This window comes from Lactuca sativa, chromosome 4 (genome assembly GCF_002870075.4).
Source record: "Lactuca sativa cultivar Salinas chromosome 4, Lsat_Salinas_v11, whole genome shotgun sequence".
Classification (NCBI taxonomy): Eukaryota; Viridiplantae; Streptophyta; class Magnoliopsida; order Asterales; family Asteraceae; genus Lactuca; species Lactuca sativa.
This window is the reverse complement of record NC_056626.2, coordinates 273,701,430-273,773,518: the sequence shown is the minus strand read 5'-3', so window position 1 is coordinate 273,773,518 and position 72,089 is coordinate 273,701,430. Positions and strand designations below refer to the sequence as shown.

The 72,089-nt window shown below is 38.9% G+C and overlaps 2 non-coding genes across 2 annotated transcripts; both read right to left on the bottom strand.

Annotated features, from left to right (window-relative positions):
* Positions 1-57,177: 57,177 nt before the first annotated feature.
* Positions 57,178-57,284, bottom strand: LOC128134005 (small nucleolar RNA R71). Its single transcript, XR_008232338.1, has one exon. It is a non-coding gene; the product is annotated as a small nucleolar RNA R71 (small nucleolar RNA).
* An 8,449-nt stretch (positions 57,285-65,733) lies between these two features.
* On the bottom strand, positions 65,734-65,840 carry LOC128134004 (small nucleolar RNA R71). The gene has a single exon (XR_008232335.1). It is a non-coding gene; the product is annotated as a small nucleolar RNA R71 (small nucleolar RNA).
* Between the last annotated feature and the right edge of the window lie 6,249 nt (positions 65,841-72,089).

The following is a 72,089-nucleotide window of genomic DNA, read 5'->3' as shown; positions in this document are numbered from 1 at the left end:
TGCCTTATGTTCAAATCTAATGTCTTTAGTTTCCGTATGATTCCGACATTATCATACAACTTGAGTCAACTCGATCCTCGCAATACCGGTTTCGTGCGCACATCTCTTTCTCCGAAATCGTCTTTCTAACGAAGCCATCATTTCAGACCTCTGAAGTACTCATGCTAGGAGTACATCATCCTAAGAGACCTCGACAAGATTTCCATTAGAAATCATTACCCTCTGCCTCGCATAGATTATTCAGTTGACCAACCGCAAAGGACTATTTACCTTTCAGAAATAGACCTGAGGTCCGAATATCACCAGATACGAGTGTTAGCAAAGGATGTCCTGAGGACAATCTTCCAAACTCGATATGGACACTACGAGTCCGTAGTGATACCCCTCAGATACGATGAATATGCCCGTAGTATTCATGAACGTAATGAATAGAGTGCGCCATTCTTACTTGGATCGATTTGTCATTGTCCTTGTAAATGACTTATTTATCTATTCTCGTAGTAAGAGAGGGCAAGGAAACATCCGCAACTTAACCTACCCCGTGAAATAAGTAATGTACATTATACCTTCATGACTCGAACTTGAAAACGTACCTTTCGTCAGGACTCTCGTAATCCCACTTGACGAGATCGAGATCAACGAGAGCCTCGCCGTCGTGGAAGAACTGTAGTGACCACTAACCAAGAGGTCAAGCCGACGAAGCAATGCCGCTCCCCTTTTGCGAAGGTTCACTGGAATGCCGACCGGGGACCTGAATTCGCTCGGGAGCGCGAGAATCAATCGCTTAGGAAATATCCCCACCTCTTCACTCGATCATTCATACCTACTTCCTTACCTAAGTTCTAATTTCGGGACGAAATTTCCTCTAACAGGGGGATGATGTGACAACCCGGAATTTTCTATTCTATACAACCCTTCGCTTCAATAGAAGTCAGATCAACTCCAGCTAATTTCAAGAATAAGTTTGAGCATTTTTGGATTAACACTTTAGGAGATATCGGGAGAGAGGATGCCCTAAAGTATAATGTGCATCTTAAAAGTTTCAAAACTCCAAGAGTTTGGAGTTTACGACTCAAATGATATTTTTGACCAAAAACCCCATAGGGTATATATATGACCCTTAGCCATTTTTATTCATTTGTTCCATTTTCATCTAGAGAAAAACCCGATTCTCTCTCAAGGATCTTCAGTCTTTCGTCCCAAATCGTAAGTGCTTCTATCTTAGAGTATAATATGGCTTGTTATATGTCTATGCATCAAGAAATCACTAGGGAACATCAAGATCAAAGAGTTTACGGCCCAAGAACACCTTGGACTGTAAACCCTTCTTTAAGGGCCAAAAGTGTGCCCTAGTCCCTTTTCTCCTTGTGAAACTAGTCTAGACTCATATCTTAATGTGTATAGGACTTGAAAGCACAAAAATACCATGGTCCATATGAGATTATGGCCGCAAACACAAAGGGAATTCGTCTTAGGTCTGTAAACCCCTTTTAAGGGTGCAAATGACACCCTAACACCCTAGTAAGCCTTGGATATTAGCATAGAACCTTACACCATTGAACTAGGGACTCCAATACACGAAATGGTACTCTTCACCATGAGTTTACAGCCGTAAACTCATGGGGGAGTGGTCCCAGGTCCGTAAACACCATACAAGGTCAATTTAGGACCTTAAACCCACCCAAACACTTGTTTAAAGCTTTGGAACACTTAACCACTTAAGCCCTTAGAGTTTTAATCCCCTTTTGATGACCAAATGAGAGTTTACAGCCAGGAGTTTACTTCCCTGGGCCATAAACTCGAACAAACATGGTCAGTGGACCATAAACTCCCGTATGAGGCCTTGCACTCCTTAGTTGCAACCCGATAGCCTCCTAGCACTTGACCAAAGTATTTTCCTCATAACAGGATGCTTATACATGTTTAATTAGTGTTATAATCACTAAATTGTTTATATACATATGTCTTCATATAAATTAGGATCATTGTGTGAGTCTAAGTCTTCACTTAACACCAAGCACTCACTCACTGCAGGTGAGTTCATACCCCTTAAATGAACCTTTTAAATGTTTCTAAATGTTTTTAAACGCTTTATGGGGGGATACAAGTTGAATCATGCTAGTTATTATATCAATCACATGTGATTAATAACTAACGTGCAAAAATGATTTACTACACGTTGACTGTTTTACCAAAAAGATTTCTTCAAATGTCTTTCCTGAACGTTTTTATATTTTTAAAACTCTTTACTAAACTGTTTATTATACACTGTATGTTTCATTTAAACTCGTTTGCAATTGTGTTTCAAACAAAGGTTTCCTTATACTTAAATTGTTTTATCAAACAAATACTTTCCAACCGTTTTATAAATTGACATCAAGTTGATCTTTTCTTATACATTAATCTTTTTCAAAGGTTTTACAAAACTTCTTTTATGCTTTTATATTATCAAATGCATGTCCATATATGTATAGTTATATAAGTAATGTATAAAGGACTTAGGAAGGCTAACTCGCTCTGTTTCCTTTTCCTCGTTGGGATGTGGCTATGGGGTATCGGTTATCCGTCCGAATGTCGTCTAAATATTAGTTATATATCATTTATACATATGTAGACATAAAAGTTTTCCTTTCAGTCAGTTCAGTACCTTTGGGTAGCAAAGGCATACTTCAGGTTATACACGTACATTATTAGTAACTATTATATGTATAGTTAGGAGACACTGCTTACCATTCCAAGTACAAGGAATCACACAAGAGTCAGTCCATTCATAAGTCTAAACTAGTCCATTAATGATTATGCTTACATATATACGCTTACTTAGATACGCTTACATATATACGTTTACATAGATACGCTTACATGAGTACGTTTACATAGATACGCTTACATGAGTATGTTTACATATACGACAATAGAACAAACATAACTAGGTGCTATAGCATTGAACAATTTCAGGATCTAACTATACCAACGAATCACTAACACATTAGTGATAGTTATATTGGGTATACATGATCATAGGAATGTGGATGTTCGCGGCTTGCAATCATGCAGGGGTCGCGTGTGGGTCCTAAAATCTCTTTGACAGGGGAGCGTCTAGCCTGGGATCTAGCCATCACATTATGCCTTAACCCTCAATTAAGGCAAAATAGTACAAAAAGTAGTCACTTATTACAAATACTACAATACTTACGATAATTACAAAGGATATAAAACTCCAGTCAATATATTATTAATACCTTTAATATGTGTCATATTCACATAATCGATGAGGTAGGTTAGATAATAATAGTAATAGTTGTACAATCAGGTCTTGGTAGAAGGCTACTTTCAAAACAGTCGGGTCTTGGTAGAAGGCTACTTTCAAAACAGTCGAGTCTTGGTAGAAGACTACTTTCAAAACAAGTAGGTCTTGGTAGAAGATTTCTTTTATACTAATAGGAATCATAGGGATTTCTAGAGTTTTTCAAACGTTTTCAACTACTTACAAAAATTTTCATACTTATACAAACTTTCTTTCAAAACAATTTCAAGTCTTTCATTACAAGTTTTACAAATTAAAGACACATTAATACTTATGAATTCACCGGCTTTTTGGCTGATACTCGCTTTCAAAATAACTTGTATTCTCAGGTCACCAATAGATAGGTATGGCAACTAGGTTTTGTGAAGACGGAGCAGTCCAAACTCGTCTTTTATTTTGAATATTCATTATGTTGCTATATATACAATGAAAGAACACACTTGTAATTAAAATTATACTATTAATGCAATGGATGATGATGTTGCTTGTTTACTACTTTGCATTGTTGTGATACTTTACATGATGTCCTCCACCCAGAACGTTTCCGCCGTTCTTGGTTTTGGGGTGTGACACAATATGTGACTTCATCTCCAAGATGTGATGACACATAGACCTTGAACTTGTGGGATTGGGAGAATAATTGGAGGAAGTGGAGTAAGTGAAGTTCCAAGAGATTTGGGAAGATCATAGATATCTGAACTAGACATCTTTTGGGAGATTTTCAAGATAGTTGATCTAAAGTTCTTAATATAACACCCAATATGAAATATTAATGCTAGGACCCTACAAAATATTTTATAACTTGGAAGAGGGATGCCGTAATCCAAGCTATAAAATATTTAAAGGTAGGTGAATGACGATTCACCAATTTCCACCATGAAAACGAAATGTATTATTAGGTTTTAATTGGTTTTGAAACTCCTAGATTCTTTTAAGATTCACTGAACTGTTCAATGACATGTTTCAATCTTGAGTGTGCCCTTCAGGTTTTCTGACTCGGATGCAGAGGATCACAAAATAAGGTGTGAAGTAACCATGCAAATATACTTGGTACCCTTAATATTTACCCCTTAATCGATGTGCCGGTTAACCACACACGCTCCACCGATACTATGATAAATATTAAGTTACCCTTTTCCTACCTTGTTAAGTCCAGGTTAGTGTGCCGGTTAACCACACACGCTCCACTAACGACTTAAACAAAGTGCAAAGTGTAATTTGATGGATTAGCACCTTATTCACATTTTTCCTAAGTAACTAAGATTGGGAATTTATAAATGTTTAGTTACTTAGTATTTATCATTAATACTTTTAATGAAGGGAGAATTATAGTCCTTGTCCTACCCGTTCGGCTAACGACCCTCCACCAGTCAAGGAAGCGGTGGGTGAGAGTGGACACCCATTAAACTACCATTTTATAGACAGTAACCTTATACCCCCCTTATAGACCGGCTTCATGAATGAGGCGTCCTAACGGTAAGACTGACTTTACTCTTATACATACATACATACATACATATATATATATATATATATATATATATATATATATTATTATTATTATTAACTTATAATATTATAAAGTATAAGGGTTGAATTTTAACTTTTAAAATTCTAAGGGCTAACTTGGAATTAAAGTACTCATAAGTAAAAACTTTTCATATTCCAAAGACTTGATGGCAAGTTTTGAAACTATTCAAAACTAATTAATTCCATAACTTATGTGTTTAAAGTAGTTTTAATTAAAAAAACTCTTCAAGTTCCATAACTTGAGGACAAGTTATGGAAGACTTTAAACTAATAAAAGAATGTAATTTTTCTTTATTTTGTAACTTATGGAATTAATTAAGGTTACACATTTTATTACTTAATGAAGTGACTCTTGAACCTCCATAACTTGAGGACAAGTTATGGAGTCATAAAACCATTCAATTAGACAAGACTATTCATTTTGTAACCTTTGCCAACTTTTATGAGTTTTAAGAAAATTTAATGTGACTTTCATGTAACTTGAGGACAAGTTACACGAACACATTTTAGAATCATCTCTTAGATTAAAATGGATTGAAAACACATAATCAATTAACTTATCTATTAATCTAAGCAACTCAGATGAACAAAGATAATTCACATCAAACTTTTTCATGTAATTAGCATAACTTTCAAACTAATACAAAACATGAATCTATTGACAATTATCTTTGAAGTTGGATTAACATGAACATTACCACATCAAAAACAAGTTTATAAGTCCAAAAACATCTTAGGGTAATGTTCCTAGTCCAATTCCAGCAAAAGCAGCTGAATATATGCTGTCAGGGGGTCGAACTCGTTGAGTGCATGAACAAACTCATCAAGTTGGATGCATTTTGCCTTGGACTCGGCAAGTCCGTCAGTGGACTCGGCGAGTCTGCTATGCTGACAACACCAAAAGTCGATTTTTAAGCCAATTTTGCAAGTATAATAAGAAAACAATCCTAGGCTCTGATACCACTGTTGGGTTTTGAACATTCTAACACTCCTAAGTGTACATGAAACCCTAAATACCTTGGATCTATGTTTTTCTCTATTATACATGCAATTATGAACTTTCCAAGGTATTCATCCTAACTAGCATAATAACATTGATTCATATGAATATACTAAGTTAGAATTACATACCTCTTGATGTAGAATGTCTTCATGAAGTTTGAGTGCCTACTGCCCCAAGTGTGACACTTCAAATGCTTCACACAACACCAAATACACATGGAATGACTTGAGAGAAAATACACACTTCATGAAAATCGGCTAGCCCTGTCACATGTACCCTAGTGCCGATTTTTTCAACAATAAGATGCTTATATAGTTAGTGACAATTAGGGTAAACCCTAATTGTCATGGCTTTCCATTTCTTTGGATCCATGGGTTCAAATATACCATGGAGCATCTTATGGTTTTTAGCCCAACTTAACAATCCATGGAGCATTAGCCCACTATACAAGTATGGATGATTTACACAATCAACCCATATATTTAATTAGTCTTCTTTTGATTACTTAATTAATTATAGATTAATTCTTGATCAATACTAATTAAATAATCTTATTAATATATTAGAACTTATAATATATTAACCAACCTTAAGTGTTATTTCTCTCATTATAAACTATCCAAATGCATGATGCCATGCAACCCAAATGGACCATGCCGGGTCGGGTCAAGTCTTACCAATTACAGTTATAGACTTAGACATTAATCCAACACATACCCCTTGTTTTCGGTTTTTACATGATTTTTGGGGGAGAATACAAGTAAAATGTGTAGATCTATGTGTTTTTGTATGTTATGTGTGATTACCTTGAATCATGTTGTGAATATATGTTAGATCTTGAAAAACCTTAACAATAATGAGTAAAAGTCCATGAACAAAGACACCTTATACATCATATTACAAAGACAAGAGCATTACCCATACTTAAAATGAGAAAAACAAAACAAAAATCTTGTTTGGGGATTATTTTAGACAAGAAAACAAAAGAAGGGTAAAATGGTGACATTTACGGTTTTACAAGGATCAAAATGGTCGTATTTATATAAAAATGAGTTTTTTTTATAATAATTATGGTTTTAAAAAGGGCCAAAATTAGAAATTTTAGCATAATGGGCTTAATGTTTGGGCCTCACGGTTTTGGGCCCAAATTTGCAAAAAATAAAGAGTCTTGCGGTTAAAAATGTAAATTGATCAAAGTGTGAGCCAAAAACATAGATAAACTAATTTAGGGGTTGAAAATGACATTTATTTCTAAGTTGGGCTGAAAATGCAAAGTTTTTGGAATTTGGGCTAAAAGTGTAACATTCACGGCAAATGGGCCAAAAATGTAAGTTTTTAGCAAATAAGGGCTGAAAATGTCAAAAGTAGTATTTTGGGCTGAAATAATAATCTAAGGTTTTATTTGGGCCGAAAATGCCAAGTTAAATAATCTAATGGACTAAAATGTCATTTTTCATCAAAAGGAACTAAAAGTGTCATTTTGCACCATTAAGGGCTGAAAATGTAAATTTTATGTAAAAAAGGGACTGAAATGGTCAAATAATCATTTTGGGCCAAAAGAAACCCCTTCTTGCTACAAAGACCACATTCTCACTGGGTCTGTAGAAAAGGTAACCAAAGGATTTATGTGGGTAGCCGATGAAAATACACCTCTCACTTCGAGGTTCTAGTTTATCGTGAGTCTCGCGTCTCATGAACGCCTCGCAACCCCAAATCTTGATGTGGGCTAGATTAGGAACTTTTCAAGTCCACATCTCGTGAGGTGTTTTGGCAACCTTCTTTGTCGGGACTAGATTAAGGATATGGGCGACAGTCTCTAAGGCATACCCCCAAAATGAGATTGGTAGCATAGCTCGACTCATCATGGAACGAACCATATCCAACAAGGTTCGATTACGCCTCTCAGCCACACCATGCAATTGTGGTGTCCTGGGAGGTGTCAATTGTGAGACAATCCCACATTCATTAAGATAGACGAGGAAATCTGTACTAAGATACCACCACGATCGGATTGAAGCATCTTAATGTTCCAGCCCAATTGATTCTTGACTTCTTGTTTAAACTCTTTAAACCTTTCAAAAGTCTTTGACATATGATTGATTAAGTAGACATATCCATATCTACTATAATCATCTGTAAAAGTCACATAATAACGATTAGCATCCCTTGTGGCAGTTTTGAAGGGTCCACACACATCTGTGTGCACTAGATCCAACAAACATTCACCCCTTGCACAAGAACCAGTAAAGGGTGACTTTGTCATTTTTCCAAGTAAGCATGATTCACAACTATCATCTGAATTTAGGTCAAATGACTCCAAGACTCCATCCTTTTGTAGTTGGCCTATGCGTTTCTTGCTTATATGTCCAAGACGACAATGCATTTTCTGCAACCGGTCCACATACCTTTGCATTTTCTGCAAGTGGCCGGTGATGGGTTCACCATCCTTCATTCGGATTGTTATCAAGGAGAAAATGATGTCATACCTCTCATGTTGAGCACTCTGATGGTAGCATTCCATCAAGTCCTGGTGCATCTCAAAAGGGTAATAGTCCTCATAGGACTTTTGGAGATCGGCTGTCATAGTGGCCAACATGATGCATGCCACTTTGGTAGCATCTCTTTCATGTGCCTCATATTCAGCGACCTCCTCAGGAGTAGCAGATGGCTTGGGAACCTTAAGCTCATTATTGAGGACATATTCCTTGTCCTCATACCGAGTGACCATCCTGATGTTTCTGATCCAATCCATAAAGCTGGATCCATCAAAGATTACTCTCCCACAAAGGTTCATGAGAGAGAAGGAGCCGGTAGAGTTTGAGCCAGAAGCAACATTGTTGGAAAACATCTGAAAAGAAGAAAACAAGTTTAGATTAGATATAAATATAGTCCTTAATAAAACACCCAAATGTAATATTAAGGCTAGGATCCAATCACAATATATTATAACTTAGAAGAGGGATGGCGTAGTCTAAGCTATAACATATTTGAAAGGTAGGTGAATGACGATTCACCAATTTCCACCATGAAAACGAAATATAAATTATTAGGTTTTAATTAGTTTTTTAGAAACCCTAGATTCTTTTGAGATTCATTGAACTTTTCAATGGCATGTTTCAATCTCGACTGCGCCCTTCATGTTTTGTGACTGAGATACCGAGGACCACAAAACAAGGTGTGAAGTAACCATGCAAATTACTTGGTACCATTAATGTTTTTCACTTAATCGATGTGCCGGTTAACCACACACACTCCACCGACCTATGAAAAACCTTAAGTCACCCTTTGCTTACCTTGTTAGGTCCAAGTTAGTGTTTCGGTTAACCACACACAGCCACTAACGACTTTTATCAAAGTGCAAAGTGTAATTTCATGGGTTAGCACCTTTTTCACATTTTCCTAAAGTAACTAAGATTGGGAATTTATAAAACATTTAGTTACTTTATAATAATCATTATACTTTTAATAAGAATTTTAAGTCATTGTCCTACCCGTTCGGCTAACGACCCTCCACCAGTCAAGGAAGCGGTGGGTGAGAGTCGACACCCATTAAGCTACCATTTTATAGGCAACAACCTTATACCCCCTTATAGATCGGCTTCGTGAATGAGGCCTACTAACGGTAAAACGACTTGATCTTATACACACACACACACACACACACACACATATATATATATATATATTATTAACTTATAATATTATAAAGTATAAGGGTTGAGTTTTAACTTTTAAAATTCTAGGGGTTGGAACTAAAGTTTACTAGATGACTTTACATGTTCCAAAACTTGAGGGCAAGTTTTGTAACTTTACAAAACCTTTCAATGCATAACTTATGAGCTATTAAAAATGAAGACTCTTCATTTTTGTAACTTATGTGTTCTTTTAATGGAAATAATACAAAGTGGCTTTTGGTTATCCATAACTTGAGGACAAGTTATGGACTCCACTAAAACACATAAAGATCATGAATTAAGCATTAAACAAATAATTCCTATGATCTATCAAGAACTCATAAGAACATTGATAGTCATATCATAATTTCAAGAACATATGATCACATATAATCATGTAGTTTTGATATTAGCCATTGTAACTGGATTAGAGCAACCATTACACCATCTAAAACAAGTTTTAAAGCACCAAAACAATTTAGGGTAATGTTTCTAGTCCATTTCCAGCAGCAAAAATCGAAATTCTGCACTCTACATGCCCAACTCGTCGAGTGGAATAACCAACTCACCGAGTTGGTTGAAGAATCACTTGGACTCGTCGAGTCCCCCCATGGACTCGACGAGTCCCCTGTGCAGATAGCAAGAAATTCGACTTTTTTCACTATTTTGCATCAAGTATCAAACAAACAAGCCTAGTCTCTGATACCACTATAGGGTTTTGAGCATTCTAACACTCCTAGGTGTACATGCAACCCTAGAAAACCTTGGATCTATGTTTGTCTAAAATACATGAAAAATTGATTTCCAAGGTTCATAATCCTATCTAGCTTACTTGGGGAACTTTTTAACATAAAAGTTGGTTAGAATTACATACCTTGTATTTGATTTGATTCCTTGGAAACCTTGAGAGCCTAACACCCCAAGTGTGATGCCTCAAATGTTTCACACAGCACTAAGTGCTTTGGAATGACTTTGAGAGATATGTAGAACACTTGAAAATCGGCCTAGCCCTCTTGCAACTTCATCTAGCCGATTTTGTTGAATGTCATGTTATTTATATAGTGTGTTACTGTTGGAATAGTGTCTAAGGCTGCAACTATATTAGGCAAGTATTTGACCCGGTTGTGCATGGGCCTTTTGGGTTGCCTTCACCATAGCCACTTGACAGGATGATTTATTATTAGAGAAGAAATATTATTAATATATTATGAGAATAATATAAGGAATAATAATAATATTATTTGATTAATATAAGTGATAAATTAATTAGGAATTAATTTGGTGACTTAAAGAGATTAGTTGAATAAAGGGGTATAAACTGTCAATTGTATGATAGTTGCACTTTGGGCTATAAATCCCTTATGGATAATGGTGGATGGTTTTAAGGACTTTGGATAGGCCTTGAAAATCGTCCAAAGGCTTATCATGAAGGGGATTGGATTACTTAGGGCCTAAGTTATCCAATTAGGGTTTAAGGGTGAAACCCTAGGAGCCTTACAAGTATAAATAGACCTCAAGGGTTAAGGAAATCGGCACTTGTGCTTTAGAAAGAAACCCTGGCCGATTTTCACTTCCCTCTCCTCTCTCTCAAATCATCCTCTTGCTAGTTGGTGTTTGTAAGCCATTAGAGGAGTGAGAATTGTGACTCTAAAGCTCTAATGACAAGAATATCAAGCAAGTGATTCAAGGTAAACTTCTAATTCTGATTTCATGTTGTTATTATAGTCTATTAGCCATAAGAAGTCTTGGATTGAATGCATGTTTAATTAGAGAAACCTAGATCCAAGCATTAGGGTTTGCATGTGCACATAGGAATGTTCATATGGCTAAGACCCATCAGTGGTATCAGAGACTAGATTGGTTTCTATTGAATTGATGCATTGGTTACTTGTTTGATGCCTTCAAAATTCAAATTTTGTGGTTCTGTCTGATGGACTCGGCGAGTCCCATATTGGACTCGGCGAGTCCATTGGGGTACTCGGCGAGTCCAAGCGTCAGAAAGAGCAAATGTCGGGATTTCTTGTTGTTTATCTTTGAGATACTTGCCTTTATCATATTAGATCAATATAAGTCCGATTTTATGATATATATTAGTATAATCTTGATCTAATTGAAGATATTTATCAATTAATAAAATATTTATTTCCTTATGTGAAAATTGATTAATTATTTTGATTAAATTGGTAAATTGTTTTGCAAGAAATTATTAAATAAATCAAATATGGATAATTATGTGATTAAATGTTAATTTAGATTATTTGTTATTTGATCCCCTATGTTTTGAAAAGGTTTAAAACTTGCCCTCAAGTTTTGAAATTTATGTTTTATGATTAAAAGTTTTAATTTAGACAATTTAAATTTCAAACCCTAGAATTTTACAAGCTTAAAATTCAAGCCTATATTAATATAATATTACAAGATTAATATATATATATATATATATATATATATATATATATATATATATATATATATATATATATATATATATATATATATATATATATAATTAAAATGCTAGTCTTACCGTTAGTAGGCCTCATTCACGAAGCCGGTCTATAAGGTGGGTATAAGGTTGCGGCCTATAAAATGGTGCTTAATTGGTGTACACTCACACCCACCGCTTGCTTGATCGGTGGAGGGTCGTTAGACGAACGGGTAGGATAGGGCAACCTCATCTCTTCATTAAAAGTATAATATGAAATACAAAGTAACTACATGTTTTTCAAAAATTTCCCAATCCTAGTTACTTTAGGAAAGTGAATTGATGCAATCCCACGAAAATACACTTTGCACCCTTGCTAAGAAGTTAGTGGAGCATGTGTGGTTTACCGGCACACTAATTGGTTCTAAGAAAAGGTGGCAAAGGGTGATTCATTGTTTATCATAGTTCGATGGAGCGTGTGTGGTTTACCGGCACATCGAATAGGTGATTGTTACAATGAAGGCACCATGTGAATTTGCATGGTAATTCACACCCACTTTGTGATCCTCGGTATCCCAGTCACAAACGAGAGGGACATATCGAGATTTAAACATGCCTTGAAAAGTTTCAATGAATCTCATCCAAACCTAGGAATTCTCAATACATTTAGAACTTAAAGTTATGTTTTCATGGTGGAGAATTAGTGAATCGTCATTCACCTACCTTCAAATTGTTTACATGTTAGATTACGGTATCCCTTTTCTAATATGTAAATATTGTTGTTGGATCCCAGCCCTAATTTTTCTTATTGGGTGATAATTAGGGATTCAAATTCTAATCTATCTTTGTCCTTTCTATTTGTAGATGTCGAACGCGAACAACGCTGCTGCTAGTTCATTCACGTTGATGAGCCTTTGCCAAAAGGTGACTTTCGATGGGACGAACTTTAGCGAATGGATAAGATACATTCACACAATTGCTCGCTACGAGGACAAGGAGTATGTCCTCGATGAGAAGCTCGAGAAGATTAACCCAGAAATCGCTACTCCGACTGAAATGACTGCTTTTGAGACTCATGAATGTGATGCGACGAAGGTTCATTGCATCATGATAGCCACTATGAACTCCAAATTCCAAAAGTCCTATGAGGACATGTATCCGTACGAAATGCACCAAGACTTGTTGGAGAGATACCACCAGAATGCGAGGCAGGAGCGTTACGAGATTTTCACTAACATGATTTCCGCCAAAATGGGTCATGGAGAATCTCTTACCGTGCACCTGCAAAAGATGCAAAGGTATGTCGATCGTCTTCGCCAGTTGAATGTTGACTTTGGGGAAGACTTGGCGATCGACATGGTGCTTCACTCTTTGCCTCCGTGTGACAATCAATTTAGGATGACCTACCACATGAACAAAGAAGAGGTCACCCTAAGCAAGCTCCAAGGTCTCCTTAGGGTTGCTGAAAGCAACCTCAAGGACAAGTCTGTTGCACCCACTCCCAATCCACCCGCTGCTCCTGTTTTGGCCATTGGTCAAGGAAGAGGAAAGAAGAGGAAGGCTTCGTCTAAGAACCATCTCAAGGTTAAGTCCCGAGATGGTGCCTCTTCTAGTGGGACCACAGTTGATCCTGCTAAACCCTGACTGAACCCAAAGGAGGCAGAGTGCCACCACTGCCATAAAATAGGACATTGGAAGAGAAGCTGCCCAGAATACCTGCAAGCTATCAAGGAAGGAAAGATCAAGCCATCTTTCGCAGGTATATACACAATTAAATCTAATGATTCATCTCATGCTATTTCTTGGGTCCTTGATACCGGTTGTGGTTACCACATTTGTTCTGATTTGCAGGGACTAAGAAGAAATAGGGATGTGGAGCATGAAAGAATAAATCTAATCATAGAAAATAGAAGATCGTCTCCTGTGACCAAGATTGGAGTGTATTCTTTAGTGCTTAGGAATGGTTTATGTTTAGATTTGAACAATTGTTGTTATTCGCCAGAAATGGCAAGAAACATCATTTCATTTCATGGTTTGTTTAGACAAGGTTTTAGATTTTCTTTTAATAATGAGAATGGTTCTATTCTTGCTTATCTAAATGGTGTCTTATATTTTGAAGCAATACCGTGTAATGGAATTTATGAAACTGTTATGATTGTACATAACTTAGGAAATGATGTTTTATGCATGGATTCTTCCAATGGTATGGATAGATCATCCTTGTGGCATTGTCGTCTTGGACATGTCAACAAGAAACGCATAGCCCAACTCCAAAAGGATGGAGTGTTGGAGTCATTCGACCTTAGGGAAGATGACACATGCGGATCTTGTTTACCTGGAAAGATGACCAAGTCACCCTTTACTAGTACATGTGAAAGGGGTGAGGGTCTATTGGACCTAATACATACCGATGTATGTGGACCATTTAGATCAACCACAAAGGATGGGAACCGCTTCTATGTGTCTTTTATCGATGACTATAGTAGATATGGGTATATCTACTTGATCAAACAAAAGTCAGAAACGTTTGAAAAGTTCAAAGAGTTCAAAAATGAAGTGGAGAATCAATTGGGTAGGAAAATCAAGATGTTTCGATCCGATCAAGGAGGAGAGTACCTAAGTCTTGAATTCCACGATTATCTCAAGGAGTGTGGAATAGTTTCACAATTGACGCCACCTAGGACACCGCAGTTAAATGGTGTCGCAGAAAGGCGTAATCGAACCTTGTTGGACATGGTTCGCTCTATGATGAGTCGTACTTCACTACCTATCTCTTTTTTGGGGTATGCCTTAGAGACTGCCGCCCATATCCTTAACCGATTCCATACTAAGAAGGTTGCCAAAACACCTCACGAGATGTGGACAGGGAAAGCTCCCTCGTTAGCACATATCAAGGTTTGGGGTTGCGAGGCTTTCGTAAGACGAGATACTCATGACAAGCTCGAACCTCGTAGTGAGCGATGTATTTTCATCGGCTACCCGCAGAAATCCTTTGGATATCTCTCTTATAGACCGAAGGACAATGTTGTCTTCGTTGCGAGGAGAGGAGTTTTCCGAGAGCGAGAACTCATAAGCCAAGGAGACAGTGGGAGGCAAATCGAGCTTGAAGAGATTCAAGAGTCGATAGATGAAGGAACCTCTACCGCTGGCACTCAACCCGAGGAGGAAACTCCGGTTGAACCAATTGACGAGTCATTACCTCTTAGACATTCCGAAAGAGTGAGAGTTCAACCCCATTTTTATGGTTTTCATATTACTACCGAAGGGGATACGTATATTAGTGATGGTAGACTAATAAATCTAGATGAACCTAATAGCTATAAGGAAGCCATGGCAGGCCCGGAGTCTGCGAAATGGAAAGAGGCAATGGACAGCAAGATCCAGTCCATGTATGACAACCAAGTTTGGAACTTGGTTGATAATGTGCCCGGACGTAAGACCGTTGGGTTCAAATGGATCTTCAAGAAGAAGACCAACGTGGATGGAAACGTACACACATATAAGGCGCAATTGGTTGCGAAGGGCTTTACTCAAACTCCCGGAGTTGACTATGATGAGACCTTCTCACCAGTTGCGAAGATAAAGTCTATTAGAGTAATGCTAGCTATTGCCGCATTTCATGATTATGAGATTTAGCAAATGGATGTCAAAACCGCCTTCCTTAATGGAAAGTTGGCTGAGGATGTTTACATGGCTCAGCCGGAGGGTTTTGTCGATCCGAAGCATCCAAATAGAGTGTGTAAGCTTGAGAAGTCCATTTATGGACTTAAGCAAGCGTCTCGCAGATGGAATCTTTGCTGCGATGAGAAAGTCAAAGAGTTTGGATTTGTACGAAGCGAAGATGAATCATGTGTATATGTCAAAGCCAGTGGCAGTATAGTAAGCTTCCTCGTTCTGTATGTCGATGACATACTACTCATCGGAAACGACGTCCCGACTCTGCAGGAGGTTAAGTCCTGGCTCGTGAAGTGCTTCGTTATGAAGGACCTCGGAGAGGCTTCCTATATTTTTGGGAATAAGGATAGTGAGATAATGAAGTAAGAGACTAATAGCACTTAGTCAGAACACTTACTTGGATAAAGTACTAAAACGTTTTAGTATGGAAAAATCAAAGAAGGGAGAATTACCGATACAAAGTAATGCCAAGTTGAGTAAGACTCAAAGTCCGAGTACTGAAGCTGAAATAGCAGAAATGAGCCGAGTTCCATACGCTTCCGCAGTTGGCTCAATCATGTATGCTATGACTTGTACTCGCCCTGATGTAGCCTTTGCTTTGAGCATGGTTAGTAGATATCAAGGGAATCCTGACAAAGACCATTGGATTGCGGTCAAGAATATCCTTAAGTACCTTCGGAGGACGAAGGAATGGTTCTTAGTCCTCGGAGGGAGTGATGACTTGAAGGTGCGAGGGTATAGTGACGCCAGCTTTCAGACTGACAAGGACAACTACCGTTCGCAGTCGGGCTGGTTCTTTACCCTGAATGGAGGAGCAGTAACTTGGAAAAGTTCCAAGAAAGAAACCGTAGCTGATTCAACGTGTGAATCAGAGTACATTGTAGCGAGCGAATCGTCGAAGGAGGCAATATGGTTAAAGAACGTCATCGGTGATCTTGGAGTTGTACCTGCCATAAAGGAGCCCATGGAGATTTTCTGTGATAATGAAGGAGCGGTTGCCTTGACCAAGGAACCGAGGGATCATGGTAGATCTCGACATATCGACAGAAAATATCATTTTATTAGACATCATGTAGAAGAAGGACAACTCGTAGTGAAGAGGATATCATCAGAAGATAACCCAGCAGATCCGCTTACGAAGGGACTGAGTAGGGTTAAGTAAGCACTTGCAGCATGCTAGGAGTATTGGGCTGAAGGATGATATTAGTATAGATTAGATAGTAGTATTGGAAACGTGTAATAGATAAATGTAATTTACATTTGATGATTAAATAAAAGAGTATTATTTATGAGTAATGTTACTGTCTTATGTTAATTGTTTAACTATTGTTTCACTTTGCATGTTTTGACTTCCAGAATAATTGAGCTTATTAAGAATAATTGAATTATTCAAATTGTCCACAATCGTTCATATATTGGAAGTAGGTATGAATGAAGATTGTCATGAATTGGTGTGTAGATTGTCTAAATGTTATTAGACATAGCAAAAGTTTGCTGCAACGTTCATGAGTGCTTATGAACTAGTTTTGAGCATTGGAACAAACCCGCGCTTGCTGGAATCACCTTATGGAATGTGATAAAAGGGTGACCGCAAGACGATAATATCATGTAGTCTTAAAACCAAGATATATGGTTTGTTATTTGTTAATTGGTTGTACATTGATAATACGAAACCGCATCAGTAACTTGATGTTATAAAATGCATTGTTGTGTATAGTTGATTAATGAATAAGTAAATGCATATAAGTCGAAGTTTATCTGTTACTTTTATTATAAGAGGGTAAAAGCGATATCTCGGCCGCTCGATGATTTGATTTGACTTATGTGCCGGGTCTGGTCAGAACTGAATTGATGTGTTCGATTATGTTCTATGTCAAATAAATCGGAGATCGAGAAACCAAATGCTAGACAAATTGTTCCATAGAATTGTCAGCATGATATCTGAACAGAGGACTGTACGATCCCTTATCTAAAGGACAAGATTGATTAGATCAGAGTTTGGCAGTGTCTTTGAGAGCTACGATTGCTAATCGGATTATAATTGTATATAGTTACTAGACTTATCCAAGTGGGAGACTGTTGGAATAGTGTCTAAGGCTGCAACTATATTAGGCAAGTATTTGACCCGGTTGTGCATGGCCCTTTTGGGTTGCCTTCACCATAGCAACTTGACATGATGATTTATTATGAGAGAAGAAATATTATTAATATATTACGAGAATAATATAAGGAATAAAAATATTATTATTTGATTAATATAAGTCATAAATTAATTAGGAATTAATTTGGTGACTTAAAGAGATTAATTGAATAAAGGGGTATAAGTTGTCAATTGTTTGATAGTTGTACTTTGGGCTATAAATCCCTTATGAATAATGGTGGACGGTTTTAAGGACTTTGGATAGGCCTTGAAAATTGTCCAAAGGCTTATCATGAAGGGGATTGGATTACTTAGGGCCTAAGTTATCCAATTAGGGTTTAAGGGTGAAACCCTAGGAGCCTTACAAGTATAAATAGACCTCAAGGGTTAAGGAAATCGGCACTTGTGCTTTAGAAAGAAACCCTGGCCGATTTTCACTTCCCTCTCCTCTCTCTCAAATCATCCTCTTGCTAGTTGGTGTTTGTAAGCCATTAGAGGAGTGAGATTTGTGACTCTAAAGCTCCAAGGACAAGAAGATCAAGCAAGTGATTCAAGGTAAACTTCTAATTCTGATTTCATATTGTTATTATAGTCTATTAGCCATAAGAAGTCTTGGATTGAATGCATGTTTAATTAGAGAAACCTAGATCCAAGCATTAGGGTTTGCATGTGCACATAGGAATGTTCATATGGCTAAAACCCATCAGTTACATCTAGGGTTACACCATGTAAACCCTAATGTGACATGACTCTTCATTTCCATGACATATGGGTTTGTAACTCCCATGGAGCATCCTATGGGTCTTAGCCCATCTTGATAAACCATGAAGCGTTAAGCCCACTATACAAGTTATGGATGATTTACATAATCAACCAATATATTTAATTAGTCTTCTTTTCACTTAATTAAATCCAAATTAATTCTTGATCAATACTAATTAAATAATACTATTAATATATTAGAACTTATAATATATTAATAAACCACAAGTGTTATTTCTCTCATTTAGTCTATCCAAATGCATGATGCCATGCAACCCAAATGGACTATGCCGAGTCAGGTCAAGTACATACCATATATAGTTATGGACTTAGACACCCGATCCAACATAAAGATATCTATATAGGATGCATGTTAACCCTAAACAACCATACATTTCTAATAAATTTGACGCCAGTAAACATTAGGAGTTTTGATGTGATAATTGGCATGGATTGGTTGAGCCCCCATCATGCTTATATTATGTGCCACGAGAAGGTCGTTCGCCTTCACCTCCCCAATCACGAAACCCTAATTATTTATGGAGATAAACCTGGCGTCAATCTCCATCTCATCTCGTGCATCAAGGCACTGAAGTGCCTACACAAGAGGAACTACGCATTCCTGGCTCACATTGTAGACAAGTCCAAAGAAGAAATAAACATTCGAGATATCCTTGTGGCGTGTGACTATCCGGATGTATTTCCCAAGGATCTTCTAGGGATACCCCCGGATAGGCAGGTCAAATTTCGAATTGACCTTGTACACAGAGCCACTCCGATCACCAAATCACCCTTTAGGTTAGCTCCTGCTGAGATGCAAGAGCTATCGAGTCAATTGAGCAAGCTTCTAGATAAAAGATTCATCAGACCTAGTTTTTCACCCTGGGGAGCTTCAGTTCTTTTCGTAAAAAAAGAAAGATGGATCCTTTAGAATATGTATTGACTATAAGGAGTTGAAAAACTCACTATCAAGAACCGTTACCCTCTTCCATGAATCGATGATCTATTTGACCAGCTTCAAGGAGCTAGTTATTTTTAAAAAATAGATTTGAGATCCGGTTATCATCAGCTCAAAGTCTGAGAGGAGGATATTTCGAAGACAACTTTCCAAACCCGCTATGGACATTACGAATTTGTCGTGATTCCCTTCGGTCTGACAAATGCCCCTGCAACATTTATGGACCTCATGAACCGAGTATGTCGACCATTCCTTGATCATTTTGTAATCATTTTCATCGATGATATTCTTGTGTATTCCCGAAATGAAAAAGAGCATAGTCAACACCTTCGACAAGTCTTGGAAACCTTACGAGCAGAGAAGTTGTACGCCAAACTCTCTAAATGCGAGTTTTTGGCTCCGCAATGTAAACTTTCTGGGACACATTGTCAGTAAGGAAGGGATTCATGTAGATCCATCTAAGATTAAGGCCATTGAAGGATGGGCAATCCCTACGACACCGACAAAGATTCGCCAGTTCTTAGGTCTAGCAGGCTATTACAAAAGGTTCATTCAGAACTTCTCAAGGATAGCTAAAGCCCTCACCGCATTGACTCAAAAGGTGTACCTTTCAATTGGAAAGAGAAGCAAGAGGTTGCTTTCCAAACCTTGAAATGAGCCCTCTGTAGTGCACTAGTACTATCATTACCATAGGGAAATGAAGACTTCGTAGTTTACTGCGATGCTTCGAATAAGGGTTTAGGTTGTGTACTCATGCAGCGTGGGAAGGTGATAACTTATGCATCCCGACAACTGAAGACACATGAACAGAACTACACCACACATGACCTCGAACTAGGAGTTGTGGTCTTCACTTTGAAGATTTGGAGGCACTACCTTTATGGTACAAAGTGCACCATTTTCACTGACAACAAAAGCCTCCAACACATTTTGAATAAAAAAGAGTTAAACATGAGGCAGTGAATATGGGTTGAGCTACCAAACGATTATGAGTGTGAAATCAAGTACCACCCAGGAAAGGCTAATGTGGTAGCTGATGCCTTGAGTCGAAAAGAATAATCGAATCGTCATGTGAAAACTCTTTCGATAACCATTCAATCCCATTTATTTTCGCAAGTCAAAGAAGCCCAGTTTGATCCCGTGAAGACAGAAAACGTACCAAACGAAGCGTTACGTGGAATGGAAAAGAACTTCGAAGTCAAGGAGGATGGAACATATTATTTGATGAACCGAATTTGGGTCCCTAAACTTGGGGGATTCATAGAGGTAGTCATGAACGAGTCTCATAAGACACGATACTCTATCCATCCAGGTTCAGATAAAATGTACCTCGATATCAAGCAACATTATTGGTGGCCTAATATGAAGGCAGAAATTGCCACTTACATTAGCAAGTGCCTCACTTGCGCTAAAGTGAAAGTGGAATATCAAAAGCCTTCGAGACTATTACAACAACCCGTAATACCCGAGTGGAAATGGGAAAGGATTACCATGGACTTTGTGTAACAACCCGAAGTTGTCCATCGCCGAAACCCATTCTACCCGTAAAAATCCGCCATTATCAATTCGTTCCGATTTCGTTTTTGGGCTAAATTATTTAAAGTTATATGTGTTATTTTAATCTCATGAGTGTCCAAACCCCTTAGGAACTCATGAAATTGGCCCAAAATGTTTATTTGAGAAATTTTAGAAACGTCCCCGTCGGGTTACGACAACTTAATCGGGTGTGACCAAAAGCCCCGTTTAATATCGGTATCGGGTAGAATTCCACCGTGTCCAAATCATAGAACCTATATAAAGGGGTTTAAGCTTCCATTTGAAGCTTTTTCTCTTTCTCTCTATTCTCTCTCTCTAACCTCTCTCCTCAAATCAAGTTTAAGGGTCCAAAATCATCAAATTAAAGCTTCTAATCACCAAGGTATCTTCCCTAACTCCTAGTATATCATCTTTGGCCTTCAAATTCGAGATTAAATCATGATTTAGGACCTTGTTCATGTGTTTACGGCCCTGGAACATGCTTGGGCCGTAAACACATACAAAGGGGGTATTTAAGCCTTTAAACCCCTCCAAAACACCATTGAGGCTTAGATATGACTTGTAGAATTATGGAATTGGCCTTGGAACACCTTGAACATCAATTTAGAGGAGTAAACATGAGTTTACTGCCCAAGAACATGCTTGAACCGTAAACTCATTAACATGGGGAGTAAACTCCTTCTAATGTGTTAAGATGCCACTTAAACACACCATAAGCCTTGGGATAAATACTAGAAGTGACCACAATCAAGTTAAGGACCTTAAAACATATTAAAACACCCCCTAAGGAGTTCACGGCCATGAGGTGGAGTCATGGGCCGTAAACTCCTAAAACCATGTCAAAAGACACCCTAAATTCCATACAAGGCTTGGAGAATTATTTGGAATCACATGTGATTAATTAAGGACCCAAAACATCAAGGATTTAGTGTGAGGGGGAGTTTACGGCCGTAAACTCCATGTTTACTGCCATAAACTCCAATAAATGGTCCTTAAGTGGGTTTAATTCATCCCAATGCCCTAGATGTAATCCTAGCTAATTTATCCATGTGATATGAAGCCATTTAGCAACCAAAAGTACCCCCACCATGAGTTTACGGTCATAAACTCATGGGGAATATGTCATTAGGGCCGAAAAATCTAGTAAGAGTTTACTCTTGAAGAGTAAACTCCATATCCAAGTCTTATGTGTCTTCAAATGCCACCCAGGTCCTTCCAAACACTTGTAAGGGAGTGTTTCCGCAACTAGAAGTGTTTGTCCCTAACAAATAAATAATTTAAGTCCTAATTAGATACAAATGTGTGTCTTTTCATTATACATAGGAACCTCGTGCGTTTGCCAACCCAGAACTGACGTTTAGGATCCAAGCAGACACATTCCTCATCCGGTGAGTTCATACCCCTACCCTTTTTCAATGGTTTCAGGGGGGAATACAAGCAAAATAGAAATGTTTTCAAAACCTTAAATTGATGTATTTCAATAAATATCTGGCAAACTTATAAATATCTTTACCCTTTATGTATTATGTTGAGCATAAGTGATGTTTTATCAATTATAACTATATGAATTTCAGTAAAGGAAACAATCAAACCAATCAAATTATTATGGGAATAATTTGGGATCTTTAGTTCTTATTTAACGCGTACTGATATATATAAATTTATTAGATAAACTATGTCTGATTCAAATTATCTCTGTTTCATTTAGAATGTATTGCCAGATAATTTCACTGAATATAATTGCATTCATTGTATTATGTTTCATAACGTTTAGTATGTTTGATATCATATGAGAACTCCGTGAATAATGTAGTACTGGCTTGTGAGTTTCGTTATTACCCTTTGGGTTATCAGTAAATCCTCCACGAAAGTGTAACCAGAGTCTCATGGAGGGAGAGTGTGGAATTTGTGAATAGATCTATTCGGGACTGACAATCCCACACCTTAACTGCTAGCTACAGTTAGGCGGGCACGCTTGGGGTGACAAATTCTGGATATCGTCCGACGTCTGACAAGCGTCAAGGAGGTCTCGTTGTCATATCAGCATGGTTACTCGGCTCACAATAAGTATTAATATAAGTTTATTCACGGTTTGGTTTTGGTTTTTGATTTGATTTTGTGTCTATTTTCTATCTATAGTTCTTATATCTATTACGGGATGATAGTCCCATGGTTAGAATCTATATCTAGTACGGGATGATAGTCCCATGGTTCTCAACATATATCTAGTACGGGATGATAATCCCATGAATTTCAATCTATATCTAGTACGGGATGAATGTCCCATGGTTTTTAATATATATCTAGTTCGGGATGGTAGTCCCATGGTTTTCAATCTATATTTATCTATAGTTTCATGTATATCAAACTATCTTACATCTAGTTAGGGATAGTAATCCCGTGATTTTCAATATATAGTTTTATGTATTAAACTATACTCTGTGATATTCAACCAAACTTACACTTAGGAAAATATGGGATTTTCCTAGGATAACATAACAACTCGTAAACAAATTAAGAAAAGAATGGATAACTAAACTATTAGAAAAATATGGGATTTTCCTGGGGTAAAATACAACACGTAATCGAATTGGTAACAAATGATAACTAAACTGTTTTACATAAGAAAATATGGGATTTTCTTGGATAACAAACCTTTTCAGAAAACTAAAGGAAACTGGTACATTTTTCAGAAAACAAACATCTTATGAACTCACAAGCTTTATGCTGATTTTCAAACTGCTTGTATTCTCAGGTCCGCATTAGACAGGTACCAGAAGACACGTCTTTCCTTTTGTTCATATATACTATGTATCACACTTGTACAATTTACTTTTGAAACAAATGTAAACTTTTATATATGTAATGTAATGGTTGTTTACTTTGATTACTATGTGCATTGGATTTGATACTCAACGTGGAGTCAACCCCGGAAACGTTTCCGCCTTCGGTTTTCGGGGTGTGACACTTTGTGACCAAATTACCCAAGACAACTGATGGTTTGGATGCCATATGGGTGATAGTCGACAGGTTGACAAAATCCACCCGTTTCCTACCAATAAAGGAGTCCTACAAGATGGAAAGATTAACTAGAATTTACATCAAGGAGATTGTGAGACTTCATGGAGTTCCAATCTCTATCATCTCGGAACGAGATAGTAGATTCACTTCACGCTTTTGGAAATCACTTCAAAAGGCTATGGGAACCCAGCTTGACATGAGCACCGCTTATCACCCCTGGACAGATGGTCACAGTGAGCGAACCATTCAAACGCTTGAAGATATGCTTCGAGCATGTGTGATAGACTTCGGAAGGTCATGGGATACCCACTTACCTTTGATTGAGTTTTCATAATATAATAGTTATCACACGAGCATTAAAGTTCCTCCCTTCGAAGCATTATATGGTCGTAAATGTAGATCACTGTTATGCTGGGCTGAGGTGGGTGACACTCAGCTAGCAAGAGGGCAGTCACCAAACAGTGCTTTAATAGGGTCAGAAATCATACATGAGACAACAGAGAAGATAATTCGAATAAAAGCTAGACTTCAAGAATCACGGGACCGACAGAAGAGCTATGCTGACAATCGACGAAAGCCCTTGGATTTCCAAGTCGGGGATCGGAGGTTATTAAAGGTCTCTCCCTGGAAAGGGATGATTCATTTTGGGAAACGGGGGAAACTAAACCCACGATACATTGGACCATTCAAGATTCTTGCCCGAATCGGTCCAGTGGCCTATAGGCTACAGCTACCGGCAGAGCTCAGCAGCGTACACCCCGTGTTCCATGTTTCCAATTTGAAAAAGTGCTTATCCGGTGAAACTCTTTTCATTCCATTGGAAGAAATCGAAATCAACGAGAATCTCCTGTTCATCGAGGAACCAGTTGAAATCATGGACAGAGAAGTGAAGCGTACTAAGCAGAGTCGCATTCCGATTGTGAAAGTTCGATGGAACACAAATCATCGACCAGAATTCACATGAGAACGTGAAGACCAGATGAAGAGTAAGTACCCTCACTTATTCTCGCATTCTCAAATCTGGTTTCAAAAAGAATTTCGGGACGAAATTCCCTTTAACAGGGATGATGTCACAACCAGGAAATTCTATGCTTTTGTAAACATTAACAAGGACAAAATTGTAACCAAAACTTGAAAGCAGGCATGATGTTTATTCAATGATAACAAAATTCCATCAAAAACTCTATGGACTAGGAGTTCCTTATTGGGCCTAATGGACCAATAAGTTTCCAATTTGACTAATTTGGGCCTAGAACCCTTAATTAGGCTCTAATTGGACCTACTTTCATGAGATTTAACATTTTAGGCCATATTGGGCCTAAAATGGAAGAAACTACTCTAATAAGCCTTAATGGGCCATAAAACCCATTTCTTTATACAATTGGGTCGTGAACACCCCTAAAGGCCCAATGGGCCGGAAAATTTTCTTTATATACTTCATAATTTTCAAACTAAAGAAAGAATTGGGCCAAACCACACTTCACCTCTTTCCCCTTTGGCCCCTTTCGGCCCAAGTAAAAAAAAAGAAAAGAAGAAATGAGATTAATGGATGATTAAGGGGGGGGGGGGGGTTTGACACCTCATTTTTGTATGTAGGATAACAAGGCAATGCTCTCATATTCCCATGCATTTCTCACCTCAAGACTCCCCCCCCCCCCCCTCTCTTCTTATCACTCTCGGCCGAGAGCTCCACAAACACACACCATCAATTCATTTTCAAACTCACTCATACTCTCCTTCAAGATCAAGGAAAACTCTCTTCTTTCTTTGTAATTTTCGTGATCTTAGTATGTGATCCCAAGAGTTCTTCATCAAGTATCACCATCCTTGGTAAGTTTTTATAATACATAAGCCTTGATTTTTTATTCTTAAGATAAGAATACTCTTTTATATGGCTTTATTTCAAGGTCATGCTTCCCTATAACCATCTAAGTGCAAGAATCACCTCAAGGAGCTTACTAGGGCCAAGAACTACCTCATCTTCTTCCATTCTTCTTTAAAACCGAGAACAACAAGCAAAGGTGAGTTCATACCCCTTGTGTAACGTCCCAAAATTCAAAGCCAAAACTTTCATTTTTTTTAAATAATTTATTACAGTAAACCATCAGTATAAAAACATTCATAATAATATCTCGTGTCAAACCAAAGTGTGAGTAATCGAAACATATTATCATAAAACCATATTAGAGTGTAATCCCAAAGATCTCATGTGTAGAAAACATAGTGTGATGCGCTGCGATCGAGCCGACTCCTTTCCTTTGAAAACGAAGTACATGAAACCAAAATTGAAAACCATAAGCACGAAGTTTAGTGAGTTCCCCCATCATACCACATACCATATAATCACATAACATACATATATTGTCAGGAGTATCTGGGTGCCCGACCTACCCCTTCGGTCCTCTCGACCGGATACTAGCTAGCATGTCTGGGTGCTGGCCTCCCCTTCGGTCCTCTCGACCGGATATTAACTAGCATATCTGGGTGCTAGCCTCCCCTTCGGTCCTCTCGACCGGATACTGACTAGCATATCTGGGTGCTGGTCCCCCCTTCGGTCATCTCGACCGGATAATGGGGAATATTTCACCCCCTACTACTACCACATAACACATATCACATAATCTATCTAGCATGGTTGGGCATGACTACCCCTTCGGCCCTATCGACCGGTAATCTGGGGACAATCTCCCCAACTGTCACTAGCACATAGCATCGTATCATACTAGCACATAAACATATCAGGTAGTAGCAAACCTAGATGAATATCATCGAGACAATCATCTAATCATACAACTCCTACTGATGGGCCGGCATTGTGGCCGTAGACCCACCGCTACTGGAAGGTAACTCACCTGCACTGCTGAAGTTCTTGCTGATACCCTTCTGACCACTATCTGAAAACTCCCGCACTGCTACTCCAATGACTCCCCGATCTACTAATACCAAATATAACACTTAGTCCCAAACTGCCCTTCAATAGTCAAACTAAGTCAACTCTGGTCAAAGTCAAAGTCCTGGTCAAATTCAACCTTCCAGGTTGACCCTACTCGCCGAGTCAGCCTACTGACTCGCCGAGTTCATATGCTCAAGATCCTTTCATTCGCGACTCGACTCGCCGAGTCTACCGATTTCCGAGTCCTGACCTGTCTAACTCACTGAGTCTCCACTCAACTCATTGATTCGAGTCTTAACTCGAAGGGTTTGGGGTTTCGCGACTTGACTCGCCGAGTCGAAGAACAGACTCACCGAGTCCAAGGCAATCTTCAACAGACTCGCCGAGTTGTTCATCCAACTCATCGAGTTCATCTCCATCTTCATACTACTCGTCGAGTCCACTCGAAGGACTCACCGAGTCTATTCAGCCCTTCACACATTTAGAGGCTTTTTGAGTCATGCAGGGACTTCAAACTGTAGATCTACTCTTCCAAAGCCTATTCCTCACGTAAAGTTGCAAACTTTATGTGTAGCTAAGGAGTTCTAGGCCCAAAACATATCAAACTAGGGTTTAAGGCAACCATGCTTCACTTACACCCCAAAGACTGATACTTTATGACTCTCTAGACCAAAATACACTTAGATCTGAAGTAGCAACTTCAGATCTGGGCTCTAACTCGAAATGGTTCTTAAACATGGTATAAAAACCCCAAATCTCATAACAAGAATAGATCTAGATGCAAAAGAGTAAAGGTAACAACTTATTACCTCCAAAATGAGCACAACTGTAGTAGATCTCGGATCTACACCTCTCCGTTGAAGCAAGCCTCTTGATCTTCAAGTTTCTTTCAAAGATTCCCTCCTCAAAAGTTCTTTTCTCTCAAATGATGAAAGCTCACTCGTTTCTAGGGCCTCTGGAACTCAATAGGGAGGTAAAGAGGCTGAGGGAGGAATATAATGTTCTTTATATAGGGCACAACCCCCGGAATTAGGGTTTTCCCTCTTCAGCACCAACTCGTCGAGTCCAGCTTCTGACTTGGCGAGTTGGTCACTTAATCCGAGACCCAAACCCGCACCGACGCAGCGAGTAAGCGATCCTACTCGTCGAGTCCATGCTTCAAATTTACACTTAAGCCCTTAAATTATACTTTTGAAATTTTAGATGTTACACCTTGTTTTCGGTTTTTACATGATTTTTGGGGGAGAATACAAGTAAAATGTGTAGATCTATGTGTTTTTGTATGTTATGTATGACTATCTTGAATCATGTTATAAATATATGTTAGATTTTGAAAAACTTTAACAATAATGAGTAAAAATCCATGAACAAAGACACCTTATACATCATGTTACAAAGACAAGAGCATTACCCATACTTAAAATGAGAAAAACAAAACAAAAATCTTGTTTGGGGATTATTTTTGACAAGAAAACAAAAGAAGGGTAAAATGGTGACATACACGGTTTTACAAGGATCAAAAAGGTCATATTTATATAAAAATGAGTTTTTTTATAATAATTATGATTTTAAAAAGGGCCAAAACTTTAAATTTTAGCATAATGGGCTTAATGTTTGGGCCTCACGGTTTTGGGCCCAATTTGCAAAAAATAAAAAGTCTTGCGGTTAAAAATGTAAATTGATCAAAGCTTGAGCCAAAAACATAAATAACCTAATTTAGGGGTTGAAAATGACATTTATATCTAAGTTGGGCTAAAAATGCAAAGTTTTTGGAATTTGGGCTAAAAGTCTAACATTCACGGCAAATGGGCCAAAAAAAGTAAGTTTTTAACAAATAAGGGTTGAAAATGTCAAAAGTTGTATTTTGGGCTAAAATAATAACTTAAGATTTTATTTGGGCCGAAAATGCCAAGTTAAATAATCTAATGGACTAAAATGTCATTTTTCATCAAAAGGGACTAAAAGTGTCATTTTGCACCATTAAGGGCTGAAAATGTAAATTTTATGTGATAAAGGGACTGAAATGGTAAAATAAGCATTTTGGGCCAAATATGTAAATTTCTAAACAATTGGACCAAAGATATAAACTTTTACAACATGAAGGTTCGAAAATGGTATTTTTATAAAAACTAAGAATATCGTTATAAATCAAACATTGGTTATTTTAACATTACGAGTAATAATTTCGTATAGAAATATTATCCTACAATCAATATATGAGAATAGAATAACAAAATATGTTATTTGGGCCTAGTATACCTTACACATGCTTATTGGGCTTTTGTGGCATAATTGCATGTTTATTGGGCCCAAAATAATCATTACATGTCTATTGGGCCTTAGTGACCGAATTACATGCCTAAATGGGCCTAATTTAGTCTAAACATGCCATTGGGCCTTAACGACCCATTGCATTACTAAATAGGCCCGAAATATTTAAAATATGCTTGATGGGCTATAACATGTCTGTCACATACTCGTCAGCCTGGAAATAACCTACATGGTTAGTGGGCCATAGCTGTCCTTTCTCATGTTTGTTGGGCTTTATACAAATTCACGAAAACATCAAGTGAGTTATAATCAAATACACGTAACGATATTCATATTCAGAGGGTAATAATTGGGATTAAGTGAGAATTATCGGTTGACACCAATGAGTGTTCGGCCATAGCCTGTATTTATAATCAGAGTCTCCTGGAGGGAGAGCGAGAGTTTGTGTATAGATCTATACGGGGTGACTCCTTCATACCTAAGTTGTTCGCTATAGTTAGACTCGGCCTGTCTAGGGTGACAAAATCTTGATCAAAATTGGCGTTTGGAAAAAGCCAAGACAAACGAATTAGTCATTATTAAGCATGGTTATAACGACTCACATCGAGATCCATTACCATTCTTACTTTTACGGGAATTCATATTCATACATCGAGACGATACGATAATATGACACTGCAATATTGTTTAATTCCGGAAAATATCGGATTTTCCGGGGAAATAACGTCAATCACTTTTATACAAAAAATACATTTCAAGGAAAGTTTTTAGAATTCAATCAATTATACATGTCATGAAATCACACATACATTTTTCAGGTCATCACATTATGTTTTGAACAACTTTTACAGAAAATATCGGATTTTCTGGGTTATACATACGACACGAAACCTTTTAAAAAATAATCATGATTATGAACTCACCAACATTATATATGTTGGCCATTTTTAAAATAACGTGTATTCTCAGGTAATCGATAAGCTGAGGAATTTCAAGTGTTAGTTGGAAGTTTTACTTTTATGAAATGAAATCTGTCGAACAATTTATTATTTGGTATTGTAATAATATACAATGTACTTGATGTGAACAATGTTGGTTGTATATAATTCATGGATATGTTTATGCGATGTTTCATTTATATTCACTGTGACGATATACAATTGATAGTCACACGAGCCCTCGGACGTTTTCGCCGTCCGGTTTGAGGGTGTGACATGGAGGAATCTTGATCACTTTCTCCAAAGATACTTCGACCCTCCTGAGATCATGGTGCAAAACTCCCTTCCGATCCCGATGATAGGAACTAACAATAGGATCCTCCTTCCTGAAGGATTCTAAGGATCCACAAGCTTTGGGCTTCAGATGAGCCCTTAACTGTTCCACGACAAATATGGCCCGAAAGAGCCCGAGACGACTGTCGAAAGCTCCAAAATCCCTTCCTTGGTTGAACGAAAGACCCCCGAGGTCCATTCCAAAAACTCTGCGAGTACTCTCCGATGAGATTAACTCCTGCTATCGTGCATCGATTGACTCAGTCCCTGCTCCTGAGCCGGAACCAGAATCTGAGTCCCATTCTTGAGTGCTCTACACCATACAGAACTGACATTCCACAGATTCGAATATACTCAAGAATCCTTATCCTTCTGGCTTCCTGGATTCTCCAAGATTCTCCTCGATTCGAGTATGGATCTTGCGCTTTTATTAGTACGGGCCCAATACTACCTTCCACACTTATCCATACTTTTCTCAAGAATCATCCTGAATCCTCCAAGTTACCTTCTCAAACTGATACCCCGAATGCTCTCTAACCTCACATCCAAGTCCACTAAATCATATCCTAGGCTTCCCTAGGTTCCCTAACCCACCTGGTCCTCGACTGTTGAAAGATTCCCAATATTGTCAACTAGATACCTCATGAATATAGCCACATGCAACGGAGATTAAATAATCCTTCAAGTAAAAGACTCAACCCTAGAACGGTTGGACTCAGATAAGAGCTATGCAATAGGGTCAAATCTATCACTCTGAGATTATCTAGCCTGTGCTACATGTGACTTAACATTTTCACTTAATAGCTAGCTCACATTACTAAGAGTCCCACAAAGCACAAAGCAAGCAGCATTCAGACAATGGAAAATCTAACCAACATATTCCAATCAAATCATTCTATCCTCTTATCAGGAATCTATACTGGAATGAGATTCTAAGGCTCATACATGAGGCATAACCTAAACAAGCTATCCTATCACTGACTGGTCAATATTGGCATGTAAGTGTACAAGCGCATAAAATAGACATATAAGGCATCCTTCCTAGATCCTTAGCCCTAATCTAGCATGAAGTTCTCATAATCATATCATATCATAACATAACATGTATGGGAATCTTGGGGAAAACTTACTTGAGCTCGGCTGATTGCATGCATCACACACCTTGTTCTTTTCAAACTTCTTTTTCCTTTTCAAATCCACTTTCAAATTCTTTTTCAGATTCTTGTTATAAAAATGATTTTCTTTTGAAAATTTTCGTACCAAATCCTCAGTTTGAGTTCAAACACACCCGAGAGTGTGTCCGAATCCATCAAACCAAGGCTCTGATACCAACTTGTAGCATCCCAAAATTGATGACCACAAATTTCATTTTTAATTGAGTTATTATAAAACCAATTAGTATAGAAACATCCATAATATCATTCCATGTCAAAACCAAAGTGTCAATAATCATTACATGTTCACATAAAACAATATCAAAGTGTAATCCCAAGGATCTCCTATGCGGAAAACATTGTGTGATGCACTGTGATCGAGCCGGCTCCTTTCCTTTGAAAACGTTGCACCTGAAACCAAAACTGCAAACCATAATCACATATCTTAGTGAGTTCCCCCATCAAACCACACACAATACAATAACATACTGTCAGGCATACCGGGGTTCCCGACCTACCCCTGTTAGGCATATCTGGGTGCCCGTGACATTCCCATTTTCACGGCCAAAAAAGACCGATTTTGTTTATGCTTTGTTTAAAAAGCAGAGTAACATTTTAAATAAAAGTGTTGCAGAATTTGTTCACAAAATAAAATATGATAAAGATTTATCAAATCATTTCCAAAGAAATGTATTTCATTAAAAACCTCGGGATGTCATGTTCGATACAGATCAAAAGCATAAACAGTACAATATAAGCCTTACAACATTTATTCATATCTACAAGCCTATAAACCTTAATCCCCCATCCAAACATCACATCTATTCTCGAGTGCCACTACCTGTAATACAAGAAACTGAGTAGGTCAGGCTTGGGAGCCTGGTGAGCACATAGGGTTTTCAACCCACAAGAAATAAGTTTATTATTTTCATCAACCAAACAAAACCGACTACCCATTCCCGTTATCCTCACTTTACATCCCTAAAACATCTAATACAAGGGACCTAGTCTAAGGATTTTCATCGGGGCGACAAAACTGCTTTGGGGGTTCCTCAACAATTTATGTCAAATAAGGCAACCGTATGGGGGATGGAGTACTGCTGGCGAACACTAAGTTCAAACACACACCTACAGGTTGCGAGCCTACCAGTGTTCCACTGGACTGTCTAGAAAAGTCCGTGGTCGTCATCTATATTCCGCTAGATGACTAGATCATCTTAAAACATCGAGGCCTCTCATCATTTTATTTCATCAGGCACCATCTATTACATATACCTGTGTTTTACCCAACATATTTTGTAGATATAAAATACATATACAATTTAAAACATTTAAAACATGTATAAAAGCGTTCATCCAGCATAGACAACAAGCATTCAGATAATATGCACACATAGCACGTAATTCATATAAAATACTTCATATCTATGTGTAAGATGAAAGTAACTATGCACTCACATGATAAGGTGGTGACTTGGTACTCGGAAAACGCTTTATTTACTTAAAACAACTTCTTTTTACAAAACCTAGTATCATTACCACTAGAGTTTAGTCTAATGTTTGACGAGACTAATTAATACTATTATATAAGCGTTAAAACAATACTCTTCACCCACTATGTACAGACAGGGGACAAACATGAAACACCGGAAGGTAGGACCATTTTGGCATATAACAGTTCTAAAATCCAACAACCGAAGCGACCCTTCAAACCAGATTCCCCGTAGCGTGAGTGGTTAAAAAGATATCATAACGAAATTTAGATAACTCATAATAATAGCCCAAATATTTATTATAAGGTCCTAATAACATTACTATATTTAAACACAAGCTACACTTAAGGTAGGGTAAACGTATCTCTTTTACAACGAGTTTTTCTCAAAACCGGTTTCTGCCGAAGCAGAGTTTTTGAGTCGAAAGCGCTTATTTTCGGAGCCGTCGGGCGCTCCGTGGCTTCCGCCTCGTGCTAGGGAGTTACCCAAGGCTTTTGGGGGGTTAGGGGGGGGGGGGGTTTAGAGAGAGAGAGTTTAGAGAGAGAAAGAGGTGGTGAAAGGTATGAGAAGAGAGCTTCCCCCGACCCTCTGTTTATGGGATGGCTGGAGGCCTCTCACGTCATGAGCTTTGCGTAGTGGCACACCCCCAAACCGAATTGGCGGAAACATTCAGGGGTGGAGGACGTCATGTACAGTATCATAACAAAGCATAATAGTAAAACAAGCAACAATATCCATTGCATTAAATAGAATAGTTAATTACACATGTGTTCTTTGCTAAAGTTTAAATGTCACTAAAAATGTATAATAAAAAATATAACGAGTCAGGAATCCACTCTGTCTTCTCAAAATTTGCGTGGGTGTACCTGTCTACCGGTTCCCTGAGAATACAAGTTATTTTGAAAGAGAGTATCAACATAAATGCTGGTGAGTTCATAATTATTTAGTGTCATTTGCTTAAACTTGTGTTGTAAAATGTTTAGGTTTGTATAGTAAAATAGTTCGTATCTTTCTCAAAAAATCCTATATTTTCTCCTTTTACATGAAATGTAGTCTCTTACTCGAGACCTGACTATTTGTGTGTTTGTTCTTATATAAAAGTGTAAAATGTAACGTTTGTACTTTAACTTGTATAAAAGTATGTTTTCCATATTAATATTACCTTTTACTAGGAAAATAGCAAGTTTTAACCCGGTGGTACCATCACTGTATAATGAAATGGAAAAATGAAGACTCTTAGTCGTATTAGATGTACCATACGCATTGGAGAGTCTTATTTCCTTTAAACCAGTTTGGTTAATTAAGGTTAAAATGTGAAGTGCTTATAAGCATACTTGATCTACCTTGTATAATACACGCCTCTATTCGGACGCCGAAATGGTATGACGTTTGATCACCCGTGACATGTAGGTCCCACTGTAGCTAGCAACGAGGTGTGCGATGGTGAATCCCGTATAGATCTATACTCAAACTCACGCTTTCCCTCCAGGAGACTCTGGTTACAAAACGTGGCACAACAGTGTAATCTATGCCATCAAATAGTATCTCATATTCTAGTTATCATGTACATGTTATAGCATGCTTGTACTTTCTGTTAATGTTCTTGTATACGTATACATATATGTTCTCTCCTCTGTACCTGTATATATGTATATGTATATGTTCTTTCTATGTACTTGTATATGTATATGTATATGTTCTCTTCTACGTACTTGTATATGTATATGCATATGTTCTATTCTCTGTACTTGTATATGTATATGTTCTCTAAACTATACCTATTATAGTTTACTAGTAGGTTTGTTTTGTATCTGACTTTGTAGAAACAACTCAATTGCTCAGCATATACAATTGAGTTAAGTGTAACTTGAAAATAATATTTTATATTCATGTATGCATTTAGCATGTATAATCATACGTTAATCGATAGTCGGTCTAGTACGTACTACCCTAAGCCTACAACCAAACAAGGAACAGAGTCAAGGTTATTAACAATAGTCCTAAGTCCATTAAAGTATACTTGTACACTAATAGATGCATGAATATGGTTTTAAAAGTAAAAGTGTTTAAAAGAGTTTACAAGAGCTTTTTGAAAAAGGGTTTTAGAAGGAAGTTTAACTGTGTTGTAAAAGTAGTTAATAACGGTTTGAAACAAGATATTTAACAGTATATAAATGTTTATACTAACAAATATACAATTGTGTTCAACTTGTATCCCCCCCCCCCCCCTTAAAAAGCATTTAAAATAGTTAAAAGGTTGATTGTAGGGGTATGAACTCACCTGATTGTGAGTGATGTGGAACGTAAGATACATATAGGATGCTTGAGTTCACACATGAAGTCCCAAAGCACTGTTGGATCCTATAAGGCATGTATTCACATATATGTGTATTCAATTAGTGTTTATAACTACTAACTAGTATATGGAACTACTTAATGTTGTAGGAAACACCCTAAATGAAGTTTTAGGCTCACAAATGGAAGCTTGGAAGGGGTTCACGGTCACCCAAGGATGGGTTTGCGGCTATATAGTGTTCACAGCCCCATGAGGTTCACGGCCTCATGAGGTGTTCACGGTCCAATGAACCTATGAAGGGTTCATGGCCCTTATGAAGGGTTCACGACCGTGATCCCTTCAAGTTCATGAAGATGCTGATGAATCATGAAGAATCAAGGGTATGATCTAGTAATCTTTCAAGTATAACAAGTTTGAGGATGAAACACTTACGTTTTTGGAGCTTTGGTGAGTTCACGGTCGAAGATAGTTGAGAGAGAATGAGGGAGTTCACGGTTGGGAGGAGGAGAAGTGAGGAGAAAAGGGGTCACTCTTATATATAGGAGGTGGTTCACGGTCGTGAACCTAGTTTGCGGCCGTGAACACCTTGTGAGGGGTTTTCTAGTTCGAATCAATTCCTCCGATCTCAAAGCTAACTCATCCTAACACCCGTTCATACATTACACTAGGCTTAGAAACTTTCAAACAGACACTTAACAGGGCTAAAAGGTGACAAAAACATGTCTGAATTTTGATTGATTTTATTGACTTTACATGATTGGAAGTTCGGGTTGTCACATGTAGGCACCAAGGCAAAGCCCGGTGCTGACACGTGGCGCCGAACATTACAGTTAAAACAACCAATCTTTAAAAATTCATAACTTTTGCATACGAGCTCCGTTTTCAAGGTTCTTTATATCCACACGTAGGTAATGGCAAGATCTACAACTCTCCTTTTGACTCCGTCGGCTAATTCTCGATCAAATTTTAAATTTAAAAGTATGAGAAGATTATACTGTTAAATGAGTGTGTAAAATTCATAACTTCACCCAACGTCCGTTTTCATATGTCAATTTACCATTGATCTCCTATCAATTGATCTTCAATTCTCATTTAGGTCGCATTGGCCAAAAACCGCTCAATCTATAATTTGAATTTCGGGTTGTGCACTGCTATGCCAAATCTTAGAAAAATCATAAATTCCTCATACAAAGTCAGATTTGGGAGTTCTTTTTATGCATGTTCTCGGTTTAACGTATACTACGACTTTTTCTTAGATTGCTAAGGCAAAAAAGTCCTCTATTGTAAATTCATTATTTACGTCACACAACATAGTGCTGGTTTTGTAGCGAAACTTCGACAGCTCATAATTTCTTCCTTATAACTCAGATTCCGGCGTTCTTTATATGTCCGGAATCCTTGTCACGACCACTCCAACTTTATTCATAGATATCGGGTTTATGTAACATTTTCTTGACGCTTATTTTTATTACATCTTTATAAACAATTATATAAGCACATAAAATCACTTAATTCACATAATATTTAAATAATTCATCTCTATTACTTCAAAATGAGTTACCGCATGAATAGATAAGTATATCATCAATGAATACAATTACAAACTTATCTAAGTAAGGTTGGCACACTCTGTTAATTAAATCCATGAACACTGTGGGCGCGTTGGTTAATCCAAAGGGCATCACTATGAACTCGTAGTTACCATAACAAGTCTGGAAAGCTGATTTTGGAACATCTTCCTCTAGCACTCATAACTAATGGTACCCTGATCTTAGATCAATCTTCGAGAAGTTGCTCGCTCCTTGGAGTTGGTCTAATAAGTCGTCGATGCGCGATAGAGGGTATCGGTTCTTAATGGTTAACTTGTTGAGCTCGCGGTAGTCGATCCACATACGGAATGATACACCCTTCTTCTTTACGGACAAGACCGGTGCTCTGCAAGGTGAGAAGCTTGGCCTTATAAATCCCTTGTTGAGGAGCTCGTTCAGTTGATTGGATAGCTCATGCATCTCTGCTAGTGCTAGATGATAAGGTGATTTGGCTAAAGGGGTCGTTCCACGAATTAAGTCGATTATGAACTCGACTTGTCGCTGCGGAGGTACTCCCGGAAGATCCTTAGGAAAAACATCAGGAAAGTCGCATACATCAGGGATGTCCTTTAAGTCCTTCACCTTCTTGTTCGTATCCACAATGTGGGCTAAGAATGCATGGTACTCCTTTCAGAGGTACTTCTACGCTTGAATGCTTGAGATGATCCGAAGGTTCGCACCTAGTTTGTTGCCGTAGATCACTACGGTTTCATTACTCAGTAGATTTAGGTGGACGAATTTATCGAAACAAAGAATATCGGCATGATAGAGACTCAACCAATCCATGCCAACAATGACGTCAAAACTCTTAATTGAAACAGGCACGAGGTCAATCGGAAATGAATAGTTATCTACCGTGAGGGTACAACCTAGGTAAATCTCGTTAGAGCTCTCTATTTTTCGGTTATCCATTTCTATGATGAAGGTTTCTTTTAGTGCTTGCAGTGCTTGATTAAGTAAGTGTTCAAATTTTTGGTTCACGAAACTCCTCTCTGCCCCACTATCAAATAGGATGCACGCATATGAGTTATCGAGGAGAAATGTACCCGTGAACACCGTAGGGTCTTCCACGGCTTCATTATGACCAATAGCAAGTAGTCTTCCTGCTCCGCCCGCATTCCTAGCTTTCAGGCAGTTCCGTTTGAAGTTCCATGTCTCTCCACAACCATGACAGGTCTAGCTCACTCCTGTACTAGGGACCTGGTTGATTGGCCTAGGTGGTGCCTTGTAGAATCGGATAGTGTGGCCCTTCCTATCACAGTTGGGTAAGCTCCTCGCATATTGTTTTGCTGGCGTAGGGGCAACAGGGGTAGTCGCAACACGAACAACCACAACTTGTTGTTTCTTGCCAAAGGGTTGTTCTGTTTTGCCCTTCTTCCTATCCCAGAAATTCTTCTTGTTGTCATTTGCTCTGGCTGGTGTTGGGACAACAGTAGTAGTTGTTGGTGGAGGGACCCCGTGGTCAGTGAGCCTTTGGGCCAACTGCTTGGCACCGTCGAAGGTTGCAGGGTTTGAAGACAGAACGTTACCCTGAAATGGAGGTAACATCCCCCGAATGTATCTCTCTATCTTTTTGCTTTCAGTTGGGACTATGTTCGGACATAGTGTCACCAGGTTGCTGAACCTGGTTGTATAGGTCACTATTTCAGAACCTTTCATCTTCAGGTTCCACAGCTCTTCCTCGAGCTTCTGAACTTTACCCCTTGGGCAATACTCCTTTGTCATCAAGTCTTTCAGCTTCTCCCAGCCCATTGCATTTGCCACCACTAGAGTGAGTGAATTGACATGGTCGTTCCACCATGCTAGGGCCCTTTCAGAGAAGGTGTAGACAACAAATTTTACTTTTCTTCCTTCTGGGTAGGAGCAGATCTCGAAGATCGACTCCGTCTTTTTGAGCCACTGTGATAGAGCCATGATTCCTCCGTTTCTGTTGAAAAGCCCCGGTTTGCAGTTCATGAAGTATTTATATGTGCATTCCTTTGTATGCGACTAATTATCACATTGGGTAGAGTTAACACCCATCCCAGCTCCGCTGGAACCGCCAGAGTTGATCTGTGTCATAGTTGCGGTTACGGCCGCAGTCACCGCCGCTTGGAACATCACCGCATCGAACTGCAGAGGAGGTGGATGTGGTAGGGTTGGGTTTGAGTTATTGGGGGATTTATGTGAGGAGTTTTTTGAGGCGGCATCTTTTAGTTACAAATTTAGACATAAAACGGTTTATAAGACTTCAAACAGAGTTATATGATTTGGAATAGAATTGAACTAACATAGATATGATAGATAATAAATTTGAAATAAGCTAGTGGTTTGACAATAAAGTTGTTATAGAACTATATAGAGTTCGGAAAATTTTGACCTATGAATAGGTCAATTACTTGCCAACAAAAGGCAATGTTAGACAGCATGAGAGTTTATCGAAACAGTACTTGTTAAGCAGGAATATTTACAAGGAAAGATGCTACTTAGAGCATGGATAAGAAGGCAATTCCTTATACCAAAAGATGGGATGAGTAGAGCATATCCTACTGGCGACGAGCACCTGTAGGACAAATCCTCAAATCAGCCAGCTGACGTTCCACATGAAGCAGGTGCCTCTCATAAACCGTTAGGCGTGATCAGAGCTCTATGACTTCAGCTTGGGTTGCAGCTAGCTCTTAATACAGAGTCTCATTGTCCCTCATAGCTCTCCCATGAACAACCTCAAGATGGTGGATATGGTCCGTGTTAGCGTTGTTGTCTGCATCATTCTCCACCGTTTGTTGAATGGTTGCTACGACCATTTCAGTATTGCGATCCATTCGGAGAACCAATATAGGGTGAATTGTGTTGGCTGAGCCTCCCTCACTCAAGTCATAGAATCTGCGGTCTCCATTGTATGGTGGGTTGTCCCTGTTCGTGGCTCAACCTACTCAGACTATCAACCTACATCAGTGCTGGGCCTCTAAACTCTATTTGAGGGTTAGGGTTCGGAATAGGGGCCACTAGTGGTAGATTCTCAACTTCCGGCTCCGGATCAACATCCTCCTGTACTTCTTCTTCGAACTCTTCTTCTTGTTTAGCCTCTAGCCAACCTCCATTCCCTTGGTTAGAAAGTATGAATCTACAGGGTGATGAAAACCAGCCATGATATTTATGCGAGAATGGGGTAAAAGAAATGATTAGTAAACGTCTAACCTAATATTACTTAAAGGGGAGTTATCCTCATTGGTTAATTCTATAATCACATAGTGCATACCAGTTATATATAATTTTTGAGATAAAATATACCTTCGAATAAATGACCCAACTCTAAGTCCACAACCAAACAAGGAACAGGAAGTAAAGCGATAGTCATAGATTCTGAGTCTATAAAACCTTTAATTATATGTAACCTTAGTGTATCCACTCCGTAATTATAGACCTACCAATAAGGGTCTTTAGTTTTCACATAAGTTAGTTATAGAACAATATACTCCTACAGTATTTTAAATGTTTGTTTTATGTTCTCGCTGTTCTCTATGGATAGTGTTGGTAAGTTTTAGACTTGTTGCAACACCATAACTATTCTCAGGCATATGCTAATCACTTCTCGGATAGACATAGTTGATCAGGCTATGTCATTCCCATACATAAATATACATCCCCAAGTCTACTTGTGTTGTTCAACAACCTCAATACTTTTGTTCTGTTGTAATATGATACTGGTTTTAGTATGAATGCATGTATGTATACTTTTAGTAAAATACTTGTTATATTTTAAAAGTATAACTTTTGGTCAGAGTATTTTAATCCCAATGTATTTATAGTTCAATATCTTTTATGGGTTGATAAACTCAGTTCACTATAAACAATTCTTTGATACCAATCTGTCACACCCCCAAACCGAATTGGCGGAAACATTCAGGGGTGGAGGACGTCATGTACAATATCATAACAAAGCAGAATAGTAAAACAAGAAATTGTTGGATAAGGTGTCTAAGTCCATAATTATTTCTGGTATGTACTTGACCCGGTTTGGCATGGTCCATTTGGGTTGCATGGCATCATGCATTTGGATAAACTAAAATGATAGAAATAACACTTATGGTTTATTAATGTATTATAAGTTCTAATATATTAATACTATTATTTAATTAGTATTGATCAATAATTAATTAAGTGTTCAAAAGGTGACTAATTAAATATATGGGTTGATTGTGTAAATCACTCATACTTATATAGTGGGCTAAATGCTCCATGGATTATTAAGTTGGGCTAAGGCTCATAGGATGCTCCATGGTGTTTATAGGACCCATGGGTCATGGAAATGAAAGGTCATGACAATTAGGATTTACATGGTGTAACTCTAATTGTAACACACTATATAAGCTTCATGTTACACACCAAAATCAGCACCTAGGTGATCAAGAGAGGGCAAGCCGATTTTCTAAGTGTTCTACATATCTATCAAGTTTATTCCAAGTGCATTTGGTGTTGTGTGAAACGTTTGAGGCATCACACTTTGGGTGCTAGGCTCACAAGGTTTCAAGGAATCCAAATCACTACAAGGTATGTATTTCTAGCAAACTTTTATGATTAACGTTCCCCATGTATGCTATATAGGATTAAGAACCTTGGAAATCAAATTTTGCATGTATTTTAGACAAACATAGATCCAAGGTTTCTAGGGTTGCATGTACACCTTACGAGTGTTAGAATGCTCAAAACTTGTACGGAAACAACATCCATTGCATTAAATAGAATAGTTAATTACATGTGTGTTCTTTGCTAAAGTTTAAATGACACCAAAAATGTATAATAAAAAATATGATGAGTCTGGAATCCACCCCGTCATCTCAAAAGCTGCATGAGTGTACATGTCTACTAGTTCTTTGAGAATACAATTTATTTTGAAAGAGAGTATCAACATTGTAACACCCGATTCCTGGTACGCAGTTAATTCAAGCATCCTTGTGTTTTTCTCTGGGACTCGAAGAGTTGGAGGCCCAACTCGTCGAGTAGAGTCGAGATCCGCGGACAGTTTAAGTGACCTACTCGACGAGTCGGAAGACTGACTTAGCGAGTAGGTACTGTTTGGGTAAAACCCTAAATTGAGGGTTTGCACCCTATTTAAACACCTTATCTCAGCCTCCATCGTCCTATATACTCCTAGAAGACATCATATTGAAACCCTAGCCGTTTTTGTGTGTTCTAAGGCCATTTTGGTGCTTTTTTGTGGATTGTGAAGCTTGAGAAGAGAAAAGGAGCTTGTGAGACCAAGGGGAAACAAGAAGATCCACAATTTGGAGCTCCTTTTAAGCTTATTGGAGGTATGAAGCTGAACCATTGTCTATAGATCTTGATGTTTGGGCCTTTTCCTTCATCTTTCTAAGCCCTAGAGAGGTTGTATTCGTGATTTAGTGTTGGAAGTCAGTGTATGCTTTAGATCCAGGTCTATTGGGGGGTTTTATGGCACAAAGGTTCCCATTTTGTTTCCATGAACACCCTATGCACCTTGGAGGCCATCTTTTATGGATTTTTGGGCCAAAGACCCCTTGCATTTGTACCAAGTTTCGAACTTTACGTGTAAAAAGGACACTCGGAGGCCAGATCTATGGAATGGTTTTGGTTGAATGAGAGGAACCCTCAGCCAGCTAGGGGTTTGCCTTGGACCTGTAAATCATGGGACTCGACGAGTGCTAGAACAAACTTGGCGAGTCCTAGGCAATCTCCTAATATTTGAAGATGGACTCGACGAGTTGTTCGTACAACTCGGCGAGTCGAATGAAGACGGTCTCGATGGTTTGAATGGAGGAGAACCCGTCGAGTTTTTGCTAGACTCGACGAGTGAAGTTGGGATTGGATCGGGTTAATGAAGTATGGACTCAACGGGTTGGTACACCAACTCGGCGAGTTAGGTCAACTGGGTGTTGACTTTGCCTGGTTTTGGCATTATCCCGGGTTAGGGTTGTGTATTATGTTTGATGACTTGAGGGTTGTCGTATAGGGATTGAGGAGTCGAGGAGAGCCGACCTTCATGCTGAGGACAGTTCATAAACTACACGACATCGAGGTGAGTTACCTTCTAGTAGAAGTGGGTCTAAGGCACCAAGGCCGGCCCACTTGTAATTGTTAGGTGGGACGATTATCTTTGTGATAATTGTCTGGTCTGTTATTGTTGGATATGTGAGTATGCTAGATTGCTAGATATGTGAGTATGCTAGTTTGCTAGTTGCTATGTTATGTGAGTTAATATCAGTAGAAGGGGGACTAGTCCCCGATTCAGTCGGTAGGACCAATGGATAGGTCGAACACCCCATATATGTCTGAAAACATGATTATGATATGATATTATGTGTTAATAGTAGGGGGTGAAATAGTCACCGTGTACGGTTGAGATAGACCGGAGGGTAGGACAACACCCCATAATGGCTTGACATGGGTAGGTCAGCACCCCATAATGGCTTGACATGGGTAGGTTAGCACCCTAGAACGGCTCGACATGGGTAGGTCAGCACCCCAGAATGGGCTTGACATGGGTAGGTCAGCACCCCAGAATGGCTTGACATGGGTAGGACGGGCACCCCAGAATTGCCCGACAGTATGTATGTTATGTGATTGTATGGTATGTAGTATGATGGGGGAACTCACTAAGCTTCATGCCTACAGTTTTAGTTTCTAGTTTTAGGTACCTCTTCGTCTAAGGGTAAGGAGCCGACGGTGTAGCAGCGCATCACATACACACACATGATTTCCGCTTATAGTTTTCTGGGATTGTACTCTGATATTTTGTTACTTCAAGATGATTTGGTTTGAAACAAGATATTATGGTTTATGTATTTGCATGATCTTGGCAATGTATTTATAAACAAATTTATAAATCACTTAATTTCAAAACAAAATTTTTTTGACAACCCGAAAGTTTCTACCATGTAAGTCAACTAAATCCATCTAAAGTTCAGCCTTGTTTCTGTTACCTTCTAGCTGTGTTAAGGGTCATTCGTAGGCTTTTGAGCCTAGTAAACTTAAGGAATGAGTGTTAGGAAGTATTAGCTCGAGATCAGAAGGCTGCACCCAAACCAGAAAACCCAACACTTGAGGTTCACGGCCGCAAACCTAGTTCACGGCCATGAACTCTCTCTAGGGCCGTGAACCCCTTCCTATAAGTACAACTTTCCTTCATTTTTCATTCATTTCTCCATCTTCCAGCCAAGAACTCGAGTTCTCTCTCAAATATCATCCACCAAGAAGTCTTATATCTTCCCTTAAAAGGTTAGTAACACATCCATACTTGTTTATGCTTAGGACCTCCTTTGATTACACCGTAGATTCACCACTTTCAACACCATATTCATAAGCTTGAAGTGTTCACGGCCATGAACCCTTCGTAAGTTCATGCAAGGCCATGAACACACCATGTGTTCTATGGCCGTGAACTCCCTTTGGACGTGAACCCTTCATGGTTTGGTCGTGAACTCCCCAAACTCAATCACATGTGATTGTAACACTTCATTTCAAGTGTTTCCTAGTCCATGGTTTGTTTATCCTAGCATGTTAGTTGTTATATACACTAATATCATGCTTATATGTATCATTATGTGATGTTTAGGATCCGTTTGTGCTACGGGTCTTCATTCGTGTGTCTAACACTCTTATTCAGGTCTTTTAACAAATCATCCACCTAAGGTGAGTTCATACCCCTATAAACTATCTTTTTAAATGATTTTAAATGCTTTTAGGGGTGGGGGGATACAATTTGAACACAATCTAATTGTGTTAAATAATCTATTTGTAATGTAAATCACACCAAAAAGACTTTATTTATGTTTTAAAGATTGTGATAATAATAGAAGATTTTCAAATGCTTCCAAAATGACCTTATGTCATGTAAACTCTTTTACAGTCATGTTAAAACCTTTTAAAATGTTAAAAACAACTTTAAACTGTCTTTTAAACTTCTCAAAATCTTATTTTATCAAATCATGTTCATATATTTATTTATGTATAAATAAGCTTTAACAGACTTAAGATCATTGCTATCTCCTTAACTCATGTTCCTTGTTTGGTTGTGGGCTTAGGGTAGGATTAATGAGCTGACGATCAGTTAACCAGTAGTTATACATGTTAGATACATATATGAATATTAAACTCATAACAGTCAGAAATCATGTATATATATATATATATATATATATATATATATATATATATATATATATATACACATAAATAAGACTTAAAGGACTTGGGACTAATGGATTGCCTTACTTTCTTTTCCTTGTTTGGATGTGGATTTAAGGTGAAGTTATCTATCCGAAGGTCGTTTTCTTCTTGATTATATATATTATATATATAGGAATATAAAGGTTACCTAAATCCAATATCGTCACCTTTGCTTCAAGTAGAGCAAATGGGTACATTCATGAGTTATCATGCTAATCAGATAAAACATATAAATTATGGTAGTTATTATAATTTATGACACAAAAAATACCTATTTTACTAGATAAGTACACCAGGTTAAAAACCACTTTGTTAAGGAGAGGATAACATTCAATCTTTACTTAAAACAAATATGTGAGATACTACTTCACGGCTTAGCAATATACTTGTTAGGACGCTTTTTGTAACCAAAGTCTCCTGGAGGGAGAGCGGGCATTGTGTGTATAGATCTATACGAGACTGACAATCCCACATCCCGACTATTAGCTATAGTCCGAGCCGGCAGGCCGAGGGGTGACAAATGTCACATCATTTCGACGCCAGTAGGTAGTTGTGTTTATACTAGTCCATCAGTATGGTTTACAACCTTATCACACATGAACCCTAATTAATAATCTTAATACCAGGGTCGTGATTGCATCAGTAGTGCATGCTTAATAAAAACTACTGCATTAATCATTTTCCACAAACAAAACGAAACGAAACGGTTTTATGGGGAATTAAAAATACAAATGGAACGGTTTTATGGGGAATTAAAACTACAAACGAAACGGTTTTATGGGGAATTAAAACTACAAACATAACGGTTTTATGAGGAATTAAAACTACAAACAACACGATTTTATGGGGATTTAAAACTACAAACGAAACTGTTTTATGGAATTAAAACTGCTTTTAAAACTAAACGGGGATCATTCACCTTATAATTTTATGAAAGGTTAAAATTTTGTTTAAATAGGTTATAAGTACAATAACACTTAATCAAAACGGTTTTATGGAGTAAAACTACTTTCCAGTTATAAAGCGGGAAGTATAGGACTTTCTGGGGTAAAATAAGACATTTTCTTAAAACTAGAACAACCATAACTAAATACTTATGAGCTCACCAACATTAAAATGCTGATCCTATCTTTCAAAGTAACTTCTATTCTCAGGAATCCAGTAGACAGGTACACTCCCGGAGCTTTCAAGAAGGCAGCTTAGTACCGTGCTATGTCTTTTGTATTTTAACTATATCTATCCTTTGATGTTAACTATCCAATGCTGAACTTATGTAAAAAATTATACATTATTAATGCAATGGTTGTTGTACTTTGATTTCTATAATGCATGTGTTGTGATACTTGACTTGACGTCCTACGCCTCCGAATGTTTCCGCCAATTCGGTTTTGGGGTGTGGCAACATCGTTGTACTATGGTTGGCCCTGAAACATGGGCGTTACAATTCTCTCCCTCTTAGGATGATTCCTTCCTAGAATCATGTGTCAACAAACAAATATGGGTAGTGACTCATCATGTCACTCTCTGTTTTCCAGGTGAGATCCGGCCAATTCGTATGTTTCCAACAGACAAACACTCAGTCGACCATCTTGCATCGTAACTTCTTAGTCTTACGGTCAATTATTGCCTCGAGCTCTTCGATTAGCCTCTTATTCTAATCCATTCTTAACTCTGAAATTGGAATTATATTAGGAACTTCTCCCGTGAACTTCCTCAAATAACACACATGGAAGGTGTTATGAATACCATCTAGTTCGTTAGGTAATTCGAGCTTGTAAGCCTGGTTCCCAATCCTCTGAAGAAATTTAAGCGGTCCAATAAACCTTGGAGTCAGCTTTCCTCATTTCCTGAATCTTATAAGTCCCTACCATGGTGAGACTTTAAGCAAAACAGAATCTCCAACTTCAAATGTCATCGGTCATCTCTTCTTGTTAGCATAGCTCTTTTGACGATTCTGAGCTGCTAACATTCTTTCCCTAATTACTTTTAGCTTCTCAGCAGTCTGATGGACTATCTTGGGGCCCATAAACTGCTTTTCTCCAGCGTCAAGCCAGAAAGATGGCATACGACACTTCTTCCCGTACAAAGCTTGATAGGGGTGCCATCAGCTTGAGTAGAAACTATTGTATTAGGAAAACACTACTAGAGGTAAGTGCTCATCCCAGTTACCTTGTATATCTAGGGTACATGCTCTCAGCATATCCTCAAGTGTTTGAATCGTTCTTTCGCTCTGACCATCAGTCTACGGATGGTAAGCTATACTCAAACATAACTTCGTACCCAATTCCTCTTGTAGACTTCTCCAAAACCTTGATGTGAAATGACTATCACAATCTGATACAATTGTTAGAGGAACACTGTGAAGTCTTACTACCTCCTTCATGTAATCATTTGCGAGCTTATCCATAGACCACCTCTCATTGGCTGCTATGAAGTGTGCACTCTTAATGAAACGATCCACGACCACCCAAATCATGTCGTGACCGTTCTTCGTCCTGGGCAGTTTAGTCACAAAATCCATGGTAATGTCTTCCATTTACCCATGGGTAAAAGTAATGGTTCTAAACCCCCATACGATTTCTGATGTTGTGCCTTGACTCTTGCACAAGTCACACACTCGGCCACATAGCTCGCAACATCGAGCTTCATTGTCGGCCACCAGTAGTAGGGTTTTAGGTCCCTTTAGTGCTACCGGGATGAATCGAGTACATGGTCTTGTGAGCTTCTTCCATCAGAAGGTCTCTTATTCCTCCCATCTTAGGTACCCAAATACTATCTTGGAATAACTTCAATCCTCGGTTGTTTATACCAAACTCCAACATTTCGCCCAAATGTTCTTGTTTTCGGTCATTTTTCTCTAAAGCTTCTTCCTGAGATTTCTTGATGCTTTCCACAATTGTCAAGAACACTTCAATTCTTAACACTCTTGGCCTTTTCCTTTCAAGGTTTACTTTCCAACTTAGAGCATCGGCTACAATATTGGCTTTACCAAGGTGGTAAAGTATCTCACAGTCGTAGTCCTTGAGTAATTCTAGCCAACGTCGTTGTCTCATGTTCAATTCCTTCTGATTAAAGAGATACTGGAGACTCTTATGATCAGTGAAAAGTTTGCACTTCGTGCCATTAAGATAATGCCGCCATATCTTTAGGGGAATACTACAGGTGCCAACTCCAGATCGTGAGTGGGGTAGTTCTTTTCATGCTCTTTCAATTGTCAAGATGCATATGCTATCACCTTTTCCCTTTGAGTTAGAACACATCCTAACCCGAATCCCGACGCATCGCTATATTCTGCGAAGTCTTCAACTCCATCGGGCAGAGAAAGAATCGGTGCTTCACATAGCTTCTTCTTTAGCTTCTCGAATGCTTCTTCATGCTTGTCACTCCATGAATATGTAGCTCTTTTGTGGGTCAAAGCTATCAATGGAACAACTATCAAAGAAAAGCCTTGGATAAACCTTTGATAATATCTGGCTAATCCTAGAAAGCTTCGGATCTCCGTGGTACTTTTCGGTCGGTCTCAGTTCATCACAGCTTCGATCTTTGCTGGGTTAACCATTATTCCCTCTTGGTTAACCACATGACCCAAGAATTGGACTTCTCGGATCCAAAAATCACATTTGGAGAACTTTTCATACAACTTCTCATTCTTCAAGACTTCTAACACTTCTCGTAGATGCTTGCCATGCTCCTCCTGGCTTTTTGAGTAAATCAGAATGTCATCTATGAACACTATCATAGATTTATCAAGGAATGGTTTACAAACCCTGTTCATCAAATCCATGAATGCTGCTGGAGCATTGGTTAGTCCAAATGAAATAAATAAGAACTCTTAGTGTCCATATCTTGTTCTGAATGCATTCTTCTCAATATCCTGCTCTTTCACCTTCAGTTGATGATATGCAGACCTAAGATCGATCTTTGAGAAATAGATTGAACCTTGCAGCTGATCGAATATGTCATCAATCCTCGGCAATGGGTACTTGTTCTTCACCGTTGCCTTGTTCAGCTCTTGGTAAATTGTGCACATTCTTATGCTTCCATCTTTCTTCTTCATGAATAACACCGGAGCTCCCCAGGGTGATGAACTAGGTCTAATGAAACTGTTTTCCAACAACTCCTGAAGTTTCGTCATAAGCTCCTTCATCTCCATCAGTGCTAACCGGTATGGTGCTTTCGCTATTGGTGTTGTTCCTGGTAACAAGTCTATCCAAAACTCCACTTGTCTATCAGGTGGTAATCCTTGAAGAATTTCGGGAAAGACCTCCGGATAATCACACACAATTGATATGTTTTGCACCTCCTTTTTCTCTTTCTTAGCATCAATCACGAATGCCAAGTATGATGTGCATCCTTTAGACAAACATTTTATGGCTTTCATTAGGGAAATGATTGCAAAATTCACACGGCGTTTTTCCCTGTGCACCATAAATGACTCTTTTCCGGATGTATTTACCCTTACTATCTTCTTCCTTCAAAGTATCTCGGCATCGTTGGTGCTAAGCCAATCCATTCCTAGAACAATGTCGAAACCATTCAAATCTATGGGTAACAGATCTTCATGGAATTCGTTTCCGTTTAAGTCGATGACGATGTTCTTAATACGATCACTAACAGGTACGAATTTTCCACTGGCAACTTCCAAAATTAGGGCATTATCAAGTTTTTCTACATGCAATGTTAATTTTCCACCAAATTTATGTGATACGAAGGAGTATTTTGCTCCCGAATCAAATAGTATATTGGCAGGTAATCCTTTTACAAGAAAGGTACCTGAAGCGATATTTGTTGCCTCCTTTGTAGCTTCTAGCATCATCTGGAAGGCTCTCGCCTTCGGCTTCGGTGGGACAATGGGCCTTGTCGCCTCGTTCTTCTTCGGGAAATCCTTAGCAATGTGCCCTTCATGATTACATCCATAGCTCACCCTCTTGTTGGCGGTGCACTCGTTGGCATAATTCCCGGTCTTCCCACGCTTATAGCAGGTCACCTCCTCGCTACATTTCCCAAAGTGGTTCTTCTTGCACTTCTCACACCACTTCACTTCGTTTCCTCCTCCTCCAAACTTACTTGAACCAAACTTGCTCTTCTTATTAGGCCTTTTAGACCCCTCAAAATTCCTTTTTTTTTTCCAACCTCAACCTTGTTGGTGGCTCTTCCCTTTATCATATCCTCAACAGACTTGGCAGCCCAGATAGCTGCCTCCAGAGTAGATGCCTAATGTACTGGCACCGCATACTCCCTTGGAAGTTCCTTTGCGTACTTGTCGATTTTCGTCAGCTCATCTGGGACAAGACGCAAGGAAAACTCCATCTTTTCTGTGAAGTTGTTGGTGTATTCATCAATCGACATGCTTCCTTTCTTCAAGGTCGGGAATTGGTTCTCTAGCTCGAGAAATGTAACGCCTGTGTTTCCGGGCTTGCCATTTTTAGCAATGTAATAGTCTAGGTTAACCTTTGTAACCCGTTTTGAAAATAATAGAAGTGTATTATTTGAGAATTATGTGTTTTGTGCTTAATTGCTTAATTATGTGGTTTGATTAATTAAGAATAAAAGTAAGCGTCAAAATTTAAGTGTAAAATAAACTTAATATCTTTAGATAATGTTGTAGTAGTTGAAACGAGGTTTCCGAATATATATAGAACGCCCAAATCTGACTTCGTATGAGGAAGTTATGATTTATCGAAGCTTCGGCTTAGCGATGTGCAACCCGAAATAATCGATTTGAGATCGAGCGGTTTTTAGCCAAAACAATCTAAACGAGGCTCGAAGGTCTCGTTGTTGGTATCGAAGCGATAAAAAGTTAGGCGATAACGGACATCAAACGAAGAAGTTATGAATTTATAACGAAGTTTTTCTGTCCCGGCTTATTAAAAATAAATAATAAAAATAAAGTTAAAATTAGCCGACGGAGTCTAAACGAAAGTTGTAGAGCGTAGTCTCACCTTCGTGTGGATATAAAGTACGTCGAATACGAAGTTCGTATGAAGAAGATATGAATTTCCGAAGTTTATTAAATATTTTGTATTTAAATTTAATCTTTAATTCGGATGATTATCCGAAGGAGTCACCGATCTGATCCGAAGTACGCCTCGCGTACTCGTGTACGCCCCGCGTATCGCGAAGCATGACGCACCTCGCACTCGAGTTCTTCGGATGACGAACGCCATGACGTTTCGGAGCAGTACGTCCCGCGTACTCCGAGGCTCCAGCCTCCTATAAATAGGATGCGAGGGCAACCGAGTTCTTTTGCTATTTTCTCTCTTCTCTCTCCCGTTTTGCATTGATTTGCATGCCAGGAATACCCCGAAGCCCCGGTATTATTTTCGAGCCCCGAAGCAAGTCCCGAGATCCTGAAGATCCTGAGAAGTGCGGTTCCCGAGCCGAAGCTCTGTCCGCGAGAAGTTCGATTTTTGTGAAGATCTTCCAGATCTGCTGAGGATTACTACTTCTGCAAGTCGTAGTGCTATCCGATTATCTTCTGATCAAGTGAGTGTATACTACCTTTCATAAACACGATAATAATACAAGTATGGTTTGAGTGTATTAAGTATATTGTTGTTTATATGTGTGAATGTGTATTCACTTTCTTCTATCTTATAGATCTGATTATTTCTCTATGAAATACGTGCTGTGTGTGTGCCTCATCTGTTATGTGGATTATGTATTGATTAAAGCATGCTATACAGGTTTTTAAACTATGTATAAAAATGTATATTTTTATCTACTAATATGTTGGGTAGAACATGGGTAGATAGTTGGTGTGTAATAAACAGATGAGAGGCCTCGTTGTTGTTTGATTTAGTCATCTAGCGGAGTTTAGATGACGACCACAGACTTTTCTAGACAGTCTTGTGGAAACATTAGCAGGTTCGCCACCTGTAGGTGTTAATGAACTTGGGTGTTCATTCGCTATACTCCATCCCCCTCATGGTTGCCTTATTTGACTTATATTGCTGACGAACCCCCGAAGCATGTGTTGTCGCCCCGATGAAATATTCTTAGACTAGGTCCCTTATGTTAGTTGTTTTAGGGACATAAAGTGAGAATAACGGGAATGGGTAATTGGGTTATTGTTGGTTGGTGGAAATTAAATATAATTATTTATTGTGGGTTGAAAACCCTATATGCTCACCAGGCTCCCAAGCCTGACCCACTCAGTTTTATTTGTATTACAGGAAGTGGCGCAAGGGCATGAGATGGATGAGCCATCAAGTTGTTTTGTTTACAATTCTGTATATGTATATATAAGATGAATGACTTGTAATGTTATCGTTTATGCTTATTGGTCTGTATCGGAACATGACACCCCGAGTTTTGATTATATAATGAAAATACATTTCTTTTATGAAATGCTTTGGTAAACATTGTTTTATCATGTTTTGTTTTTGGGAACAAATTCCGCAACTCTTTCAAATCAAAAAGATTTACTCTGAAATTATTTAAAAGCATAAATGAAAATCGGTCTTTTCTGGCCGAGATTTTGGGGATGTCACTGTTGGTATCAGAGCATTAGTTTAAGCGAACTAGGAATTTGTAGGATTTCTAGACTTAAACTTAGAATGCTAAGTGAAATTTTGAGATGTGTGTTTGTTATGTTTTAGACACGAGCACTAGTTTATTTTAGGAAAGTTGCCTAAAATGCTTTATGTGCTAAATGTTATATGTTGCCATATATGATATTATTTGTTCGGATCTATGGTATGTTGCCGACCGGATCTAGAAACGTTATGTGTGTAGGATTCTAAGCGTACGTCTACGATATTAGAACTAGCATGTAAACGTTTCGAAGCGATAAGGATGATTTGAATATCTATCGTGAATGAGGATCTAATTTCACCTTATTTGGTGTGTAGATCAAAATGGTGAGAACAAGAAGTGGAGTTGGAAATGCTGATGAAAACAGGAATCAACCACCAGTGATTGAACAAGTACCTGTCGTAGCAGCAGCACCTGAGCCAATAACCATGGCTGGTGTGCAAATGATGATTCAGACGATGTTGGATCATCAGATGGATGAAACTAGGTGGTTGCTTCAACAGAATCGTGAAGAACTATCAATCCGTGTGGAAGAGCCCGAATTAAATGAAGGGCACTCGGAAGGTGGAAACTTCAGTGGGTCTGTTGGTCAAGCCAACCCACCGATAGTTAGGCAAAACAAACATGATGGAAGGAATGATGGAATGGGATGCAAGTACAAGCACTTTCTAACTTGCAAACCATCGACCTTCAATGGAAAGGAGGATCCGATTGGAGTTATGGATTGGGATCCGAAATGGAATTAGCCTTCATGACTTGTGGCTGCAGAGGCAAGTTGCAGACTATCTATGCAGTGCGTCAATTCCGAGGTGGAGCCGTTCGTTGGTGGACACTCTAGGGAAGACGTTGAGCCCTAATGAGCCACTGCAATTGACATGGGCAGAGTTCTTGGTGCAGTTCAAACGCAAGTTCTGCTCGGCTCAAAATTTGTTGGAATTAGAGAACAAGTTTCTGACATTGACGAAAGGCAGCATGTCAGTTGATGAATACACCAATAACTTCACTGATAAGATGGAGTTTGCCTTGCGTATCGTCCCAAACGAGTTGACAAAGGTTGACCGATACACAAAAGGACTCCCATGGGAGTACGAGGTGCCAATACGTCAGGCACATACTTTAGAGACAGCTATCTGGGCTGCCAAGTCTGTTGAGAACATGATTAAGGGGAGAACCACCGACAAGGTTGAGGTTGGTAAGAAAAGAAATTTTGAGGGGACATTTGGTTCCGGTAAGAAAAGCAAATTTTCGAAATCTGATTCGAAAAAGTTTGGTGGAGGAAAAGGAGGCGAAGTGAAGTGGTGTGATAAGTGTAAGAAGAAGCACTTTGGGAAATGTAACGAGGATGTAACCTGGTACAAGTGTGGAAAAATTGGGCATTTTGCCAATGAGTGTCCGAGCAACAAAAGGATGTGTTTTGGTTGTAATGAAGAGGGGCACATTTTGAAAGACTGTCCGAAGAAGAAGGGGGCAGCAAAGCCCAACATTCCACCAAAGCCGAAGGCGGGAGCCTTCCAGATGACACTTGAGGCCGCGAAAGATGAAGCTGATGTCACTTCAGGTACCTTTCTCGTAAACGAACTACCTGCTCAAATTTTGTTTGATTCTGGAGCCAACTACTCCTTTAATTCGCATGAGTTTGGTAGAAAACTAGCTTTGCCTGTTGATAGACTAGATAATGCTTTATTAGTCGAAGTTGCTAGTGGAAAGTTTGTACCTGTTAGCCATCGTATGAGAAACATCTTAATCGACCTTAATGGGAATAAGTTTCACGAGGGATTATTGCCTATCGAACTTAATGGTTTCGACATCGTGTTGGGAATGGATTGGCTTAGCGCCAATGATGCGGAAATATTGTGCAAGAAGAAGATAGTTAAAGTAAACCCGCCTGGGAAGGATTCGTTTATGGTGTATGGGGACAAACGGCGAGTGAATTCTGGAATCATTTCCCTAATGAAAGCCAGAAGGTGTTTGACCAAGGGATGTACATCATATTTAGCATTCGTGATTGATGCTAAGAAGAAAAAGAAGGTGATGCAGAGTATTCCAGTGGTGTGTGAGTATCCGGAACTATTTCCCGAAGATCTTCCTGGATTACTGATATGTGCATAATTGGTTCATATTAAGTATACATTATTATTCATTTATTAGCCAAATTATTGCATATTATGGACAAAAGATACTTGAAAGTGTTTAAATTATATTTTCAGTCCAAAGATGAAGCTCGGAAGCGAAAGGAAGCGGGAGAAACAGTTAGAAGATCGAGGATGAAATAAAGAAGAAAAACACTAAAATTAGCACTGACTCGGCGAGTCAGATCGACTACTCGGCGAGTCCAATCGAAGAATCGAGAAGATACTGACTCGGGATCCCAAAGAGTTATCACAATACGGGGAATGTGAGAGGGACTCGACGAGTCACCACCTGACTCGACGAGTCAGTTCATATATTTATAGATAATTCCTCAGATCGATAGAGAAGAGTTCTGGAACGATTCACAAGTGCTTTGCTGCGATTGAGAAGCCAGAGAAACCCTAGAAGACAACGAAAGAAGCTAGAATTCAATTCCGGAGAGTAATTGAGGCAAAATTTCATCATTCCACTTATTCTTTTGTTTTATCATTATGGTTAATCAATTTGACTTTGTTTGTTTGCTGTTATTTACTTCAATTATGAGCTAAAACCTTTAGACTTCTGTTTGGGGATACAAAGTTGACAATATGGTTTGATTGATTGGTAGGATTAATTTCAAGTTGGTGAATTTTGTTATTTTAGCTTGCTAAAGAACCTTGTGTGTGAATAATAATTAATTTTCTGTTAATAGGAAGATAATTGATTAGCACGAACATCTATTAATTATTAACCTCATATGCCATGTGATCGCTATGCTATATGTCTAGGATTAATGAATATGAAACTAGAATTAATAAGAAAATTGAGTAAGTTCATGTGCAAGCTTGTAAGATGACCATCAAACAAGAAGTTGATTAAAAGAATAATTTAGTTAACTATTGCAAGTCTAACTTAACCCGAATAATTAATCTAGTGAATTTAATTAAATTAGACAATTGGCCACTGTTTAAGTTAGTTTATTTGCTAAGGATTAGGGTAGTGAATACGAATCTAATCACTTGAATGGGTAACCAATGAAAGAATTAATCCATTGCACCATTACCTTGAAATCAACCATAGAGTCAACCAAGTTGAACTAAACAGAAGTACCTTTCCAATTATTGAATCTAGTTAAGTCTTTATTTTCTAGTTCTTAAATTAGTAATAGTTAGTAAGTTTCTAGTCTTGTAAAACTAGAGAAAACCCCTACTTATTAATTAACTTAGATAAAATTAGTTTTTAGTTTTAATTTGCCGTTCCCTGTGATCGATACCCTGCTTATATAGCTATACCACAATTGATAGGTTCACTGCCTTTTGTGTGTTATTTAATAATTAAAGTAGGTTTAAAACTAAGTGAGTTTGCACACATCAAGTTTTTGGCGCTGTTGCCGGGGAACGGTTCTAAAATTAATATTAAATTCTAGTTTAATCGATCCTTTGTGTGGGATTTATCTTACACAAAGTTATTTACAAAGTAATTTAGTAAGTAGAATTAGTTTCAATAAAATTCTGTTTTTAGGATAACTAGAAAATTTTTCAGTTTTTGCCTTGAACTCGCCGAGTGCATTCGAGCGGACTCGGCGAGTACATCGTTGTTTCAGTTTTAATTTTTTATTTCGTTTTTGTTGTTTTTATGCGTTTTGTTTCTTTTGTTTTCTTTGTTTACAGTTGTTTCATGAACCGAGGATCTGATACACCTTTGGTCCCCCCCTCTTGAAAACCCGGAATCCATGCTAAGGAAGAGCAAGGGCAAAGCCGTTGGAGAAACCACATCTTCAAAGAACTCACCACTCAAGAACTTAAAGTCCGTTTTCCGCAAGAAAAAGAGCAGCAAATCAGGAGCATCCAGTGCCTCGTTGACAATTGAAGAGCCAATTCAAGAAGATATCGAGTACTATACCGAGGAAGAAGAAGAGCATACTTACGAGCACGAAACCGATTCCGAAGAAGAGTTAGCTATCACGATGGCTAACATTGATGAAATCCCCATGGGGGAATGGAAGAAAAGGATGCGTGATGACACCGGGCCGGTACTTGTGCAACCCGCAATTCCCGCGACCGCGACTTTCGAACTAAAAGGCCATATTCTCGCCCAACTCAAGGAGATTCCTTTTTACGGGAAGGATCACGAAGACGCTTACAAGCACTTGGACGAAGTGAATGATGTGGCCGATTACCTCAACATACCGAATGTTCCACGCGAGACCCATCTTCTTCGCATGCTCCCTGTCACATTTAAAGGAGCTGAAAAAGATTGGTTAAATTCACTTCCTCCCGGATCGGTCACCACATGGGCCAAGATGAAAGAAGAGTTCATATACCATTTCTGTCCGCCCTCCAAGATAGCCAAGCTAAAGAAAGCCATTGCAAACTTCGAGCAACAAACCGGAGAATCTCTTTATGAAGCTTGGGAAAGGTACAAGAGCCTACTTAGAAATTGCCCACACCATGACCTTAATAGCCAACAAGAGGTCTCCATCTTCTATGATGGAGTCAATGTCACCACGAGGCAATTGCTTGATTCTCAAGGCCTGCTCATAAAGAAGGCGCCCCTGGTAATTAAAGAATTAATTGAAGAATTCTCTAAGCACTCTATAGAATACCACAATTCGAGAAACGAAGTAAGTCGGGGGGGTAGTGAACGCGGCAAATGATAGCATGGCGGCGGTGATAGCAAAGCTTGATAATCTAGATCGAAGAATGACAAAAATGGATCAAACAATCCATGCTATGAGGGTGGGATGCGACAATTGTAGAGGGCCCCATCTCACAAAGGATTGTGATTTGGATGAAAATGGAAATAAGAGAGCTCAAGTCTTCTATTCAAGTGGCGATCGATATGATGAAAATTGGCGGAAACCTAAGAAGGAATGGTTACCATACGAAGAGTATAAGAAGGCAAAGGAGGAGAAATACAAGCAGAAGGAGAGGGGACTATACCAAAAGGAAGAACTGGTAGAAAAGAAAGCCGATTTAGAAGAGTTATTCACTAGATTCATAGCCGTGTCTGAAAAAAGACACAGTGATCACGATGCTGCCATACACGAGACCAGAAACATGCTAAGGAATCAGCAAGCATCAATTCTCAACATTGAGAAACAGCTGGGGCAGCTTGCGCATCAAGTGAATGATAGAAGACCGGGTCAACTTCCAAGTAACACCGAACCCAATCCAAGAATGGAGAATGTAAGTGTGATAACCTCCAGCAGTGAAGAAACATTTACAGAAGCACTCAGAACCTCCAAGAAGAAGGCAGAAAAGATAGAAGAATCGGACCCAGCAAAACCCGATCTGACTCGCCGAGTCGCTCCATTGGACTCGACGAGTCCAATTGTAAATGAGAAAAATGTCAGTTCTTTGAAGCCTTATAATCCTCCTATGCCATACCCAACCAAAGCCATGCCTGCAGAAAAATTAGAAGCATACAGAACCTTCATGAAGCATGTTAATGGTTTACAAGTTAATGTGCCATTTGTGGAAACAATGCTCCAAACACCTAAGTACTTCAACTTGCTTAAGGGCCTTTTTGCTGCTAGGAAAGATTTGGCTGAAGTCGCGGAAATATTGATGAATGAGCTACCTGAAAAGAAGGGTGATCCGGGAAATATTGTAATTTCGTGCCAATTTGGTAATGAAGTTTTCACCCGAGCATTAGCTGATTCGGGGGCAAGCATCAATCTGATGCCTTTGTCATACTTTAAGAAGTTGAATTTACTAGAACCAAGGCCGGTGAATATGAACATCCATTTGGCGGACAAGACGATAATTCATCCACAAGGCGTGTGTGAGTATCTCCTTATAAAAGTTGACAAGTTTATTTTCCCAGTAGACTTCGTGGTTGTGGATATGGAAGAAGACCCCGAAATTCCAATTATTTTGGGGAGATCATTCTTGAACACCGCGTGTGCTTTAATTGATATATATGAGTCTACATTGACCTTAAGGGTGGGCGATGAATCTATAATGTTTAAAGCTATTCCAGAAGCCAAGCAAGGAGAAGAAAAGAATCATTTATCCAATTGGATGATGAGATATTACAAAAAGAGCTTGAACTTTTGCTAAAAGAAGATCCGAGCAAGTTTTTGATACACTCTGAAGAAGATGGAGATGTTAACAAGGACTTGGAGGAGTTAGAAAAGCTACTGGAAGGAGCCAACTCAGAAAACACCCAAGAATTGATGGAACCCGATCCGACTCGCCGAGTCACTTTAATGGACTCGACGAGTCCAGTCGAATTTGACAAAGACTTGGCCGAATTAGATCTGTTTGTTACTAGTTCTTCACATACCTTGGATTTAGATAGTATTCATGATTCCTTAGAAGAACAAACAGCAGAAGGAGGAATGGGAATGAAAGTTCAATACGCCGATGTAGCATGTCTTGATACGATTCCGTTTGAAGATGGGTTGAGCACAGGAAAGGATGAAGAGACAAAGGAAAGGAGGGTGGAAGCTCATCAACCATTCACTACGAAACCTAAAGCACGAACCATCATGAAATATGAAGTAATTAAATTTAAAGAGAAGGAGGTGCAAGAGAAGGTGAAAAAGAATGGGGGAAAGAAGAAAAAGAGGAAAAGGGAAGCCCAAGCAGCTGAGGATGATGCTGTGAAAAAGAAAAGAGATGCATTGAAAAGGGCTTACAAAAAGAAGGTTCACGCTTACAAGACCAAGTACAAACCACAAAAGACTAGGCGTGCGTTCCCGATGCTGGAAGATGACGAAACGTAGACGGGAAGGAGTCCAGCTAACGACTCCTTAAAAAGAAGCGCTTGGCGGGAGGCAACCCGTTATTTAGAGTTTGCTTTCTTTTACTTTTTAGTTTTGTTTGAAAATTTTCTTTCGTTTTTAGATTGTTAATTCTCCAATTCGTCGGACATGTCTGCTTGAGAGTGTGCATGGGCTAAGTGTGGGGTGAAATGATTTTTTTTTAGATAAATGAAAATTTTTATGAATTTTTGCAAAAGACCCGCCGAGTCTCACCACGACTCGACGAGTCGATATGGATTTCAGAAAAAATTGACATCGCGACCAGACTCGCCGAGTCTGACCCCGACTCGACGAGTCGGTATTATTTACAGAAAAAAAATAATTTTGAAATTACTTTTACAACCGGTAACTAGGGTTTTAACCCTAAGAATCAGTTTCTTTTCACATACACACTCGCCGTGTACCTCTCTCTCAACTTTCTCTCAAGCATTCATCTTTGTTCTTCAAGTTTTCTTCAAATCTTTCAAGTTTCATCACAAAAGGTAACAAATTTCTTCTTGTTTTCTGTTAAGAACTTGATTATAAGGCCTTCTATGCTAGAAATTGCATGAAAAAACCCGTTTTTGAAAAGTAGTAAATTTCTAGGGTTTTGATTTTTCATGAATTATGTTGTTTTAAATGCTTATTTTGGCCTTAATACCTTAATAATGTATGCCTAGACAAAACCCTTGACGAAATTTCCAGGTTTCATGGTTCAATTTCCATCGACCCGCCGACTGACTTGTGCAGTTCGTGCGTCTCGCCGAGTTGTACCTGGACTCGACGAATCGAGTCAGGGAACATCTGCGAGATGTTTTTTTTAATTATACTCTGTGTTTTCTGGGTTTTGTGTATTTGTTTTGCAGAAATCATGTTCAGAAGGGGGCAAAGTTCCAGTGGCTACCAAGGGGACTTTCCTTGGTTAAATTTTCCACAAATCGAGTCCGCTTCAACATTGCGAAAGTAGAAGAAGAAGTTGGTTGACATCAAGAAGAAAGAGATCTATGTGCCCAACCGGATAGATTGGGATTGGTTGCAGAGTGTTCGCTATGAGGAAGAGTAGCTCCTTATCTTGTAAAGGAGTTTCACCATGAAGGCGAAACAATGATTTGCGACAGGTGGAGCCGGGTCTTCCGTATTCAAGAACCGGTTTATTTAGAGCTTTGTTTGGAGTTTTTCTCTACGGTATCTTTCACCGGGGGAGTGGATGTTTATCACCCGTCAAGCTTTAGTTTCTGCCTCGGAGGAGAATTTCGTCAATGCTCTGTGATGGATCTTGCCTGTCGATTAGGGGTTTATGATCAGCCCTTAGTCTCAACACCCATCTTTCGGGCCTTTTTGGCACAAACCCATATGGTGTTTCCCGAAGGAGTTACGAGTACGGGCTGGTGGAATACAATTGGTAACAAGATCTATATTCCGAAGTCGGCACAGGAAGGGAGCATTCGATCCCCAACACACCGTCTCATTCATCGTCTCATTTCATCCACCATCAACCAAAGGAAGGATGATGACAAGGTTTCCAACCTTGATGTCTTTTATTTGTGGAGCATTATTACACCCGGCGTTTTTTGCAACATTCCGCGGTGTCTAGCTTCGTATCTCTCGGAGGGTGCGGTCAAGGATCGTAAAACTTCTCGAATCAACGGTGGGATGTTTGTCACCCGGTTAGCCAATTCATTCGGGTTGATGAACCGCGGTGCATGGAACTTCATGACGATGATCCCTACACCTCCATTCAATCCAATTCTTTTCCGGAGAGCGAGGATTATTGAAGACTATGGTAGTGGCCATTATGCCATCCCGAATGATGATCTGGTTGTTGGTCCCGAAGCACCGGGGAGGAGGGTTAGATCGAGGAGAGAGCGGGATGTTGAGGAAGAGCCGCCGGTGATTCCGGTTGAGAATGAAGAAGTACCAATGGATTGGTACAATGTGGAGATGAGGCGGCTACAAGACCAAATGGCGCGGAGCTTGAATTTTAGCAACCAATCACATATACGACTTTTCGACCCCTTTAACATTCCACACATTGATGGTGGTAACTTTCCATACATTCCATCATGGGAAGAGGTGATAAGTGCAAGAAGAAGCGGTGCGGGAGGAAGTGGAGCAGGGCTAGATGATGATGATGAGGAGGATTGAGTTCTTTGCATTTTTATTGAAAAATTTTTAATCTTTTTATTTTTGTGTTTGTTTTTATTTGGTTTGTTTAAATGTTTTTAAAACTTGCTTTTGATGTTTGAATGCTTTGACAATTTTCAGAATTGAATTAGGAGTGCTAGCTTCAAAAGGGTTTAGAATCATAGAATCAAAGTGAGAAAGAGAGTCAAGAAAGAGGGAGCGTTAGAGTTAAAGTATTGAGTCCGGTCCTTAGAGATGTTGGCAAGGGAGTCTAGAAGTGAATAGAAAGTATAGAGAGTTTATTGGAAGCTGGATCAGATGCAGAATGCTTATATTTTCATTCAGTGACCAACTCGACGAGTGCATTAAACTGACTCGACGAGTCGCCCTTAATTCTCAAAAATCCGAAGATTTCCCGAAGTAACTCGACGATTCTGATATATACTCGACGAGGCGTTTGGTTTCATGTCGAAGGGACTGCTGATTTGATGCTGATTAGAGTACCACTTGACTATCTATTCTTTCCATATTAATTCCTGAAGATTTTACACTGTTTTCCGCGTATTTGGAGCGACCCACACGAGATTTGACACTCAAGGCATGGATGAGTTGTTCCCATGTCTAAAGTCAATTGAATTGGAGCTGGAAGGAAGTGATCAATCTATCGACTGCTATCCCAGGGGAGTTTGTTCCAATTCCCTCTTTATTTTCTTCTTATGTTTTTATCATGCATAATATGCAATGAGGGCATTGCATAAAATAAGTGTGGGGTAGGGGGTTGGTCACATAAATAGAAAACTTAGAATCTTAATTTAGGCTAATTTTATTTTGCATACCAAAAGTATTACTTAGGATTTAATTTAGAAAATTTTGGTAAAAATGACAATTAGGATTCCATGTTAGAATTGTGTTGATAATTGCATGATAACCCAAATGTTTAGTTGAGCCTATATACATTCTAGTGCATTTGTGGTTTCCTTATTCCAGTGAAATCATGGGACAAAAACACGACCCTGCTCAGCCCGAGGGATGCAATATGTTTAGCAGCCTAAACCTAAAATGTATACAGGAAGATTGTTATCGTTAGCCAATAAAGGTTGAGATTGAGCGCCCCTGCTTAAGCATGTAGGGATTAGAGTGAAAAAAAAAGTGAGGTGCATGTAATATAAAAAAAGAGAGAATTACAAGAAAAGTTGTAAGAATTTTGGAGCAATCAAAGTGAAGATCAAAAGATCAAAATTCCGAAGATTCAAAAAGTTGAAGATACCAAAAAACAATAAAGGTGGTGAATTCAAAGAGATCAAATATCAAATTATCAAGGAAGTGAAGAATTCAAAAGAGCTCCATAGTGGTATCGAAAAGTTGTAATTCTAGATTATGTATGCTCGGGTTGCTCAATTAAAAACACCTTGAAGGTAAGAGGTTTTCTGCGGATGGATTCGGAGGGTTGCATAAAATGAGCATAGCTCGGGATGAGTGGGTAAGTGTTTATGAGGATTGTGAGTATTTGGAGTATGGGAGGTCCTTAGGAAAAATTTTAGACACAAATGCATGCGTTGCGGTCTCGGCATAATGGCTGGGTTAGATTGGAGTTGTTATATGTGATTCTAATATGTTTTAAATTCAGTTTTGCTTGGGGGCAAGCAAAAGACAAGTATGGGGTATTTTGATATGTGCATAATTGGTTCATATTAAGTATACATTATTATTCATTTATTAGCCAAATTATTGCATATTATGGACAAAAGATACTTAAAAGTGTTTAAATTATATTTTCAGTCCAAAGATGAAGCTCGAAAGCGAAAGGAAGCGGGAGAAACAGTTAGAAGATCGATGATGAAATAAAGAAGAAAAACACTAAAATTAGCACTGACTCGGCGAGTCAGATCGACTACTCGGCGAGTCCAATCGAAGAATCGAGAAGATAATGACTCGGGATCCCAGAGAGTTATCACAATACGGGGAATGTGAGAGGGACTCGACGAGTCACCACCTGACTCGACGAGTCGGTTCATATATTTATAGATAATTCCTCAGATCGATAGAGAAGAGTTCTGGAACGATTCAGAAGTGCTTTGTTGCGATTGAGAAGCCAGAGAAACCCTAGAAGACGACGAAAGAAGCTGGAATTCAATTCCGGAGAGTAATTGAGGCAAAATTTTATCATTCCACTTAATCTTTTGTTTTATCATTATGGTTAAGCAATTTGACTTTGTTTGTTTGCTGTTATTTACTTCAATTATGAGCTAAAACCTTTAGACTTCTGTTTGGGGATACAAAGTTGACAATATGGTTTGATTGATTGGTAGGATTAATTTCAAGTTGGTGAATTTTGTTATTTTAGCTTGCTAAAGAACCTTGTGTGTGAATAATAATTAATTTTCTGTTAATAGGAAGATAATTGATTAGCACGAACATCTATTAATTATTAACCTCATATGCTATGTGATCGCTATGCTATATGTCTAGGATTAATGAATATGAAACTAGAATTAATAAGAAAATTGAGTAAGTTCATGTGCAAGCTTGTAAGATGACCATCAAACAAGAAGTTGATTAAAAGAATAATTTAGTTAACTATTGCAAGTCTAACTTAACCCGAATAATTAATCTAGTGAATTTAATTAAATTAGACAATTGGCCACTGTTTAAGTTAGTTTATTTGCTAAGGATTAGGGTAGTGAATACGAATCTAATCACTTGAATGGGTAACCAACGAAAGAATTAATCCATTGCACCATTACCTTGAAATCAACCATAGAGTCAACCAAGTTGAACTAAATAGAAGTTCCTTTCCAATTATTGAATCTAGTTAAGTCTTTATTTTCTAGTTCTTAAATTAGTAATAGTTAGTAAGTTTCTAGTCTTGTAAAACTAGAGAAAACCCCTACTTATTAATTAACTTAGATAAAATTAGTTTTTAGTTTTAATTTGCCGTTCCCTGTGATCGATACCCTGCTTATTTAGCTATACCACAATTGATAGGTTCACTGCCTTTTGTGTGTTATTTAATAATTAAAGTAGGTTTAAAACTAAGTGAGTTTGCACACATCAAGTTTTTGGCGCCGTTGTCGGGGAACGGTTCTAAAATTAATATTAAATTCTAGTTTAATTGATCCTTTGTGTGGGATTTATCTTACACAAAGTTATTTACAAAGTAATTCAGTAAGTAGAATTAGTTTCAATAAAATTCTGTTTTTAGGATAACTAGAAAAATTTTCAGTTTTTTGCCTTGAACTCGCCGAGTGCATTCGAGCGGACTCGGCGAGTACATCGCTGTTTCAGTTTTAATTTTTTATTTCGTTTTTGTTCTTTTTACGCGTTTTGTTTCTTTTGTTTTCTTTGTTTACAGTTGTTTCATGAACCGAGGATCTGATACACCTTTGGTCCCCCCCTCTTGAAAACCCGGAATCCATGCTAAGGAAGAGCAAGGGCAAAGCCGTTGGAGAAACCACATCTTCAAAGAACTCACCACTCAAGAACTTAAAGTCCGTTTTCCGCAAGAAAAAGAGCAGCAAATCAGGAGCATCCAGTGCCTCGTTGACAATTGAAGAGCCAATTCAAGAAGATATCGAGTACTAGACCGAGGAAGAAGAAGAGCATACTTATGAGCACGAAACCGATTCCGAAGAAGAGTTAGCTATCACGATGGCTAACATTGATGAAATCCCCATGGGGGAATGGAAGAAAAGGATGCGTGATGACACCAGGCCGGGACTTGTGCAAGCCGCAATTCCCACGACCGCGACTTTCGAACTAAAAGGCCATATTCTCGCCCAACTCAAGGAGATTCCTTTTTACGGGAAGGATCACGAAGACGCTTACAAGCACTTGGACGAAGTGAATAATGTGGCCGATTACTTCAACGTACCGAATGTTCCACGCGAGACCCAGCTTCTTTGCATGCTCCCTGTCACATTTAAAGGAGCTGCAAAAGATTGGTTAAAGTCACTTCCTCCCGGATCGGTCACCACATGGGCCAAGATGAAAGAAGAGTTCATATACCATTTCTGTCCGCCCTCCAAGATAGCCAAGCTAAAGAAAGCCATTGCAAACTTCGAGCAACAAACCGGAGAATCTCTTTAAGAAGCTTGGGAAAGGTACAAGAGCCTACTTAGAAATTGCCCACACCATGGCCTTAATAGCCAACAAGAGGTCTCCATCTTCTATGATGGAGTCAATGTCACCACGAGGCAATTGCTTGATTCTCAAGGCCCGCTCACAAAGAAGGCGCCCCCGGTAATTAAAGAATTAATTTAAGAGTTCTCTAAGCACTCTAGAGAATACCACAATCCGAGAAACGAAGTAAGTCGGGGGGTAGTGAACGCGGCAAATGATAGCATGGCGGCGGTGATAGCAAAGCTTGATAATCTAGATCGAAGAATGACAAAAATGGATCAAACAATCCATGCTATGAGGGTGGGATGCAACAATTGTAGAGGGCCCCATCTCACAAAGGATTGTGATTTGGATGAAAATGGAAATAAGAGAGCTCAAGTCTTCTATTCAAGTGGCGATCGATATGATGAAAATTGGCGGAAACCTTAGAAGGAATGGTTACCATACGAAGAGTATAAGAAGGCAAATAAGGAGAAATACAAGCAGAAGGAGAGGGGACTATACCAAAAGGAAGAACTGGTAAAAAAGAAAGCCGATTTAGAAGAGTTACTCACTAGATTCATAGCCGCGTCCGAAAAAAGACACAGTGATCACGATGCTACCATACACGAGACCAGAAACATGCTAAGGAATCAGCAAGCATCAATTCTCAACATTGAGAAACAGCTGGGGTAGCTTGCGCATCAAGTGAATGATAGAAGACCGGGTCAACTTCCAAGTAACACCGACCCCAATCCAAGAATGGAGAATGTAAGTGTGATAACCTCCAGCAGTGAAGAAACATTTACAGAAGCACTGAGAACCTCCAAGAAGAAGGCAGAAAAGATAGAAGAATCGGACCCAGCAAAACCCGATCCGACTCGCCGAGTCGCTCCATTGGACTCGACGAGTCCAATCGTAAATGAGAAAAATGTCAGTTCTTTGAAGCCTTATAATCCTCCTCTGCCATACCCAACCAAAGCCATGCCTGCAGAAAAATTAGAAGCATACAGAACCTTCATGAAGCATGTTAATGCTTTACAAGTTAATGTGTCATTTGTGGAAACAATACTCCAAACACCTAAGTACTTCAACTTGCTTAAGGGCCTTTTTGCTGCTAGGAAAGATTTGGCTGAAGTCGCAGAAATATTGATGAATGAGCTACCTGAAAAGAAGGGTGATCTGGGAAATATTGTAATTCCGTGCCAATTTGGTAATGAAGTTTTCATCCGAGCATTAGCTGATTCGGGGGCAAGCATCAATCTGATGCCTTTGTCATACTTTAAGAAGTTGAATTTACCAGAACCAAGGCCGGTGAATATGAAGATCCATTTGGCAGACAAGACGATAATTCATCCACAAGGTGTGTGTGAGGATCTCCTTATAAAAGTTGACAAGTTTATTTTCCCAGTAGACTTCGTGGTTGTGGATATGGAAGAAGACCCCCAAATTCCAATTATTTTGGGGAGATCATTCTTGAACACCGCGTGTGCTTTAATTGATATATGTGAGTCTACATTGACCTTAAGGGTGGGCGATGAATCTGTAATGTTTAAAGCTATTCTAGAAGCCAAGCAAGGAGAAGAAAAGAATGAAGACATCTCATTTATCCAATTGGATGATGAGATATTACAAAAAGAGCTTGAACTTTTGCTAAAAGAAGATCCGAGCAAGTTTTTGATACACTCTGAAGAAGATGGAGATGTTAACAAGGACTTGGAGGAGTTAGAAAAGCTACTGGAAGGAGCCAACTCAGAAAACACCCAAGAATTGATGGAACCCGATCCGACTCGCCGAGTCACTTTAATGGACTCGACGAGTCCAGTCGAATTTGACAAAGACTTGGCCGACTTAGATCTGTTTGTTACTAGTTCTTCACATACCTTGGATTTAGATAGTATTCATGATTCCTTAGAATAACAAACAGCAGAAGGAGGAATGGGAATGTGTCACACCCCCAAACCAGAACGGCGGAAACGTTCGGGGGCGGAGGACGTCATATTCAATATCATAACAGTTCATAGAAAGGAAAGTACACACCACCATATATATTAATGTTTCCAAAATGTTTACATAATCGTATTCGTTACTTGTTCAAAAGCTAATACATAAACATCCTTCAAAAGAAGTAATTAACGTCAGCACATTAATCCCCAAAAGTTGATTTCCAAATCTGCTTAGCGGTTCCCTGAGAATACAATTTATTTCAAAGAAAAAGTGTCAACAATTAAGTTGGTGAGTTCATAAGTAGTGTTTTGAGAAAATGTACGCCATTCGAAAGTTCATGTATGTTTTCCAGAAAACGTAGTATTTCAATTGTAAAGAGTTATGATTCGTTGTATTGAAAATGAATGTATTAGATCCAGAAAATCCCATATTTTCCCTAATAGTTGAGATATGATTTGTTGTGCTTTCCAAGAAAAACCCTTATTTTCTTATAAAAGTATGAAATGCATATGAATGTTCGTGATATAAGTTGCAACTAATTGTACCGAGAAAATCCCTTATTTTCCTATTAGTTGTTTGGTTTGTATACAGGAAAAACCCTTATTTTCCTGACATAACTGGCAGTCTCTAAGACCGAAAATCGCAAGCAACCGACGTGCTTGTAAGTTGTGTCATAGTTTTACTTAGTAAAGCTATACGAAGATCGCACTTGTTAGAGGAAGAATAGTTTTAATAGCTACTCGTTCATAAAAGCATAATACCATAATAATTGTATATCCGATGAGTTTTATAACCATACTAATTATAATATGCCTGTAGCGACGTTCTTTAGGCGTCGTAGCGTTATGAAAACTGTCACCCTAAAAGACGGACTGTAGCTAACAGTCAGGGCGCGGGATCATGACTTCCCATATAGATCTATACACATTTGACACGTTCTCCAAACGGGAGACTCTGGTTATAGACAGGACTTGTAGCGATACCTTTTATCAAAAAGGCAGTGTTTGAAGATGTACACGTCTCATGGATTCTCAACTAAGTCTGTATTAAAGTAGTAGTTTTGTATGCAAAGTTTATCCTTTTTCACAATATTTGACAAAGCATAAGTCATAAGTTCTTTGGATGTATAAAACGGTTTAGTAAAGAATGTTACCCTTGATATGATGTATTTGTATGTAAACGTATAAATAAAACATATTTCTATTTATAAACATATTGTATCCCAAGAGGCTAAAGTTGTGTTGTGAGGTGTTTTGCATGATAATGACTTCATAAGACAGTTAAAACAACAGTATGAAAAGTATATAAAAAGATCGATGTTTCACACGATTTTAGTCGTGTGTTTACTTGTATTCCCCCCCCCCCCCTAAAAGAGTATAAAAAGCATTTAAAAACGTATTTTAAAGTGTGTTTGTAGGGATATGAACTCACCAGATAGTTTGAAGATAGCGAGATGGAAAACCGGACAGAGTTTCGTCTCGGGAAACGGATTTTCCTCGGGACTCTCGGGAATCTCGGGAGTAAAATCGACCCTCGGGACTTGAGCAAAAAGACCACAGCTTCGGGTTTGAACGGGCACGGAAAACGAGGCAAGATTGTGAGAGAGAGAAGAGAAATGAGCCCTTTTCTCGGAAGCCCTCACATCCTATTTATAGGAAGGCTGAACCGCCTCGGTACGCGGGGCGTACGCGTACGTCATGCATGACCGAAGCCTCGACTGCCTCGGCTTCGGATGGGACGGGTTGCTGGGGAGACGGGTCGGATGGGACGGCGGGTCGGACGGGACAGCGGGTCGGACGGGTCGGATACTTCGGACGGGTCGAACGGGTCGGATGCCTCGGATAGGGCGACGTGGACGATCAGAGGCCAAGTCTCTCGGGTACGCAGGGCGTACAGGGGTACGCAGCGCGTACCCGGATGAGCACGCTGACTCCTCTTCGGATAAGGTCCGAAATTTTGAATTAAATAAATATATAATTTATTTAATAAACTTCAAAAATTCATATCTTCTTCATACGAACTCCGTTTTCGATGGTCTTTATATCCACGCGTAGGTAAGACTACGCTCTACAACTTTCGTTTAGACTCCGTCAGCAGATTCCGAAATTATTTTTTATTATTTATATTAAACTCATCGTGTTTAAGGAATTTCTTTGAAAATTCATAACTTCTTTATCTGATGTCGGTTTTTTCCAGACTTTTTACCGCTGAAATACCATTGTCGAGACCTTCGATTCTCGTTTAGGTCATTCCGGCCAAAAGTCGCTCGATCTCCGATTCGAGTTTTTAGCTGTCTACTGCTATATTCGGATCTTGGAGAAATCATAACTTCCTCATACGAAGTCAGATTTGGACGTTCTTTTTGTGTACGCTCACGGTTTAATGTTATCTATAACTTTCATTTAGATACCTAAGGCTAAATGCTATCATATTGAAACTTTGCGTTTTCCGTTTAATCGGTGTTGTTTTTGTCGGAAATCTTAGAATGGTCATAACTTCTTCGTTATAACTCGGATTTTAGTGTTCTTTATATATTTGGAAACCTTAAGACGATATCTACTATATAGTGTACTCCAATCAGAGCTTTTGAATAATTCATTTATCGATGATATTCCTATTACATTCCAAAGAGGTTACAAGACTCGATTTATAATGCCCGAAATTAACGGGTTGTTACATCATCCCCCCGTTAGAGGGAATTTCGTCCCGAAATTAAATACAAGATAAAAGTTTTAGGGGCTGAGGAAGAGATGCGGATACTTCAGTAGCATTTGGTCTTCCCGTTCCCATGTGAATTCGGGTCCTCTCTTAGCATTCCATCGAACTTTTACTATTGGAATGCGACTCTGCTTAGTCCGTTTAACTTCCCTATCCATGATCTCGACGGGTTCTTCCACAAAGTTAAGATTTTCGTTTAACTCGATTTCATCGAGTGGAATTACAAGTGTTTCGTCGGACAAACACTTTTTCAGGTTCGATACGTGGAATACTGGATGCACTTTGTTAAGCTCGATTGGAAGTTGGAGTTTGTAGGCCACTGGACCAACACTCGAAATGATTTCGAAGGGTCCAATGTACCTGGGATTTAGCTTTCCACGCTTACCAAAGCGTATCACGCCCTTCCAGGGTGAGACCTTCAGTAGTACACGGTTGCCAATCTGGAATTCCAAGGGTTTACGTCTCCTATCGGCATAGCTCTTTTGCCTATCCCTTGAGGACTTCAGTCGTTCTCGTATTTGCACGATCTTTTCGGTAGTTTCTCTGATGATCTCCGGACCAGTGAGGATGCTATTAGGGACTAGACCTTTTGCCAATTGTGTGTCGCCCACTTCCGTCCAGCACAGGGGTGATCTGCAGTTACGGCCGTAAAGGGCTTCGAATGGAGCGGTCTTGATACTAGTATGGTAACTATTGTTATAAGAGAACTCGACCAAAGGCAAGTGAATATCCCATGCCTTGCCAAAGTCGATCACAGATGCTCGCAACATATCTTCCAAGGTTTGGATCGTCCTCTCACTCTGTCCGTCAGTTTGAGGGTGGTATGCTATACTCATGTCCAACCTTGTTCCCATGGATTTTTGTAATGATTGCCAAAATCTGGAAGTGAACCTGCTGTCTCTATCTGAGATGATGGACATCGGTACTCCATGAATTCGTACGATCTCCCGAATGTAGGTTCTTGATAGTTTTTCCATCCTATCGGTTTCCTTGATCGGTAAGAAATAGGCTGACTTGGTTAATCTGTCGACGATTACCCAAATAGTATCTTGGCCACTCTGAGTTTTGGGCAGTTTGGTTATGAAGTCCATGGAAATCTGCTCCCATTTCCACTCAGGTATTTTAGGTTGATGGAGTAGACCTGAGGGTTTCTGGTGTTCTATTTTTATTTTGGCGCAAGTTAAACACTTGCTCACATAAGTAGCAATCTCCGCTTTAATGTTTGGCCACCAGTAGAGTTGCTTGAGATCCAGATACATCTTGTCTGACCCTGGGTGTACGGAGTATGGGGTCCTGTGTGCCTCGCTCATAACTACCTTTCTCAATCCACCAAACTTGGGTGTCCAGATCCGGTTCATGAGGTAGCGTGCTCCATCACTCTTGATTTCTAAGTTCTTGTCCATTCCCCTAAGGGCCTCACCTGCCATGTTTTCGGGTTTCAAGGCCTCTATTTGAGCTTCCTTGACTTGCGTTGACAGGTGCGAATGGATCGACATAGCTAATGACTTCACTCTTCGGCCAGAGTACTCCTTTCGACTAAGGGCATCGGCTACGACGTTTGCCTTTCCCGGATGATAGCGAATCTCACATTCGTAGTCGTTGAGCAATTCGACCCAACGTCATTG